Source organism: Pseudophryne corroboree (genome assembly GCF_028390025.1).
Source record: "Pseudophryne corroboree isolate aPseCor3 chromosome 3 unlocalized genomic scaffold, aPseCor3.hap2 SUPER_3_unloc_2, whole genome shotgun sequence".
Taxonomy (NCBI): domain Eukaryota; kingdom Metazoa; phylum Chordata; class Amphibia; order Anura; family Myobatrachidae; genus Pseudophryne; species Pseudophryne corroboree.
In genome coordinates, this window is record NW_026967508.1 from 1252275 (window position 1) to 1324363 (window position 72089).

General features: G+C 45.5%; 1 protein-coding gene across 1 annotated transcript; it reads right to left on the reverse strand.

Annotated features, from left to right (window-relative positions):
- Nucleotides 1-7523: 7523 nt before the first annotated feature.
- Nucleotides 7524-40836, reverse strand: LOC134983632 (oocyte zinc finger protein XlCOF6-like). Its single transcript, XM_063949308.1, has 4 exons — nt 40710-40836; nt 21514-21687; nt 13773-13881; nt 7524-12326 (listed from the first exon to the last, which is right to left on the reverse strand). Exons 2-4 carry the CDS (start codon nt 21670-21672, stop codon nt 10132-10134), a joined length of 2463 nt encoding a protein of 820 aa, XP_063805378.1. The 5' UTR covers nt 21673-21687; nt 40710-40836; the 3' UTR covers nt 7524-10131.
- Between the last annotated feature and the right edge of the window lie 31253 nt (nt 40837-72089).

Below are 72089 nucleotides of genomic sequence, written 5' to 3' on the forward strand. Positions count from 1 at the left end.
TGGAAATGGATTGGACAATTGAGTTACTGTGATGACGAGGGGATATGACGGACTGACACAGCAGAGGACCATGGGACAGATAGGCTGATTGTGTATAGGGTCCAGCTGAGTCAGTAGGACTGTGATTGGTGCTCTTCATTTTTAAATATGGGAGATTGTAGAGCCACCAGTATTGCTTGTTTGCACCTTGAAAAATACCCCAGCACGGGGTAGAAATGCGTCAGTGGCTTTCCTGGAGTCCTGAACAAGTTTGACAGCGGAGGAAAAGATTGATTCCAGTGAGATCTTGCAGGTTTTCTGGGGATATTCCAGAATTCCCCAGTCAAACCCTTAGGCTTTTTAAGAACTGTTTGGCCACAGTTCTTTCACATCTGGTAATTACCCGCTGCACTTGTTTTTAAGCTATGGGATTTTTATTTGTGATTTAATTTTATATTTCTCGTGTTGTTATTTGTTATTAAATGGTATTTCACTATATTAACTTTTTTCCTCTGTGCATGTTATCCACCTATGTACAGGGCTGGCGCCACCATTAGGCAGCTGCATATGGGCGTCGGCACTTGGAGGGCGGCGCTGTGTTAAGCAAAAAAAAATTATGGGACAGGATGTGCACTGGTGGGATGTAAGGCGCCTGTTCACCCGGTGTAGTTTTTTTTTGGTATGTGAACTCTGGAGGAGCTCAGGCTGCAGTGTACAACAGCTGTGTAACATGGCAGCTGCAGGCACGGAGGATGTACGTGTACTGATGTAGCGGGGGAGGACCAAGCCTGGCCCGGCCTGTTCTAACCAGCTCCCACCCAAAGGATAATGCAGTGCCGTGATCCGCAGTGATTTAGGGGGCTGGGCCTAATTCCGTGATGTGCCCGCCCCATCAGATGATCAGAGCAGAGACCTGTGCTGCTGTAGGAGGATATAGGTGTACCGATGTAGCGGGGGATGGTGGGGAGGACCAAGCCTGGCTCGTCCTATTCTAACCAGCTCCCAGCCAATGGACAGTGCAGTGCCGTGATTTGCGATGATTTAGGGGGCAGAGCCTAATGCCGTGAAGTGCCCGCCCCCATCAGATGTTCAGAACAGAGACCTGTGCTGCTGTAGTAATCGGGTAGTGTAATTCTCTCAGTCTCTCTCTCTTTCTTTGACACTCTCTCCCTCACTCTCTGCCTGACACTCTCTCCCTCACTCTCCGTCTCTGACACTCTCTCTCTCCCTGACATTCTCCCTCACTCTCTTCATGACATTCTCTCTCCCTCACTCTCTGCCTGGCACTCTCTCTCTCCCTCACTCTCTCTTCCTGGCACTTTCTCTCTCACTCTCTCTTCCTGGCACTTTCTCTCCCTCAATCCCCTTCCTGGCACTGTCTCCCTCTCTCTTCCGGGCACTCTCTCTGGCACTCTCTCCCTCGCTCTCTGTTCCTGGCACTCTCTATCCCTCACTCTCTCTTCCTGGCACTTCCTCCCTCACTCTCTCTTCCTGGCACTCTCTCTCCCTGACACTCTCTCTCCCTCACTCTTTTCCTGACACTGTCTCTTCCTCACTCTCTTCCTGGCACTGTCTCTCCCTCACTACCTTCCTGGCACTGTCCCTCACTCTCTTCCTGACACTCTCTCTCTCTCCCTCACTCTTTTCATGACACTGTCTCTTCCTCACTCTCTTCCTGGCACTGTCTCTCCCTCACTCCCTTCCTGGCACTGTCCCTCACTCTCTTCCGGCACGCTCTCCCTCACTCTCTTCCGGGCACTCTCTCCCTCACTCCCTTCCTGGCACTGTCCCTCACTCTCTTCCGGCACTCTCTCTCTCTGACTCACTATGTCTGGGGCCTTCCCCCACACCCCCCTCATGCATCGTTCGCTTCCCTGCCCTGATGACCAAGATTCGCTACCTCCGCCGGCTCTTGGGCATAGCTGCATGCCCTAATTTACCCAGTGCGGCAAGTATGGCGGTACGGCGTACCTGTAAGAAAATCCCAGCAAGTACGCCGTACTGCTGGGCCGCCACCTTGCAGACACGGGTCTTGGAGAGAGGAGAGCGCAGCATGCACCTCTCCTCTCCTGCGAGTCCCGAGTCCGGCGGCGGTGTGCACTGAGCCGGTTCGTGAGCCAACCAGAGCTCGTGGACTGGCAGCCAATCAGGAGCCGCTGCTGCCGTACCGTGAGCCAGACCGGCGCCAGTTCAGCAGACTGGACTGAGGGCAGAAGAGAGACAGGATGTTATGCACTCCAGTGCCTGCAGGAATGTACTGGTGTTTGAACTGTTATGCACACCAGTGCCTGCAGGAATGTACTGGTGTCTGAACGGATAGGTATGCAAAACAAATGAACTCACAGACAGACTGGGAAATAGGACATTACGTACACAGAAGGTGATAGGGTAACAAAATACACACAAAGTGAACAGAGAAGCCCAGAAGCTAAGGAACTGGGTGTCTTCCTAGCATTAGTAATGCTCAGATGGGAAAAGCAAGATGTTGTGTTTTAATACGTAGAGAACCCAAAATGCTGTTGCTAAGGGCAACAGCAAAACCCTAAAGGGTTACCAACGGGTGTGGCAGTAAACTCCTTGGTTAGAGATGGAATGATAGACACAAGGAGAGTCTCCACAATCCTAATTCTCACTTGCAGTGCACAGGTTCAGCTTACTGCCACTAAACTGACCCCTGACACCTTGCACAGTGAGACAGGATTTAGGCAGGCAGTCTTAGAATACAGCCGCAAACTTGCTAAGTTCACAGAGTAGTAAAAGAACCCCAGCAAGCTAAACGACTGACTCCAGTCTTACTGCTAGGTCTGGATTGGCAGAGTGTAGTACCAAATCCCCAGGCCTATTTGCAGTAAGCAACAATACAAAGCTACACAGTACTGGCTAACTTTCAGGAACTGACTAACCAACAAAGATTCAGCAGCATCTGCTTAACCTGAGAAGAGGCCTTATATAGCAGGTGCTGTCCACGCCCCACTCAGACCTCACAGACTGTGAGCACAAAAACCAGCACCGGATCCCCTGCCGTGCACAGCGCCTGTAACCACTGCACAGCAAAAGACCCGAACCGGAGTATCAGCTGCGCTCAGGTTACTCCGCTAGCACTTGTCTCCCGGTTGCCATGACGACGTGGCAGCACAGGGCAGGAGACCCTAACACAGGAGGAGCGCGTGCTGCACTCTCCTCTCCCAAGCAGAAGATAGTGTCCGCCCCAAGCAGCAGCAACAACCGTAAGTTGCACTGCTGGGGCATATCTGGCACTGTGAGGGCACATATATATTTGGCACTGTGGGGGCATGTGTGTATCAGGCACTGTGGGGGCATACGTGTATCAGGCACTGTGGGGGCATACGTGTATCAGGCACTGTGGGGGCATACGTGTATCAGGCACTGTGGGGGCATACGTGTATCAGGCACTGTGGGGGCATACGTGTATCAGGCACTGTGGGGGCATACGTGTATCAGGCACTGTGGGGGCATGTGTGCATCTGGCACTGTGGGGGCATGTGTGCATCTGGCACTGTGGGGGCATGTGTGCATCTGGCACTGTGGGGGCATGTGTGCATCTGGCACTGTGGGGGCATGTGTGCATCTGGCACTGTGGGGGCGTGTGTGCATCTGGCACTGTGGGGGCATAATACCCTACCCCTTATATCCTACCCTATCCCTAATATCCTAACCCAGACTGGATTCTATGTGTAGGAAATTTATTTTGGTGTAGCACACACATTTATCAAGTGAGTTGGGGAAGGGGGGGGGGGGTGCTGCTGAAGATTTGCCTAGGGTGCTGAGAAATCTTGCACCGGCCCTGCCTATATATGGGGAATGCACATGGAACATATCTGACTGAGAAAATTGTTTGAAGCGCTGGTTAAGTCTTGCTCTCCATTTTTATATAAATACAGAAATTATGTCAGGATGAAGTAATTACCTTAGTCCCTTGGCTACAACAGGAAAAAATAAATTATTCAAGCCTGTTTGTGGTACCGAAGCCGGATGGCTCGGTCAGACCAATTTTAAACCTAAAATCGTTGAATCTTTACCTAAAGATTCAAATTCAAGATGGAGTCCCTGAGAGCAGTAATCTCCATCTTGGAGAAGGAATTTATGGTGTTGGTGGACATCAAGGATGCTTAATTGCATGTTCCCATTTACCCTCCACATCAAGCATACCTGAGGTTTGCGGTTCTGGACTGCCACTACCAGTTCCAGACATTGCCATTCGGGATCTCCACAGCACCGAGAGTATTCACCAAGGTGATGGCAGAGATGATGGTTCTCCTTTTCAAGAAAGGAGTCAACATAATTCCTTACCTGGATGATCTCCTGATAAAAGCGAGATGCAGGGAGACGTTAGCACAGAACATTGCACTATCCTTGACGGTGCTTCAACAGCACGGTTGGATCATAAACTTTCCCAAATCACAGTTGGAACCGACGATGAGATTATCATTTCTGGGAATGATACTGGACACCGAGGTACAGAAAGTATTTCTACCGGTGGAAAAGGCTCTGGAAATCCAGAGGATGGTCAAACAAATTTTTAAACCAGCACGTGTGGTCGATTCATTAGTGCATCCACCTGCTGGGGAAGACGGTAGCAGCCTACGAGGCTCTACAGTATGGCCGATTTCATGCCAGGGTGTTCCAGTGGGATCTACTGGACAAGTGGTCCAGATCGCATCTACACATGCACAAGAGGATACTCCTGTCGACAAAATCTCGCTCCTGTGATGGCTACGCAGTTCTCACCTCCTAGAGGGACGCAGGTTCGGGATTCAAGCGTAGATCCTAGTGACCACGGATGCAAGTCTCCGAGGTTGGGAAGCAGTCATGGGGAAAGCTTCCAAGGAAGATGGTCAAGTCAAGAAACACTTCTTCACATAAACATTCTGGAGTTAAGAGCCGTTTACAACAGCCTTCTACAAGCGGCGCATCTTCTTCAAGATCATCCCATACAGATCCAGTCAGACAATGTAACAGCAGTGGCTTACATAAACCGTCAGTGCAGAACGAAAAGCAGAGCGGCAAACGGCAGAGGTGACAAAAATACTCCTCTGGGCAGAAAGACATGCAAGAGCTCTGTCAGCAATCTTTATTCTGGGAGTGGACAACTAGGAAGCGGACTTCCTCAGCAGACACGATCTCCATCCAGGAGAATGGGGCCTCCACCAAGAAGTCTTTGCAGAGGTAGCAAGTCGTTGGGGAGTTTCTCAAGTAGACATGATAGCATCGCGTCTCAACAAGAAGCTTCAGAAATATTGTTCCAGGTCGAGAGACCCACAAGCAATAGCAGTGAATGCACTGGTGTCCCAGTGGGAGTTCTAGTCGGTGTATGTGTTCCCTCCACTTCCACTAATACCAAAACACTCTCAAGATCATAAGAGAAAAAGTTCAGGTGATCCTCATTGTCCCAGACTGGCCTAGGAGGGCTTGGTATCCAGATCTTCAGGAGTTACTGATAGAAGATCCTCGGCCTCTTCCTCTTCGCGAGGACCTGCCTCAGCAGGGGCCGTTTGTTTATCAAGACTTACCGCGGCTATGTTTGATGGCATGGCTGTTGAGTGCCAGATCCTAGCCCGAAATGGTATTCCCAATGAAGTCATTCCCACACTTATTCAGGCCAGGAAAGGAGTAACATCCAGACATTACAATCGTATTTGGAGAAAATATGTATCTTGGTGTGAATCCAAGAATTCTCCAACGATGGCGATTCAATTAGGACGTCTTCTCCTATTTCTACAGGCTGGTGTGAATGCAGGCTTAAGATTGGGATCTATCAAGGGCCAAATTTCAGCCTTGTCCATTTTCTTTCATAAACAGTTGGCTTCCCTTCCTGAGGTTCAAACGTTCGTGAAGGGGATTCTGCACATCCAACCACCATTTGTGCCTCTTACGGCAGCATGGGATCTTAACATGGTGTTGCAGTTCCTTAAATTGGATTGGTTTGAACCTCTGCAAAAGGTTGAGTTAAAATGTCTCACTTGGAAAGTGGTCATGTTGTTGGCCTTGGCATTCGTAAGGCGGGTGTCTGAGTTGTGAGACAAGGCCCCTAAGAGCCCTTATTTGATCTTTCATGAAGATAGGGCTGAACTAAGAACACATCAGCAATTTCTTCCAAAGGTTGTCTCCTTTCCATATGAACCAACCTATTGTGGTGCCAGTAGCTACTGACACCTCAGCTGTTTCAAAGTTCTTGGATGTGGTCAAAGCTTTGAAAACTTATGTCACGAGAACAGCTCGTATAAGGAAAACAGAAGCATTGTTTATTCTGTATAATCCTAACAAGATTGGGTGTCATGCTTCTAAGCAGACGATTACAAACTGGATCAGATGTACGATTCAGCGTGCTCATTCCATGGCAGGATTGCCGATACAGAGTTCTGTAAAGGCCCACTCTACGAGGAAAGTGGGTTCTTCCTGGGCGGCTGCCCGGGGAGTCTCTGCTTTACAGATTTGCCGAGCAGCTACTTGGTCAGGGGCAAACACGTTTGCCAAGTTTTAAAAGTTTGACACCTTGGCTGCTGATGACCTTAAATTTGTTCAGTCAGTTCTGCAGGAACATTCGCAATCTCCCGCCCGTACTGGGAGCTTTGGTACATCCCCATGGTACTAATGAGGACCCCAGCATCCTCTAGGACATGAGAAAATAGGATTTTAATATACCTACCGGTAAATCCTTTTCTCGTAGTCCGTAGAGGATGCTGGGCGCCCGCCCAGTGCTCCTTTTTCCTGCATTATATTTTTTCTTCTTACACAAGTTATCACGGGTTAATTTGTTATTCAGCAGTTGCTGTAAAGTTATTCATGCTCGTTGGCATGTGTTGAGTTTTATGCCATGTTGTGCGGCGTGGTTGAACGGTGTGAATCTCACCACTAGCTTACAGTAAATCCTTCTCTCGAAGTTTTTCCGTCTCCTCGGCATTGTTATTATACGGAGGTCTGGAGGAGGGGCATAGAGGGAGGAGCCAGTTCACACTAAAAAAAAGTCTTAAAGTGCTGAAGGCTCCTGCGGACCCGTCTATACCCCATGGTAATAATGGGGACCCCAGAATCCTCTATGGACTACGAGAAAAGGATTTGCCGGTAGGTATATTGAAATCCTCTATGCATACACACACACACACACACATATACATTACATATATATATATATATACACACACACACACACACAAACACACTGGTGTGCAGTATTTTCACACTATAGCAAGTTGAGGACACCTTGCCTTTATTCAGTCATCATTAATAACATTCAGGGATAATTTATGTGCTATACTTTAATCAACATCAAGGGTATAAGGTGATACATTTCATTTCATAGTGGAGGGACAGGTATCTTGAAATGTGTGGTATCCTATCAAGCCGCTACATCATATTTAAACACTCCACCTTGATTGAATACCCATAACATAAAAAGTAGGTGCATATAATGTTGATGGTTGTTCTACTATTTATTAACCCTGGTTGGAACTTAATAGCATATTAATAATTACTGCATTACTGTGCATATCCTTCTATGTATTAAAATGGTTTACTATATAAACTATATGTTCAATTTTGTGTTTATTGACTGAGTACATAATTCATCCTGTCACATCATATTTGATATGTTCTTTTAACAATATACACATACATTTATGAATAAAATGGCAGCATATTCCACAATTTGTGAGGAAACATTGACAGACTCTATATAAATTGTATTGGCAAGCATAAAGTATTCCAGCAATCACAGTGCTCCAAATTGCCAACACCATTAAGTCTCAATTAGCTGGATTGCACACTGATAATCACTAAATTGCTCTCCCTAGCAGGCTACGCCCACAGTCTAATCTGTCACTAGCTGAAACCTGTGTCTCATCAATCATCATATAAACATTGGTTCCGGTCACAAGTAAAGCAACCCTGCAGTCACTATAGACTGGCGCACGTTTCACAGTAAGCTTTCTCAAGGACGTCTTGTGAGATCTGTTTTTGTGTAACTAAGTGTTTGTAAACTACCGTATCACCAAGTACCACGTTTCAGATCACTTCTGTCCAATCAAAATTAAGTACAATTCACATTTTAGCAGGCTAGCTCAATGCATCCCCGACATTATATCCTTGCTCTGAATCCTGTAAGGTAAATCTAACATCCTATATTGTATATATCGTCAGACCCAATCAAAAGATATATAGAAGATCCAGAGACTAATCCATATAAGTAATTCCCTTGCCATCTTAATATCCTTTAAAGGCATCTAAAGCAGAAATATCTAAATAATAAGAAATTAAAAATAGAATAAACATCTTTAATATAAAAAAAGTGATCATAAAATAGAAAATTATATAATCAATATGTGAATATGGCCAACAAAAGTAAAAATAATTAGGATTGACCAATAGTCAAGTGTTACGTATTACAAAACGTGTAAATAAGAATGTGTAAAAACAAAAAGAAAATAAAGCCAAAATCAAAACGTGACCCGTATTAGGATAATTTTTTTTAAATGTGACATTATAAAGTGAAAAAATTATTGAAAAAATATATAGAGATTAAAAAAACAGTGTGTAAAATATTGAATACAAAGATAGCTAGTGATGTATTTAAATGTGATCATTCATAAAAAATGTGCATGTGAGAAAAACTCAATGTGACATAATTTAAACACCAATATAGTGTAAACCTCAAAAAATGACACCGTAAAAACCCAAAAGAAAATAAGAATCACAAAAACTCTTAAAATATAATTAAGTAGCCATATAAGGGAAATCGTGGTCTCCAATTCTGAAAGATTACTGGAATCTCTTAATAAAAACATTCTCCCCCTCTGATGTTTAGGGCAACTCTTTCCATGCCAAACACTATGGGGTCTATTTACTAAGCCTTGGCTGGAGATAAAGTACCAGCCAATCAGCTTCTAACTGCTATGCCACAGGCTGTGTTTGAAAAATGACAGTTAGGAGCCGATTGGCTGGTCATTTATCTCCAGCGACTTTATCTCCATCCAAAGCTTAGTAAATAGACCCCCAAGTCTCTTAGGATCATCATGATAATATTTCAAAAATGTGCTTTGCAAACAGTTAGAGGTCTCATTCTCTGTTGATCTGTCCTAGCATTTCCCACAAACTCCAGGATTTTTTTTTTTTAAAGGTCTAGTCTTTCCAACACAGGGGTAAATTTACTAAGGTGGGAGATTTTTTAGAACTGGTGATGTCGCCCATGGCAACCAATCAGATTCTACTTACCATTTATCTAGCTGCTTCTAGCAGATAATAGATATAATCTGATTGGTTGCTATGGGCAACATCACCAGTTCTAAAAATCTCCCACCTTAGTAAATTTACCACACAGGCATTCCAAATTGTAAATTATACCTGGGGTGTTACAATTTATGTAGTCTCTAATGTACCCAAAGTTATATTTTAAAGAATGTAAGTACATATTATAAACAATAATTAATTTCACATTAAGTAAACAGTCATAAAAGTATACTAATAAAGGTAATTTGTGCCATCACTGTGCCATAGTTTTCTTTCATACACTATTTACAAGCTTTTCAAAACTTATTCTATGCATTTTTAATACAAGGAGCTACTTTAACTTTTAAATTAATATAATAAAAATAAATTTTTACTAAAGTGCATCAGTTTTTGACGACCCTTTTCTTCTCGCTTTGTTAACAGTTTGTAATTGTCAACGACAGCACCTCCTACTTTTTGGGATATGCTAATCATATTATATGCTATAAAATATTAGTTTTTTTTTCTTAATTCTCTCTCAATTAATTGATATTGATTTTAACGGATAACTTTGTGGACAAGCACAAAAATATGTTGTACTTACTAGACCCTATATAACAACATTGTGGTCTGCAATTACTGTGGGGAGTGGTGCTGATATCCAATACTATAAAGAAAAAATAAATAAATTTCACCTAAATGATCTATTACAGTCTTATATTAATGATACATATTCCAATTATTTGCCGATTGTTAACTTAAAGTGTTAAAATACTGTCTGACTGGAATGTTGCTGCAAACCTATTTTGCATCAGCTCATAGTCATGCTTATATCCTGTGTGATTTCTTATGTCTAACAAGATTCAATTTATGTGGAAAACTTCTCCCAAACTGAGAACATGGAAATGGTTTCTCACCGGAGTGACTTCTCTAATCTGCAACAAGATGTGATTTCTGTGTAAAACATTTCCCACACTCACAGTAAGAAACTGATTTCTCACCTGTGTGACTTCTCTGATGTTTAACAAGATTTGATTTTTGTGCAAAACATTTCCCACACTCAGAGCATGGAAACGATTTCTCACCTGTGTGAGTTTTCTGATGTCTAAAAAGAGCCAATGTCTGTGTAAAACCTTTCCCACACTGATAGCATGGAAATGGTTTCTCACCTGTATGACTTCTCTGATGTTTAACAAGATCAGATTTTTGTGTAAAACATTTCTCACACTCAGAGCATGGAAACGATTTCTCACCTGTGTGAGTTTTCTGATGTCTAAAAAGAGCCAATGTCTGTGTAAAACCTTTCCCACACTGATAGCATGGAAATGGTTTCTCACCTGTATGACTTCTCTGATGTTTAACAAGATCAGATTTTTGTGTAAAACATTTCTCACACTCAGAGCATGGAAACGATTTCTCACCTGTGTGAGTTTTCTGATGTCTAAAAAGTGCTGATTTCTGTGTAAAACATTTCCCACTATCAGAGCATGGAAATGGTCTCTCACCAGTGTGACTTCTCTGATGTGTAACAAGAAGTGATTTACATGTAAAACATTGTCCACACTCAGAGCATGAAAATGATTTCTCCCCTGTGTGAGCTCTCTGATGTGTAACAATAGCTGATTTGTGTGCAAAACATTTCCCACACTCAGAGCAAGAATAATGTTTCTCATCTGTATGACATCTCTGATGTGTAATAAGAGCAGATTTATTTGCAAAACATTTCCCACACTCAGAGCATGGAAATGATCTCTCACCTGTGTGAGATCTCTGATGTTTATCAAGACTTGATTTCTGTGTAAAACATTTCTCACAATCAGAGCATGGAAAGGATTTTGCACCTGTGTGAGTCCTCTGATGTGTAATAAGATTTGATTTCTGTGTAAAACATTTCCCACAATCAGAGCATGGAAAGGATTTCTCACCTGTGCGAGTTTTCTGAGGTGTAACAATAGCTGATTTCTGTGTAAAACATTTCCCACCATCAGAACATGGAAATGGCCTCTCACCTGTGTGACTTCTCTGATGTTTAACCAGATTTGACTTTTGTGCAACGCTTTTCCCACACTGACAGCATGGAAATGATTTTTCACCTTTGTGAGTAATTTGGTGTTTACAAAAATCTGATTTTTGTGTAAAACATTTCTCACACTCACAGCAAGAATATGGTTTCTCATCTGTGTGACGTCTCTGATTTGCAACAAAAGCCGATTTATTTGCAAAACATTTCCCACACTCAGAGCATGGAAATGGCCTCTCACCTGTGTGAGTTCTCTGATGTTTATCAAGACATGATTTCTGTGTAAAACATTTCCCACAATCAGAGCATGGAAATGGTTTCTCACCTGTGCGAGTTCTCTGATGTGTAACAATAGCAGATTTCTGAGTAAAACATTTCCCACCATCAGAGCATGAAAATGTGCGAGTTCTCTGATGTTTATCAAGATTTGATTTTTGTGCAAAACGTTTCTCACCATCAGAGCATGGAAATGGTTTCTCACCCTTGTGACCTCTCTGATGTTTAACAAGATCTGATTTTTGTGCAAAACTTTTCCCACACTGACAGCATGGACACGATTTCTCACCTTTGTAACTTCTCTGGTGTTTATAACAATCTGATTTCTGTATAAAACAATTCTCACACTCAGAGAATAGAAGTGATTTCTCACCTGTGAGAGTTCTCCGATGTGTAACAATAGCTGATTTGTGTGCAAAACATTTCCCATTCTCACAGCAAGAATATGGTTTCTCATCTGTGTGACATCTCTGATGTGTAACAAAAGCCGGTTTATTTGCAAAACATTTCCCACACTCAGAGCATGGAAATGGCTTCTCACCAGTGTGACTTCTCTGTTGTGCAACAAAAAGCGATTTACATATAAAACATTTCCCACACTCAAAACAGGGAAATATTTTATCACCGATATGAGCTGCACTATTTGTAACAAAAGCTGAGGAATTAGAACAGACCTCAGGATTAGAGGGATCAGATGGATCTGTACTGTGAGATACAGGATATATATTTAGTGTAACAGGATTGTCTCTTGGATAATGTTGTGTGATGTTTTTAATACCAGCAGACAAGATGAGATCGCCCTCCAAGTAATTCCTGCTTTTGCATCCATCTGATGGAAATATAATAAACCGTATTATTATTCACAGATCTTTATAGAACCCACACAAATTACGCTGCGCTTTACAAAGAATATTTAGTAATTCACATGATTTCCTAGCTTAGTGGAGACTACAATCTATATTTCCTACAACATGTAGACACAAACAAACACACACAGGTTAATTTGTGTCTGAAGCAAATTACCTACCATTCTGATTTTTGGAGGGTTGGAGGAAACGCATACAAATTCCTTGCACCTTGGCAGGGAATTGAACTCATGACTTCAGTGCCATGAAACAGCAATGCTAACCACTACACCACCATGTTACTATTATAAAAGAGGTCTAGTTGTTTAATTTGCACTTGCATACTATAACCACATTGTTACAATTACAAATGTACAAACAATATATTAGACGATACCTGGATAAAATATTGTCTGTACCACAATCACATTATCAGCACATGCCATAGCACAAACAAGAACAGGCAGATGGCACATCACCAATGGATATCTCCCCCTCCCCCCATAATGCAGACATTGATAGGTAACATTCCCTAGCCATCATCACAAAACAAAGAGGCTTATTAGCCAGTGTCGTTGCTAACCCACAATATCCATCTAGACTGCCCTCACACAAACACGGAAACCCGTGGGCAGTAACTGCATCTGCACTACACAAAATTCTCCAGGTGGTTATATATATATATGTAGCAACAGCAGCCTCTATATAGTCCTCTAGTCATCCTCAGTCAGAGTAGCCCCACCATAGTCATGCTAAATTGGGCTAACGAGTCATTGTAGATAAAACACTGATAGGGAAGAGCAGAAATAGGGCTGATGGCTCCTGATGTAAAAGATACACCAGAGTGTGTGGGGAGGAGACTGGTTATATATCTGGGCTGGTAACACACAGTGACATGATGTGAGGAGGAAAGCAGGAGTATAATAGGGGCTGATGGCTCCTGATGTATGAGATACACCAGAGAGTGTGGGGAGGAAACTGGTCAGATCTCTGGGCTGGTAACACACAGTGACATGATGTGAAGGGGAGAGCAGGAGTATAATAGGGGCTGATGACTCCTGATGTATGAGATACACCAGAGAGTGTGGGGAGGAGACTGTTCAGATCTCTGGGCTGGTAACACACAGTGACATGATGTGAGGGGGATAGCAGGAGTATAATAGGGGCTGATGTCTCCGGATGTATGAGATACACCAGAGAGTGTGGGGAGGAGACTGGTCAGATCTCTGGGCTGGTAACACACAGTGACATGATGTGAAGGGGAGAGCAGGAGTATAATAGGAGCTGATGGCTCAATAGTCCTCCACTGGACAGATACACTTCCCTCATTAGTCTGTAGTGACAGAGGAGGGTGTAGGATAAAAGATTGCTGTAGTGACTGAGCAAGGAGAATATGTGACTCTTTTCTGTAATTAGTGTTTATTACTCACTTGTGCTGATATCTGTAGGGATTTCCTCCTCCTTACACTGTTGATTATCCATCACAGGCATCCCTTGTTCTCCATCTAGATAATTTATCGTATTAGTCAGGTCTTCCCCCTAATTAAATCAGACAATAAAAAAGATAATAATAATTTCTGATGTCAATACTTGAGATGAAACAGTATAATATCAGTGTATTAGACACGCACACACCTGCTGTACAGTACACCTCACATAGGGCCTGATTATGAGCTGGGAGAAAATAACTTTTCACCTGGACAAACCATGCTGCACTATAAAGGGGACAAATACATGTATGTGAGGTAAATACTGGCTGCTTTTGCATGAAGCTCACAAATACTGGGCAGCTTTCATTTTACACAGAAATTTAGATTTGAGATTGGACACACTCCTCCCAAATCCAAATCCATCTGCACATTTTATAACTTCCCCACCTGGAGTGCAGTATGGTTTAGCCAAGGTGCAGTTACTTGTTATTTTTTGCTTTACTCGCACCTCAGCACCAGGCCTATAGTGACAGGAGAAAGTCACACGTTCCTACATTTCTGACTACATACAAGAATGGGCTCTATTTAAAGGACCTGGATACATGTATATAGGGGGGGTCATTCCGACCCGATCGCTCACTGCAGTTTGTCGCAGCGATCGGGTCGGAACTGCGCATGTGCCGCAGTGTGCCGGCGCATGGCAGCTTTCGTTGCCTAGCGATCGCCTCTGAGACAGAGGCGGTCACTGGGCGGGAGGGGGCTGAACGGCGGCGTTAAGCCGCTGTTTAGGGGGAGCGGTCTGGCCAACGCAGGCATGGCCAGACCATTGGGGGGGCGGGCCGCGGCAGCGTGACGTCTCATGCAGCCGCTGCGGCCCCCGGCAACATTTAACTGCCGGCCAGCCACAGGAGCTGCGGAATGACCCCCATAGTGTGTTAGTGTAAGAGATGTTAGGGACCCATCTAATGAAGTTCACCTGAACGTTGGTAGATGGGCCCACATATATGGCCAAATGTTTGCTAAGATATTCACTTATGCTCCATGTTAATTGTATGAGTTTAACATTATTCTGACTAATTATGTTTAAAAATAGGGTGTGCAGTCCAATACCCACTGTTTCCCTTGTGACAGTCACTTAGTATTTGGCGAGACCCTAAACCCCATTGTTACCGCTTAATAATAAATTATTATTATTATTATTATTATTATTATTATTATTATTATAAAGCATATTTGAATGGATATACTATTTTGTATGCTTTCTTTAACCCTGTGTATCCAAAGAATCCAGTTCCACCTGGAACATTAATGGTGTTTGAAGTGGGATACAAGGAGTTAAAAAGCAGACATGGCTTTTTTCTTTTTTCTTTTTTTTTTAAAGAGAATGTTAAAGTGGTTCTGATTCTAAATGTAAGATTAAGTGTGAGAAACCTTGGTGGCTTGTTACAGTCAGTCAACCACTGCCGACACATGCTGAGTAGGAAGGTTGTGAAGGATTTTCAGCCTGTGCATGGTGCAAATGCTAGTAGATTTATACTAGATGTTGAAAACACCAATTTATCTGCATCTGTATGTAGCTATGAGAAAGCCACAACCATAATTCCCACTGAACAAGACAAGCAGCTCGATGTGCAGGAAATGAGGAAGTTGACACACAGTACAGAATGTTATAAATCTCAACTCTGATACTAAGCAGCAGCCAGAATCATATGTTGTAGATAATACTTTGAATAAGAGAGAGATAAAAAGGTGGTTAAAGTGCATGATTTTGATTGTAAAACCAGATTTAAATAGGTTGAAGATACATCAAACTAGGAGTTTGAGGGGCAGATGTATTAACCTGGAGAAGGCATAAGGAAGTGATAAGCCAGTGATATGTGCAAGGTGATAAAGGCACCAGCCAATCAGCTGCTAACTGTTAATTTACATATTGGAGCCGATTGGCTGGTGCATTTATCACCTTGCACATATCACTGGTTTATCACTTCCTTATGCCTTCTCCAGGTTAATACATCTGCCCCCGAGTATGCTGAAGAGACTAGCGAGCTACCTGATGAAACAACTGTATTGTGCTGTGTAAGAGAGGAAGTAAGGGGGCTGGTGTCCACCAAATGGTGGATACCACTATTGGTCGACATAGTCAACATGGACACATGGTCGACACATGAAAAGGTTGACACATGAAAAGGTCGACACAATGTTTAAAAAAAAAATATTTTGTGGAACTTTTCCATACTTTACGATCCACGTGTTGACTATGATTGGGAATGGTAATCTGTGCCGAGCGCACTAATTGGGGTTCCCTGTCACTTTACGCAAAAAAACGACACCGAAAAGTAAAAAAAAACAAAACCTCATGTTGACCTTTTCACGTGTCGACCATTTTCATGTGTTGACATTTTGTCCATGTTGACCATGCCAATGTCGACCAATAGTGGTCGACCATTCATACCAGAACCCCACAAACAGCATACAGTGAGATACACACAGGAGGAGAGCTGCAGCAGAGTCAGATGTTGAGATGTGCATTTACACTGACAGAACAATTCAAAGTTAAACACATGTGGGTATATTTATTATAAGTGGATTTTGGTAAATTTTATGTTTAAGGACTTAAATCACACATTTACTAACGGACGATTTTTGACATGGTTTAAAAAAAATAAAAATAAATCATCTTCGCAAATGTGGAATTTAGACCCTGAAAAACAAAAATCAACGAACATCCACCCTGATCGATTATAGTAAATATACCCCTAAATACCATTTACTAACATATGATTTTATTTTTTTAAAGGATTTAAAAAATCATCAGAGTAAATGTGTGATTGTGCCCTGAAATACAAAATCCATCAAAGATAGACCAAAAATCGATCAACATTGACCCAAATCGACTTTTAGTAAAAATGCTCCATACTTTTGAATGCAGAGTCTGCCAAGAGAAATTTATGCAGAAAGGTCCCCCCCCCCCGGGGTAGTAGTATACATGATACCACTATTCAGAACACTGTCAGTAGACACTGATCAGACAGTACCAAAGATAGTGGGCTATGTGTGTGGGTCTTTGGGTCTGGGACTACTGGCAGCTTCAGGAGGAAGAGTTGATCTGGGTAACAATTGCCATACACAACAGAGACAAGTTACACAGCAGTCAGGCAAACCAGTACATTACAAAACATCCAGGAAACAAATGTTTTTAGACAAAATGAATGCGGGGGTTTCAAAGGAAAAAATAAGTAGTATGTCTCAACAAGATTCATTTAAAGCAGCAGCAAGTACTGTAGGAGCCACAAAAGGGAGAGAACCTTGTTTCAGCTCCAAGCACCTTGTTAAGAGTGACATTGATGAGGAAGTGAGCGAGAGATTCATTCCATCCATCCCGCCTGCTCCACGTCCCTCATCCTATGAGGAAGCAAAGAAAGCCTTATGGGACACTGGGTGGGGAGAAGGGGAGCCAGCCAAGAGTGGGTATACACAAGCACTCACCACCCCCTGGAAGGAGTCAAACCTTATCCTCTCATAGGAAAACAAGTCCCTGGCAGCACACCCACCAAAGGAGGTAATCAAGTATGACATCTGTGCCATGAAAGCTACGGACTGATGCCCATATATAAATTGCACAGGGCAGAGGGGAGCGAACCGTACAGTCACATAAAGTACAGCCCTGGTGAAGAACAGGGATAGATATCTCTATGCTTCCAACTACATTCACATCATGACACAACCACCTAAGTAGCAGTTGACGGTTTAGGAGGTAGACAGCCATGGGCAGTCTGGGTTCACTGCAGATTGCATATTGGGCACTGCCCATGGTTCCATGCTAAAGTGTTGGTCTCTGAGTTAGCAGACAATTTAATTGGCATGACTGTCCTGAAGGAGCAGTCCATAGACACGCCATCCGGCACTTATATGTTTGGCTGTTCTGTAAAAGCCTTTACAATTGCAGTGAAACTGGGGGTTAGAGGGAATGCCAAATGGAAATTAGTTTCCATAGCCCCCACCAGCAGAACCAGTAAACCTGAAGCCGTACTGCATCCACAGTGGTCATGTAGAAAGAACACAGACCATAAAAGAGTTCATCCAAGTAGGGTGTTCAGAGAGGCATGCAGCCACTACACCAACATGACCAGAAAGATAGCTGAATTCATGTGGACAGCTGACCAAAAAGATGCATTTCAAGCTGCAAAACAAGTCATCCAGGCACTTAATACCCTGGTCCACTTCCTTGGTGGATCGGCCATTCTTCCTGGATGTGACGGTCACACCACATGTCCTGGGGTCTATGGCAGAAGAGCACACAAAGTGGAGAAAAGAAGATACCCATCAGATTCTGAGTAATTCTCACCAGATCGGGTACACTCCACTGGAGAAGACTCAACTAGCAGCCTACCAGCCAACTACACAAGAAATGCTTCATGAGATGGGAGGAAATTTGAGCCAGTATGCTGAATCAATAGATGTGATGATGCTGCTGGAAGAAGGCCCCGTCATCATCTATACTGACAGCTGGGCAGTTTTCCAAGACCTATCCTCATGGATGCCCACCTGGCAGCAGAACTGGAATGTACATAACAGTCATCTGAGGAGGAACCAAGCCGTGGAATGAGACCTGGAACCAGTGTCATTGATGGACTGTGGGACCTGTCAATGCCCACACTGGGCTAGAAGGAAATGACATTGCAGAAACCCTGGTGTGCAAGATAGAACAGTGGAGGGCACCTCACAAGAGAAAACAGAACTGTATAAATTTGGGAGAAGAAAGGAAAGGTATCCCAATGACACAACAGATGGGCAGAAAAATAATGGAAAAAGTATGAAACTTGTCAACTGGTGAATTACCGTAAGAAGCCGACTGGAGATATGGTGAACATGCAGGACAGGTGTGGCAGAATGATTTAATTTACCCTATGCTCACTGGACATGGTGAGGGGCAATACTGCTGCACTGGACATCTATTCTTGGGTGCATGTCGCACAACCATCTGCAAGTGCTGACCAACAAGCTGTAATGAAAATGTCGGAAGACTTGCAGCTACAATATGAGACAACAGAAGAGATCCAGTCAGATAATGGAACACACTCCCCTGGCAAGCAAGTCAAAAACTGGGCAGCTTAGTATTTGGGGAAGGGGGAGGGGGGTGGTTTACTGGTTGTACCACATTCCCTATTATACTCAAGCTGCCATGTTGATTGAACATATGAACACTTTGAGGGATTAGGATAAAGTCCTTCAGGAGGCGAAGTGTTGTTTAAGTGAGAGGGCAATAGTAGGGGACATTTCATCTTGAGAGGCTTCTCAAAACCCCAAACCCTAGGCCTCCATACACTGCTTCTTGGTACATATGGCTACAGTTAAATGTCAATTGCCAACCCGCCATTACCTTATGCTCACCATTTACAGAGGTACAATGGGACATCTCACATGCTAAGGTGGAACTGGCACAAGGGGAAGCTATAGGCTCCCTGTTGATTATGCCAAACACTGTGTACATAGCACAAAAATTGAAGGGATAAGTTATTACAGCTGGGTTGAGACAGACATGTTATTTGTTGCTGGAAGGTGATACTAATCCTATGTTCCATCACACAGGCTATACCCCAGGACTCACAGATGGCTCTCTACAACTTGCTGGGCTCCAAACCAAGCAGGGGCCTGTGGACTTTTATCCTGATATCCAATGTTCTTAGGAGTGGTCCTCACCATTTGGGTGGCTGCAGCTGCTGATGCATTGGAAGACAAGGCTCACCAAAGAGAGAGCGTTGTATGAACGTTTGGCGGAGACATCTTTGCCAAACAACATTATAAAGTTTGTTTAAGTGGCTAAAACCTGCCGATTGGTTTTCAGACATTGGAGGATGGTTTTCAGGTCTTTCCCATACGTTGAGTTGTGGTTTGATGTTTTAGTGCTTTGCTATATTTGTCTCAAAGTTATTTTACTGTTTATTTCACATCTCTGCAAAACTGTTGAAACTGCAAGGCTTACGCCCATACGAAGCAGGGGTTCTCATGAGGAGAAAGAACTTTTCAGACCGCCAACCCATAAAAGTAAGGGTGGTTTGTATGGTAGGGGGACCAAAATGGTGTGCAAGCTTCCATTGATTATATATTTGCTTGAATACATTTATGCATTGCTCAGTGAGTTATGCAGACCGGATTGGAAAGTCCCATGTTGCTGTCTGGGGTTAACTCAACATTTTTCCATTCCACTGATGATTGTACTGGCTGTGGAGTTCCCTTAGTAACTGCTAAAAAGATGCTTTAGCCAATTATATGCATAAAGAACATGTGTTTACCTTACATGTGCATAGTATCCAGGCTTTGCTCCCTGTGGTATAAAAACTGAAAGACTCGGACACACAAGTTGCATATGATGTTGGTGTGGTTTGCAGCACAACCAGTCAACCTGCAGATACCAGAACCTGATTGTATCCAGCCTGGAAGTGAGGATGAGGCCCTGGGTACCACAACCACTTGTACAAATCGTGTGAAGCACCATCTGTAGCCAAATGCATTTGATGGACTGCTTATTATATATTGAATAAAGCATCAATTTTGAAATGCCGTTTTTGCCTGCTTTCTTTATCTCCGTGTATCTGGAGAATCCTATTCCACCTGGAACACTCATCTACCTGACCCTCCTGTGGGACACTGTGATTCTCCTCTGTATAATCCTGGGAATAAAGAGGACGGGGACATCTCTCTGGGGTATCCTGTTACTGGCCCCATCTGTAGGAGACAGAGTGACTGTGTACATTGTATATATGGGATTATCAGGTGATGTGTATCTAGGTGACCCCCATAGTTGCTCTGGATGGCGGTAAATAGGTCGACATGAGTTAGGTCAACATACATTGGGTCGACATGCATTAGGTCAACATGATCACTAGGTTGACATGGTCCTTAGGTCGACATGGGAAAAGTCAACATGAGTTTTTCACAATTTTTTCCCCCCATACTTAATCCACGGGGACTACAATTGGGAACGGTAAACTGTGTGGAGCGCAGCGAGGCACCTTGCCCGAAGCATGGCGAGCAAACACGGTGCACTAATTGGGGTTCCCTGTCACTTTTCGAAGAAAACAACACCAAAAGAAGTAAAAAAGACTCATGTCGACCTAATGAACCACACCCAGTTTCTATTCCCTGTACAAGAGATGACAGTCTCCTCTTACCCAGTGATGTGAGGGGCCGGTGATTCTCCATCATCACGTCCTTGTACAGACCCCAGTGTTCCTCTATATACTCCCACTCCTCCATGGAGAAATAGACCGTGACGTCCTCACACCTTATAGGAATCTGACACACACAATGATACAGTTATCACCCAGACACATCCCCTGGTGGGGTTGGGTAGGCGTGACCAGCAGTAGGGATCCTGGCACTTAGCATACCAGCGCCGGGATCCCTGCTGCCAAGATGCCGACAGGGTGGTAAGCGCAACGGAGCCCTTGCAGGCTTGCTGCGGGCATGGTGACTCACTGCACTTGCCACAGTTTCTTTTCCCACTCTATAAGTGTTGAGGACACGGCGTAGGAATCTTGACCACCAGGATCCTGAATGCCGGTAACATAACCGCATCCCCCTGGAGTTACTGTATAATGCCCCATTCCCAGCAGTCACTTCTCCAGTCATCACCCAGACACATCCCCTGGTGTTACTGTATAATGTCCCATTCCCAGCAGTCACCTCTCCAGACACATCCCTTGGTGTTACTGTATAATGTCCCATTCCCAGCAGTCACCTCTCCAGTCAGCAGATGAATGATCTGGTTGTTGAGTTTCAGGATTTTCTGGTCATTGTGTCTCTCATCTTTCAGTGAGTGAGGTGGATGCACCGTGATGGGTCTCTGGGTCCTGTTCAGTCCTCCTGAACCATGGGAATGGCTACTGGATGTTTTCATCACTATTGTGTAATCCTGTGTATTGGGGAAGACATGAATAAAACGGTAAATCAGACTCCACCTAAATAGGGCTGTTTATTGAAGTGTTTTACAAAAGAAAGTCTCATAACAATCCCCTATATACTGGAAAACAGAGTATATAGCATCTCTTCTGCAGTTCTGACGTCTTTATTTCAGTGACAATAAGAAAATGGCATAATGTGAGTAATGTAATAAATTCCAACTCCAGTGAGGCACTGATACTATATCTGAGAGCGTCTCCCTGCTGCCTGGTTACAGCTGTGCATGTGAGAAGATGGAAGCAGAGCAGAAAGTACAACAGTGAGAACAAATGCCATCATGTGACCCAGGACACAGAGGATCATGGCAAGAATACACTTTATAAAAGACCCAAGTTGGAAACATGTTAAGGTCACTATAAAACGCTATGTACAGAGCATCCAGAAAGTATTCACAGCGCTTCACTTTTTCCACATTTTGCCATGTTACAGCCTTATTCCAAAAGCCTCAAAATTCTACACACAATACCCAATAATGACAACGTGAAAAAAGTTGAGATTTTTGCGAATTTATTAAAAATAAAAAACTTAGAAGTCACATGTACATAAATATTCACAGCCTTTGCCATGAAGTTCAAAATTGAGCTCAAGTGCATCCTGATTCCACTTATCATCCTTGAGATGTTTTTACAGCTTAATTTGAGTCCACCTGTGGTAAAATCAGTTGATTGGACAAGATTTGGAAAGGCACACATCTGTCTATATAAGGTTCCACACTTGACAGTGCATGTCTGAGTACAAACCAAGCATGAAGTCAAAGGAATGGTCTGTAGACCTCAGAGATAGGATTGTCTCGAGGCACAAATCTGGGGATGGGTACAGAAAAATATCTGCTGCTTTGAAGATCCCAATGAGCACAGTGGCCTCCATCATCTGTAAATGGAAGAAGTTCGGAACCACCAGGACTCTTCCTAGAGCTGGCTGGCCATCTAAACTGAGCAATCAGGGGAGAAGGGCCCTAGTGAGGGAGAAGACCAAGAACCAGCACTCTGTCAGAGCTACAGAATTCCTCTGTGGAGAGAGGAGAACCTTCCAGAAGAACAACCATCTCTGCAGCAATCCAACAATCAGGCCTATATGGTATAGTGGACAGACTGAAGCCACTCCTTAGTAAAAAGCACATGGAAGCCTGCCTGGAGTTTGCTAAAATGCACCTGAAGGACTCTCAGACCACGAGAAACAAAATTCTCTGGTCTGAGGAGACAAAGATTGAACTTTTTAGCATGAATGCCAAGCATTATGTTGGAGGAACACCAGGCACTGCTCATCATCAGGCCAATACCATCCCTACAGGGACAGGTGTGCCAAGCTTGTGGCATCATATTCAAAAAGACTTGAGGCTGTAATTGCTGAATCAACAAAGTATTGAGCAAAGGCTGTGAATACTTATGTACATGTGATTTCTTAGTTTTTTATTTTTAATAAATTTGCAAAAAATCTCAAACACTTTTTTCACTTTGTCATTATGGGGTATTGTATGTAGAATTTTGAGGGGAAGAATTAATTTATTCCAGTTTGGAATAAGGCTGTAACATAACAAAATGTGGAAAAAGTGTAGCGCTGTGAATACTTTCTGGATGCACTGTATAGTGTGGGCTCAGAGCCTAATTGCTAAGGATTGCATATGCAAGCAGCTTGGCAATTGCAGTCCTTAGCAATGCAAATAGAGGAGGAGGTGCAATCTACCTCATCCCTGCATTTGCAATGGGATCGCATTTCAGATAAATGATGGTCACTGTGAGGAGGCAAGGGAAAGGGAGCTCTAGGAATTGCCTGCATGATAGAAAAGAAAGAGTTAATCCTATGGCCAAGATAGGGATGGCCATCAACCATCGGTTCAAAAATCATAAATGGCTTATGGCCGATGTAGAATACTTTTGCCATCGATGGGGGTGAACCAAATGTTTTCCCTCCATCGATGGAAAGGTATAACCAAATACATATTTTTTTATGTGGTGCTTAGACACGGAGCATAGTTCCGCCCCTGACACCCGCTAAGCCCGCCCCTGTTTTTTTATTGGTCAGTGGACCAGCCAGCACCTTTCAGTGGTGGCCATCGAGTGGTGCAAACCACTGATGGATCACCATATATGGTTTGTGTACCATCGATGGACACCCCACCAATGGCCATCCCTAGCCCAAGATCTGTGTTCTTAAATTGAAGCCCTCAGTCTGCAGAAGTCACACACAGGAAGTATGCCAGAAGCAGGCAGTTTCTTTCAGAAAAACCCTCCTCCTTCCCCTCTGGAAAGACGGACAACATGTTCCACCAATCAGAAATGAGGCGATAGAAAGAACGAGCCAGAGAGAATTGTGGGAGTCAGGAAGTTGCTGGGAGAAAGAGACTGTGTTGTGTGGCGGTGAGGGTACACAGCTAGACTCACTATAGGTTGGGGTGTCGCCCCCTCTCAGTGTCATCAGTGATCAGCCACTCTGGGTACCCTGCTACAGCTGTCATTGCTGCCCGGACCTGGAAGAGATATACAGCAGCTGGCAAGGACTTTGCTGAACGCAGAGTGGACTTTATTAGTATAATCCTGCTCGCTGTTCACTGGATTTCTGGGTATCCCTGAATAAAGATTACGTTGCTTTCATTGTAACCCCCTCCACTGTGTGATCACTGAACCCCAGGTCACCCAGTATCCTCACAGTCACGATGTTCATCTACGACAACAGACTGAGTAAGCTTGAGCTCTCTCAGGCTTACCGTCGCAGGGCAGCTTGCAAGGCCAAGGAAACTGCATCTCGCAACGCAGTCTATAGCCTCGCCACTCCCGAAACACAGGGGCACCACGTCTCCGTTTTCCCGAACACCTGCCACCCCTCCCAACGAATGCCTCTGCCTGTCAATCAGGCAGAGACGTTCGCATATCTGTGCTGCGATTGCAGGACCAGTTCTGCACATGCTCAGAACGGGTCCTGTGCAAACATCGGGGAAATGCTGTAAGGATTGCATCAGCGATCCTTACTGAATTAGCCCTTTGGAGCTGTTAACAAGTAATCAAATATAAATAAATAGGAGGAAACAAGAAGAAATTCATATAAACTTATAGTATAAGGTAAAATTATTTAGAGTATTATTGGTAAAGGATATCGATGCCAGCATTCACAAATACTGCCCTGTGGAATTCCTAAAAAGCTAAATCTCTACATTTTATAACGACATAAAACAAGCCAGATGTATTTAAAAATGTTATAAATTTGTTTCTATAAAGATCTTGAAAAAAAAGTTATCAAAAATAATATTGCCGGTTACATCCAAAAGCAAACTCCTAGTATAGAAATCCGTTTCGGTATATGTCCCTGTACCTCAAGGTTGGGGTCACGTGGGGGTGAGATCTGCGAGATCAGAAACACAGTGTCCTGTTTCAGGGATGCAGTCCATTTACCTACAATCAAAATCCCAACAAGGTCAAAAAGTCAACATGAGTTTTTCATCGAAACCGACTTGTTCATACTTTACCATACCAGTGGAGCTGGTTGGGGAATATAATAGTGTTCCCTGGAGGGGGAATAGAATAGTGTTCCCTGGAGGGGGAATAGAATAGTGTGCCAAGTGCAGCAAGGCACTGTGGCTGAAGCATGGTGAGCGCAGCGAGCCATTCGAGGGGACACGGTACACTTATATGGTGTCCATGTACACACAAAAAAAATATATGAAAAACTTATGTCGACTTTTTGACCTGTTGACATTTTAACTGTGGGTATTTTGACCGTGTCGACATTTAAAATGTTGGTATTTTGACCATCGGTCAATTGTTGTCTAAATTTTCATTGTAGGTATTAAAAAAAAAAAAAAAAAAAAAAAAAAGATAACAAAATTCAATGATCTTATTGCACATCTACATCAGACACCCTATTGAATGACACCTGTACCATCCAAATGTGATACTCCCAGATCCACCTTACCTCCCCAGTCATGCCCCTGTATTATTACTATAGATATAAGTGATGTCACTGTGACACTCCCAGATCCTCCTCACCTCCCCAGTCATGCCCCTGTATTATTACTATAGGTATAGGTGACATCACTGATGCTCCCAGGTCCCCCTCGCCTCCCCGGTAAAGCAATTATTACTATATTACTACAGAAATAGGTGATGTCACAGTGACACTCCCAGACCGTCACCTCCAACAGGTAGATTATCTCTAGGGTGTGATTTATATCTTTTATACTGAAATCATGGGTCATAGCCGGGAGCCTGACATGCGTGCTACCCGACTGTGACCCGTGTCAGCCCCTTTCACACTGCCGTCTCCTACCCAGCTTATTGCCGGGTTGGTAACGTAGCCAATGACGCGGTGGGGGCGGCGCTTGGAGATTACATGATTTCCAAGCGCCGCCCGTACATTCTCTGTAAACGGGAAGCCGGGTCGGTGCGACCTGGCTCCCGTATACACGGCACAGTTTGCAGGGTTGAACATGTCTTCAACCCTGCAAACTACCCGAGATGGAATACCGGGTCACTCGACACGGATTATTCCAACTCAGCCCTTTTACACCGAGCAACAACCCGGGTTATGCACCTTCATGTGCAATAAACCGTGTTATATGTCGGCGGTGTAAAAGGGCTATTAAGGTGCATACACACTTGCCGAGAAACGAAACAACGTCGCTCATTTTCCCCCTTCCTGAGCGATGCCGTTTACCATTTTGGCCAGTGTGTATGCCGCCGCCAACGAGAAACGCGCAGCCCCGTGGGTAGTTACCGACCCTCTCTATCGGCCGTGCATGCTGATCAATTTGGACTAGCACTTCGCCTAGTGTGTGCCCACTTTAAGTATCCTCTCAGTCACATGACTCCTGTCCTTGTCCATCCTCAGTGATCCGTAATATATACAGGACTTTCTATTGAAACTCTTTGGTTCTTCACTTGTCTAGGAATAAATATAAAATTATAATAAATATTACAGAACACATGTAACATATACAAAAAGGAAAACACTGATACCCCTTTCACACCGCCAATGCCGGATCCCACCCGGGAATTGAAAACGGGTCCTTCACGGGTGGGATCCATCATTGGACGCTACCGCAGGCTTCCGGTTGCCATAGCGGCGGGGGGCACCGCCTCTCCCAGTTGTAGTGAATGGGTCCCATTGACCCAGGAGCCCGTTTACGCTGCCATAGACCTGGTATTCAACCCGGGAATAACACGGCTTTATTCCCGGGTTGAATTGCCGGGTCAGGCGACCCGGGATTTCAGCTATGGCGCTTTCATACCGCATGCTGCCCCATGTCGACCCAGCAATATGCCGAGTCTTACCGAGTTATCTGTGCGGTCTGACAGGGGTATGAGTAACCATTAAACCCTCTTTTCCCTGAGAGACAGGTCACATGGATATCACACCCCTGATGCACACTAATCCCTATACACAGCTCACACCCCTGATGCACACTCACACCCCTGATGCACACTAATCCCTATACACAGCTCACACCCCTGATGCACACTGCTCCCTATGCACGGGTCACACCCCTGATCCACACTGCTCCCTATGCACGGGTCACACCCCTGATCCACACTGCTCCCTATGCACGGGTCACACCCCTGATCCACACTGCTCCCTATGCACGGGTCACACCCCTGATCCACACTGCTCCCTATGCACGGGTCACACCCCTGATCCACACTGCTCCCTATGCACGGGTCACACCCCTGATCCACACTGCTCCCTATGCACGGGTCACACCCCTGATACACACCGATCCCTATGCACAGGTCACACCCCTGATACACACCGATCCCTATGCACAGGTCACACCCCTGATACACACCGATCCCTATGCACAGGTCACACCCCTGATATACACCGATCCCTATGCACAGGTCACACCCCTGATATACACCGATCCCTATGCACAGGTCACACCCCTGATACACACCGATCCCTATGCACAGGTCACACCCCTGATAAACACCGATCCCTATGCACAGGTCACACCCTGACATACCTCCCAACTTTCACATCTCTGGAAGAGGGACAACATCCCGATTTTTGGGGGGCGTGACCTAACGAAAGGGGGCGTGGCAAGTGCTGCGCTCGCAAGCCACGCCCCCGTTTATCATTATGGGGGCATGAACAGCGCTGTGAGCTGCTGGTCATGCCCCCTGTCCATCTCTGCCGTGAATAGACGCTGTGCGCATGCGCACAGCATCTATTCACCGCTGCTCTCCTCAGAGCAGCGAGTGACAGGGGGGGATCTCCCAACTGCCCCCCCACCCGCGGGACACTGCGACCCGCGGGTTGGACAGCGGGACAGACCGTGAAAAACGGGACTGTGCCGCCAAAATCGGGACAGTTGGGAGGTATGCCCTGATATCACACCCCTGATACACACTGATCACTATGCACAGGTCACACCCCTGATCACTATGCACAGGTCACACCCCTGATCACTATGCACAGGTCACACCCCTGATCACTATGCACAGGTCACACCCCTGATCACTATGCACAGGTCACACCCCTGATCACTATGCACAGGTCACACCCCTGATCACTATGCACAGGTCACACCCCTGATCACTATGCACAGGTCACACCCCTGATCACTATGCACAGGTCACACCCCTGATCACTATGCACAGGTCACACCCCTGATCACTATGCACAGGTCACACCCCTGATCACTATGCACAGGTCACACCCCTGATCACTATCAGAGCCGGCCCTAGGTATAGGCAAACTAGGCAATTGCCTAGGGCATCTGGTATGCGTAGGGGCACAAGCAGCTTCTGCTGATTAAAATGATATGCGGCATGCCTATAGTATGTGTGTAGCATTTCGTGTGCAGATACAGCCAGTGTCACACACAGTATATAGGCATGCCGCATATCATTTTAATCAGGAGAAGCTGCTTGTGCTTCCTAGCCACATAACAATGCAAATAAGATGCATTTTCATCAAAAACAGGCACCTGAAGTTAGCAGAGCTACCAGTTGACTCGCGCCAGGCATCTCCTGCTGCATGGTGTAAGATTTATGTATCCAAGCAGAGGCAGAGGTCACAGTGTTAGCGGCCGTGTGAGTGCTGTGTGTGTGGGTTGGTTGTGCAATAGTGTTCAGCATATGTGTAAGGGTCATTATGGGTTTAATGTGTATAATGTATTAATAATGTGCAGCAAATGTGTATAGAAAGGGCACTAGTGTGTGGTCTAATGTGAATAAAGAGCAATATGTTATGGTGTAATGTGAATAAGGAGCAACATGGTGTGGTGTAGTGATAATAAAGAGCAATATGTTATGGTGTAATGTGAATAAGGAGCAATATGTTATGGTGTAATGTGAATAAGGAGCAATATGGTGTGGTGTAATGTGAAGAAGGAGCAATATGGTGTGGTGTAATGATAATAAAGAGCAATATGTTATGGTGTAATGTGAATAAGGAGCAATATGGCATGGTGTAATGTGAATAAGGAGCAATATGGCATGGTGTAATGATAACAAAGAGCAATATGGTGTGGTGTAATGTGAATAAGGAGCAATTCAGTATGATGTTATGTGAATGAGGGGCACTACTGTTGAGGAGTAACGTATATAAGGTAAAGTGGTACAACTTCGTGATGTAATGTGAATAAGGGATACTATCGCATGATAAATTGTGAACAAAGTTGCAGTACTGTGTGGCATAATTTGAATTGGGGGTTCTATTGTGTTGCCATGCCCCTTCCCAGCAAGAACACATACCTTTTTGGGCTGTGCGCTGAATGTGCACACTGTTCTTATTTAAATTACAGGGGGTAGGAAAACCAAAATAAGGACTGGTATAGGTGAGGGGTGATGGTGCTGGGAAAGGGGTGCAGGGTTAGAGGAGGAACTAGCGTTGGTGCTAGGGGGCACCAGCCAAAATCTTGCCTAGGGCATAATATTGGGTAGGGCCGGCTCTGATCACTATGCACAGGTCACACCCCTGATCACTATGCACAGGTCACACACCTGATCACTATGCACAGGTCACACACCTGATACACACTGATCTTAATTAGTACCTCAGTTATTTTGGATTTAACCATCTGTGCTGAGGCCTGGATATCACTAAAACATGTACTGTTAGTGTGCCTTGAGGACCGAGGTTGGGAATGTCTGCTCTATAGGGGTATATGCAATTCACGGCGAATCGCCAAAAATTATCGCCGTTTTTAAATTCGACACAATTCGACAGGTGAATTCCGGCAGGTGGCTGCCGGAATTCACCATATTCAATGAAAAACGGATTCGACAGTCCCGTGGGCGAAAAACGGCCGATTTGCCGGATTTTGCCGCGATTTAAAAAAACGTGAAAAACACGAAAAAAAAATGGCGTGGGGTCCCCCCTCCAAAGCATAACCAGCCTCTGGCTCTTCAAGCTGGTCCTGGTTCCAAAAATGCAGGGGGGAAATTGGGCAGGGATCCCCCGTATTTTTAAAACCAGCACCGGGCTCTGCGCCTGGTGCAAAAAAATACGGGGGACAAAAAGAGTAGGGGTCCCCCGTATTTTTTACACCAGCATCGGGCTCCACTAGCTGGACAGATAATGCCACAGCCGGGGGTCACTTTTATGCAGTGCCCTGCGGCCGTGGCATTAAATATCCAACTAGTCACCCCTGGCCGGGTACCCTGGGGGAGTGGGGACCCCTTCAATCAAGGGGTCCCCCCCCCCCAGCCACCCAAGGGCCAGGGGTGAAGCCCGAGGCTGTCCCCCCCATCCAATGGCTGCGGATGGGAGGCTGATAGCCTAGAGTAAAATGACAAGAATATTGTTTTTCCAGAAGAACTACAAGTCCCAGCAAGCCTCCCCCGCAAGCTGGTACTTGGGAACCACAAGTACCAGCATGCGGGATAAAAACGGGCCCGCTGGTACCTGTAGTTCTACTGGAAAAAAAATACTCAAATAAAAACAGGACACAGACACCGTGACAGTAAAACTTTATTACACACTGCCGACACACACATACTTACCTATGTTCACACGCCGACATCGGTCCTCTTCTCCATGTAGAATCCACGGATGCCTGAAAAGAAAAGATCAATATACTCACCTCAGCCAGGGTCCAGAGATAAATCCACGGACTTGGCAAAAAAAGAAAACGGACACACGGACCACCGGACTGAAAGGGGTCCCATGCTGACACATGAGACCCCTTACCCCGAATACCGGGACACCACGTGACTCCTGTCACTGAAGTCCCTTCAGCCAATCAGGAAGCGCTACTTCCGTGGCGCTCACCTGATTGGCTGTGCGCTGTCTGTGCTGTGACAGCGCATCGCACAGCTCCGTCCATTAGTTTCAATGGTGGGAACTTTGCAGTCAGCGGTGGGGTTACCCGCGGTCAGCCGCTGACCGGCGGGTGACCTCACCGCTAGCCGCAAAGTTCCCACCATTGAATATAATGGACGGAGCTGTGCGATGCGCTGTCACAGCACAGACAGCGCACAGCCAATCAGGTGAGCGCCACGGAAGTAGCGCTTCCTGATTGGCTGAAGGGACTTCAGTGACAGGAGTCACGTGGTGTCCCGGCATTCGGGGTAAGGGGTCTCATGTGTCAGCATGGGACCCCTTTCAGTCCGGTGGTCCGTGTGTCCGTTTTCTTTTTTTGCCAAGTACGTGGATTTATCTCTGGACCCTGGCTGAGGTGAGTATATTGATCTTTTCTTTTCAGGTATCCGTGGATTCTACATGGAGAAGAGGACCGATGTCGGCGTGTGAACATAGGTCAGTATGTGTGTGTCGGCAGTGTGTAATAAAGTTTTACTGTCACGGTGTCTGTGTCCTGTTTTTATTTGGGTATTTTTTTCCCAGTAGTACTACAGGTACCAGCGGGCCCGTTTTTCTCCCGCATGCTGGTACTTGTGGTTCTCCAAGTACCAGCTTGCGGGGGAGGCTTGCTGGGACTTGTAGTTCTTCTGGAAAAACAATATTCTTGTCATTTTACTCAAGGCTATCAGCCTCCCATCCGCAGCCCTTGGATGGGGGGGGACAGACAGCCTCGGGCTTCACCCCTGGCCTTTGGGTGGCTGGGGGGGGGGACCCCTTGATTGAAGGGGTCCCCACTCCCCCAGGATACCCCGGCCAGGGGTGATTAGTTGGATATTTAATGCCACGGCCGCAGGGCACTGTATAAAAGTGACCCCCGGCTGTGGCATTATCTGTCCAGCTAGTGGAGCCCGATGCTGGTGTGAAAAAAATAAGAATTTACTTACCGATAATTCTATTTCTCGTAGTCCGTAGTGGATGCTGGGGACTCCGTAAGGACCATGGGGAATAGCGGCTCCGCAGGAGACTGGGCACAAAAGTAAAGCTTTAGAACTACCTGGTGTGCACTGGCTCCTCCCCCTATGACCCTCCTCCAAGCCTCAGTTAGGATACTGTGCCCGGACGAGCGTACACAATAAGGAAGGATTTTGAATCCCGGGTAAGACTCATACCAGCCACACCAATCACACCGTACAACTCGTGATCTAAACCCAGTTAACAGCATGATAACAGAGGAGCCTCTAGAAAAGATGGCTCACTACAGCAATAACCCGATTTTTTGGTAACAATAACTATGTACCAGTATTGCAGACAATCCGCACTTGGGATGGGCGCCCAGCATCCACTACGGACTACGAGAAATAGAATTATCGGTAAGTAAATTCTTATTTTCTCTAACGTCCTAAGTGGATGCTGGGGACTCCGTAAGGACCATGGGGATTATACCAAAGCTCCCAAACGGGCGGGAGAGTGCGGATGACTCTGCAGCACCAAATGAGAGAACTCCAGGTCCTCCTCAGCCAGGGTATCAATTTTGTAGAATTTTACAAACGTATTTGCTCCTGACCAAGTAGCTGCTCGGCAAAGTTGTAAAGCCAAGACCCCTCGGGCAGCCGCCCAAGATGAGCCCATCTTCCTTGTGGAGTGGGCATTTACAGATTTTTGGCTGTGGCAGGCCTGCCACAGAATGTGCAAGCTGAATTGTACTACAAATCCAACGAGCAATAGTCTGCTTAGAAGCAGGAGCACCCAGCTTGTTGGGTGCATACAGGATAAACAGCGAGTCAGATTTTCTGACTCCAGCCGTCCTGGAAACATATATTTTCAGGGCCCTGATAACGTCTAGCAACTTGGAGTCCTCCAAGTCCCTAGTAGCCGCAGGCACCACAATAGGTTGGTGTTTATAAATACCAAAAATATTTAGCGGACTAGGGTGATGTATATGGTGGACTGGATTAAGAAAAAATCTTTTTTTGGTAAAAGAGAAATAACATTTTATTTTGTCAATATTAAAAATAATGATTTTTCACACTTGCTTTCTAAAAAAATATACATATAAAACCGATTCCTCTACAAATAAAAAATGTATTAAAACGGATTATATAGTAAAAAGCAGTTATAAAAATCAGTTATAAAAATATTATGACCGGAAGTGAGGCGTCTGCGCATGCGCACTGTAAGGCCGCCGAGACCGGAAGTGGGGCGGAAGTGCGCATCCGCAATACAAAATGTATACAACACTGTTTTTAATAAGTTTTACTACTCGTTTTTTTATATAAAGTCATGGGTAGCCTCTCCATGCCCTACTCAACACTGCTCCATATATGTTTTTATGCTATATATGTGCATTATATTTACAATACACCTCCTCAATACTAATTGACAGGAAATGATGTCATAGCTATTAACTCCTTATCAGTGGGTATTTAAGCCCACTCTGATCATTCTGCTACTACCCCCTGATGAAGTCAGACAGACGAAACGCGTTGGGATCTCCTGTATGACCCTCCATCTTAAGCTAAGCTGTTTTTTAATAACTTCTCATTCAAGCTTTTTCTACTTTATGTCTTAATATTTTTATAACTGATTTTTATAACTGCTTTTTACTATATAATCCGTTTTAATACATTTTTTATTTGTAGAGGAATCGGTTTTATATGTATATTTTTTAGAAAGCAAGTGTGAAAAATCATTATTTTTAATATTGACAAAATAAAATTTTATTTCTCTTTTACCAAAAAAAGATTTTTTCTTAATCCAGTCCACCATATACATCACCCTAGTCCGCTAAATATTTTTGGTATTTATAAACACCAGCTGGTCGCCAGTACCCCTATCCACCTATATTCATTTTAAACCTATCCAGCATCTTACCAATGCTGAAAAACTTTTTAGGGGACGGCTGACACCCTTTTTATTTATAAGGGAGTGTTTTTTTACATATAAACATATATTTTTATTTCCAGGTGTTGTTTTCCCTCACACGTGGCGCTATACTCCTATTTTTATACCACAATAGGTCGGTTCAGGTGAAACGCTGAAACCACCTTAGGGAGAAACTGAGGACGAGTCCTCAATTCCGCCCTGTCCGAATGGAAAATCAGATAAGGGCTTTTACAGGATAAAGCCGCCAATTCTGACACGCGCCTGGCCCAGGCCAGGGCCAACAGCATGACCACTTTCCATGTGAGATATTTTAACTCCACAGATTTAAGTGGTTCAAACCAATGTGACTTTTGGAACCCAAAAACTACATTGAGATCTCAAGGTGCCACTGGAGGCACAAAAGGAGGCTGTATATGCAGTACCCCTTTTACAACGTCTGAACTTCAGGGACTGAAGCTAGTTCTTTTTGGAAGAAAATTGACAGGGCCGAAATTTGAACCTTAATGGACCCCAATTTCAGGCCCATAGACACTCCTGTTTGCAGGAAATGTAGGAATCGACCCAGTTGAATTTCCTCCGTCGGGCCTTACTGGCCTCGCACCACGCAACATATTTTCGCCAAATGCGGTGATAATGTTTTGCGGTTACATCCTTCCTGGCTTTGATCAGGATAGGGATGACTTCATCCGGAATGCCTTTTTTCCTTCAGGATCCGGCGTTCAACCGCCATGCCGTCAAACGCAGCCGCGGTAAGTCTTGGAACAGACAGGGTCCTTGCTGGAGCAGGTCCCTTCTTAGAGGTAGAGGCCACGGATCCTCCGTGAGCATCTCTTGAAGTTCCGGTTACCAAGTCCTTCTTGGCCAATCCGGAGCCACGAATATAGTGCTTACTCCTCTCCATCTTATCAATCTCAGTACCTTGGGTATGAGAGGCAGATGAGGGAACACATACACTGACTGGTACACCCACGGTGTTACCAGAGCGTCTACAGCTATTGCCTGAGGGTCCCTTGACCTGGCGCAATACCTGTCGAGTTTTTCCCAACGGTTTATAATCATGTGGAAGACTTCTGGGTGAAGTCCCCACTCTCCCGGGTGGAGGTCGTGTCTGCTGAGGAAGTCTGCTTCCCAGTTGTCCACTCCCGGAATTGCTGACAGTGCTATCACATGATTTTCCGCCCAGCGAAGAATCCTTGCAGCTTCTGCCATTGCCCTCCTGCTTCTTGTGCCACCCTGTCTGTTTACGTGGGTGACTGCAGTGATGTTGTCCGACTGGATCAACACCGGCTGACCTTGAAGCAGAGGTCTTGCTAAGCTTAGAGCATTGTAAATGGCCCTTAGCTTCAGGATATTTATGTGAAGTGATGTCTCCAGGCTTGACCATAAGCCCTGGAAATTCCTTCCCTGTGTGACTGCTCCCCAGCCTCGCAGGCTGGCATCCGTGGTCACCAGGACCCAGTCCTGAATGCCGAATCTGCGGCCCTCTAGAAGATGAGCACTCTGCAACCAACACAGGAGGGACACCCTTGTTCTTGGTGACAGGGTTATCCGCTGATGCATCTGAAGACGCGACCCGGACCATTTGTCCAGCAGGTCCCACTGGAAAGTTCTTGTGTGGAATCTGCCGAATGGGATTGCTTCGTAGGAAGCCACCATTTTACCCAGAACCCTTGTGCATTGATGCACTGAGACTTGGCTCGGTTTTAGGAGGTTCCTGACTAGCTCGGATAACTCCCTGGCTTTCTCCTCCGGGAGAAACACCTTTTTCTGGACTGTGTCCAGGATCATCCCTAGGAACAGAAGACGAGTCGTCGGAACCAGCTGCGATTTTGGAATATTGAGAATCCAATCGTGCTGCCGCAACACTACCTGAGATAGTGCTACACCGACCTCCAACTGTTCCCTGGATCTTACCCTTATCAGGGAATCGTCCAAGTAAGGGATAACTAAAATTCCCTTCCTTTGAAGGAATATCATCATTTCGGCCATTACCTTAGTAAAGACCCGGGGTGCCGTGGACCATCCATACGGCAGCGTCTGAACTGATAGTGACAGTTCTGTACCATAAACCTGAGGTACCCTTGGTGAGAAGGGTAAATTTGGACATGAAGGTAAGCATCCTTGATGTCCCGAGACATCATGTAGTCCCCTTCTTCCAGGTTCGCAATCACTGCTCTGAGTGACTCAATCTTGAATTTGAACCTCTGTATGTAAGTGTTCAAAGATTTTAGATTTAGAATCGGTCTCACCGAGCCGTCCGGCTTCGGTACCACAACAGTGTGGAATAATACCCCGTTCCCTGTTGCAGGAGGGGTACCTTGATTATCACCTGCTGGGAATACAGCTTGTGAATGGCTTCCAAAACTGTCTCCCTGTCAGAAGGAGACATCGGTAAAGCCGACTTTAGGAAACGGCGAGGGGGAGACGTCTCGAATTCCAATTTGTACCCCTGAGATATCACCTGAAGGATCCAGGGGTCTACTTGCGAGTGAGCCCACTGCGCGCTGAAATTCATTGAGACGGGCCCCCCACCGTGCCTGATTCTGCTTGTAAAGCCCCAGCGTCATACTTAGGGCTTGGCAGAGGCGGGAGAGGGTTTCTGTTCCTGGGAACTGGCTGATTTCTGCAGCCTTTTTCCTCTCCCTCTGTCACGGGGCAGAAATGAGGAACCTTTTGCCCGCTTGTCCACGAAAAGACTGCGCCTGATAATACGGCGTCTTCTCATGTTGCTTCCAAATGCCGTTTGAAATCCGCATCACCTGACCACTGTCGTGTCCATAACCCTCTACTGGTAGAAATGGACAACGCGCTTAGACTTTGATGCCAGTCGGCAAATATTCCGCTGTGCATCACGCATATATAGAAATGCATCTTTTAAATGCTCTATAGGCAAAAATATACTGTCCCTATCTAGGGTATCAATATTTTCAGTCAGGGAATCCGACCACGCCAACCCAGCACTGCACATCCAGGCTGAGGCGATTGCTGGTCGCAGTATAACACCAGTATGTGTGTAAATACATTTTAGGATACCCTCCTGCTTTCTATCAGCAGGATCCTTAAGGGCGGCCATCTCAGGAGAGGGTAGAGCCCTTACAAGCGTGTGAGCGCTTTATCCACCCTAGGGGGTGTTTCCCAACACACCCTAACCTCTGGCGGGAAAGGATATAATGCCAATAACATTTTAGAAATTATCAGTTGTTATCGGGGGAAACCCACGCATCATCACACACCTCATTTAATTTCTCAGATTCAGGAAAACTACAGGTAGTTTTTCCTCACCGAACATAATACCCCTTTTTGGTGGTACTCGTATTATCAGAAATGTGTAAAACATTTTTCATTGCCTCCATCATGTAACGTGTGGCCCTACTGGAAGTCACATTTGTCTCTTCACCGTCGACACTGGAGTCAGTATCCGTGTCGGCGTCTATATCTGCCATCTGAGGTAACGGGCGCTTTAGAGCCCCTGACGGCCTATGAGACGTCTGGACAGGCACAAGCTGAGTAGCCGGCTGTCTCATGTCAACCACTGTCTTTTATACAGAGCTGACACAGTCACGTAATTCCTTCCAACAGTTCATCCACTCAGGTGTCGACCCCCTAGGGGGTGACATCACTATTACAGGCAATCTGCTCCGTCTCCACATCATTTTTCTCCTCATACATGTCGACACAAACGTACCGACATACAGCACACACACAGCAAATGCTCTGATAGAGGACAGGACCCCACTAGCCCTTTGGGGAGACAGAGGGAGAGTTTGCCAGCACACACCAGAGCGCTATATATATATATATATATATATATATATATATATATATATATATATATATATATATATGGATAACCTTATATAAGTGTTTTTCCCCTTATAGCTGCTGTATCTTTAATACTGCGCGTAATTAGTGCCCCCCCTCTCTTTTTTAACCCTTTCTGTAGTGTAGTGACTGCAGGGGAGAGCCAGGGAGCTTCCCTCCAACGGAGCTGTGAGGGAAAATGGCGCCAGTGTGCTGAGGAGATAAGGCCGCCGATAAGGGGGCGGAGCCTATCTCCCGTTTTTCTATGTATTCTGGCAGGGGTTAAATGCATCCATATAGCCCAGGAGCTATATGCGATGCATTTTTTGCCATCCAAGGTGTTTTTATTGCGTCTCAGGGCGCCCCCCCCAGCGCCCTGCACCCTCAGTGACCGGAGTGTGAAGTGTGCTGAGAGCAATGGCGCACAGCTGCAGTGCTGTGCGCTACCTTGTTGAAGACAGGACGTCTTCTGCCGCCGATTTTCCGGACCTCTTCTGTCTTCTGGCTCTGTAAGGGGGCCGGCGGCGCGGCTCTGAGACCCATCCATGGCTGGGCCTGTGATTGTCCCTCTGGAGCCAATGTCCAGTAGCCTAAGAAGCCAGTCTGCACGCAGGTGAGTTCGCTTCTTCTCCCCTTAGTCCCTCGATGCAGTGAGCCTGTTGCCAGCAGGTCTCACTGAAAATAAAAAACCTAAAACTAAACTTTTCACTAAGCAGCTCAGGAGAGCCACCTAGTGTGCACCCTTCTCGTTCGGGCACAAAATCTTAACTGAGGCTTGGAGGAGGGTCATAGGGGGAGGAGCCAGTGCACACCAGGTAGTTCTAAAGCTTTACTTTTGTGCCCAGTCTCCTGCGGAGCCGCTATTCCCCATGGTCCTTACGGAGTCCCCAGCATCCACTTAGGACGTTAGAAAAATACGGGGGACTCCTGCTCGTTTTGTCCCCCGTATTTTTTGCACCAGCACCAGGCGCAGAGCCCGGTGCTGGTTTTCAAAATACGGGGGATCCCTGCCCAATTTTTCCCCGCATTTTTAGAACCAGGACCAGCTCGAAGAGCCCGAGGCTGGTTATGCTTTGGAGGGGGGACCCCACGCCATTTTTTTTTTTTATTTTACCGTTCCAGCACTAAAAAAAAATAAAAAAATAATAATAATATTTTAAAAAATATATAAATAAATACTTGTGCCTCCAAAAAAAAAAAAAAAAGTACCTAATCCCTTCTAATATAAATAGATATGCTATTCCCAAAAAAAAAAAAAAAAAACACCAAAAAAAACATGTTTAAATTTCTTTTTATTGTTTTCACCCTCCAAAGTGTGGCGGATTGAAAATGACGAATTTACTGTCTAAAAGCACTGCTGTCGAATTTCCAAACTTGAATTGAATATGCTTTTGTCGAATTGCAGCACTTGTATCATTGCAGAAAAGTCGAATTTGCAAAAAGTAGAATTTCAAAAAGTAGAATTTTGAAAGTCCGTTTTTTTGACGGAAAGCACTGAATTGCATTGACGATTTTTTTTTTGGGCGAAAATGACCCGAAATTCGACAATTTCGGGAATTCGACCGCAATTGCATATACTCCATAGTCTGTTACACACTGAGCAGATACAGTTCCAGCTGTAGTATATTAACAACAGAGTCTGCCTCACCTGTATTATACCAACAATGACATCTGATCTACCTGTATTATGGCAATGCAGCACCAGAGACTGCTCCACCTGCATTATAGATGTGTCTCATCCATCTGTATTATACCAACACTGGAATCTAATCTACCTGTACAGATGGAGCCTCCGTTATCTTTGCTGTTTCTGTGACTGGGCGCACCTAGACACTGAGCGTCACCGACTGGACGGGCGCGCGCCCGGAGACACGCCCCATTCACTTGAATGGAGAGCATCTCCATCCGCACGCCCGGACAGAGACGCTCTGAATGGGAGTGTCTCTATGCATTCCCGGCACGACTAGGCGATCGGACCGCCTAGTCACGTCGGGAGTGCAAGCCTGCGACTAGGCAGGCAAAGACAACGAAGGCTCCAGCTGATGATAATGCAGCACCAGAGACTGCTCCAGCTGTATAAAAAAAAAAACAACAACAACAATATACCCTGCTCTAACTGTATGAAAAAAATGTTCCACATCATGCTCCCCCTGTACTAACTATATATATATATATATATATATATATATATATATATATATATATATATATATATCACTATAGCCTGCTCTACCTGTGTAATTATATTGCAGCACCACAGACTGCTCCCCTTGTTATATATACACACACACACCACTACAGTCTGCTCTACTTGTATGATAATGCAGCACTGTAGGTTGATCCCCTTATAATATGTATTCTTACTATACTATCACTTTAAACCAGGACACTCATGGATTACACAGGCTTTGTGGCTGATTAAAATCAGTTGACATGCTGGCTTGAAAGCAGTCAGCCACAGAGCCTGTGTAATCCATGAGTGTCCCCGTGTCAAGGGATAGTATGGTAAGTATATATCATTGTAGCCTGCTCTACCTGTATTATGACAATACAGCCCCAGAGACTACTATTCCCTGTATTATATACAGGTTGAGTATCCCATATCCAAATATTCCGAAATACGGAATTTTTTGAGTGAGACTGAGATAGTGACACCTTTGTTTTCTGATGGCTCAATGCACACAAACTTTGTTTAATACACAAAGGTATTAACAATATTGTATTACATGAGCTTCAGGCTGTGTGTATAAGGTGTATATAAAATAAATGAATTGTGTAAATGTACACACACTTTGTTTAATGCACAAAGTTCTTAAAAATATTGGCTAAAATTACCTTCAGGCTGTGTGTATAAGGTGTATATGAAACGTGCTTAGACTTGGGTCCCATCGCCATGATATCTCATTATGGTATGCAATTATTCCAAAATACTACTAGTCCCAAGCATTTTGGATAAGAGATACTCAACCTGTATAACACTATAGCCAGCTCTACCTGTATAATTATAATGCAGCTCCACAGACTGCTCCCCCTGTATAACAGTAATATCATTACCTGCTGCCAGACACAGAAATAGCCACTCTCTGCTTCCTCCTGCTGGGACTGTCGTGTCAAATGGAAGTTGCCTCAAATTAAATGGAAACGCCCCTGTAGTTAACCACACCCTCACCTTTCATCCCCCTGAAACTATGGCGACTGTCTGCCCCACCCCTTTATCATAGTGATTACAATCCTCATTCCCATTAGTACTGTGATTGGCGCCCTGAGTAGCGAATCAGGCGGCACAGCATACAAAGGGAAAGGATGTCCTGTAAGTATCAGCTATCTGGATTTGCATGCATGTTCCCAGTTCCATGACTAGGGTAACATCTGTATAGTCTCATCCTGTCCTTATGTGCAGTGGCCATATTCGTGTAGTTTCCTACATATAGGCTTAACACATACCTCCCAACATGACCCTCTCCAGGAGGGACACAATGCTCTGCTTCTGCACTTTTCTACTAATTTATGATTGCTGTCACCTGTTTTGAACAGGTTAATAGATAAGAAAGGTGTTTCAGCACAGGTGCCGGCAATCATACATTAAGAGGGAAGTCCAGGAGCAGAGCATTCTGTCCCTCCTGGAGAGGGTCATGTTGGGAGGTATGTTAACATACTATCCCTTTAAACCGGGACACTAATGAATTACACAGGTTCTGAAGCTGGCTGACTTCAAGACTGCATTTAATCTGGTTTTAATCAGCTACAGACTGTGTAATCCATGAGCATCCTGGTTTAAAGGGATGGTATGGTCATACCTCCCAACATGACCCTCTCCAGGAGGGACAAAATGCTCTGCTTCTGGACTTTTCTCTTAATTTGTGATTGCCAGCACCTGTGTTGTACAGGTTAATGGATAAGAAAGGTGTTTCAGCACAGGTGATGGCAATAATAAATTAAGAGGGAAGCCCAGGAGCAGAGCATTCTGTCCCTCCTGGAGAGAGTCATATTGGGAGGTATGGTATGGTTAGCTTAATTGTATAGGGGAGGGGGTACTGTACAGTAATATATGAAAGGGATAACACAGCTCCTGGCATATACATACCCTCCAACATGACCCATTCCATTAGGTACAAACTGCTCTGCTCCTGGACTTCCCTCTTAATTTATTATTGCCATCACCTGTGGAGAAACACCTTTCTTATCATTGAACTAGTTCAACACAGGTGATGGAAATCATAAAACAAGTGGGAAGTCCAGGAACAGAGCAATTTGTACCTAATGGAATGGGTCATGTTGGGGGGTCTGCATATATAGGGGTGAGGGACCATGCAGTGATAAATGAGGGGGATAGTGTAAATATGGGGGGTGCACAGCATCTATCAGTGCGGGCAATGAGTCGGGGCTGCCCAGCTGCTCAGGAGGACTGAGCATGCTCCCGAAGCAATGATAATGGGGGTCAGGAAGCGAGTCTCCACCCCTTTTATCTGAGGCCCTACCCCCTTTTCAGGCATGGGTGCACCTCCCGTACTCCAGGTCCCAAATCTAAGGCTATTCAAGTTGGGAGGTATGGTACAGTGATATATGAGTAGGCTTACCATACTGTCCATTTATATCGGAACACTCCTGAATTACACAGGTTCTGTGGTTGGCTGACTTTAAGCCTGCATTTCACCTGGTTTTAAGCAGCTAGAGAACCTGTGCAATTCATGAGTATCCTGGTTTAAAGGGATAGTATGGTAAGCCCAGAGGCGTCGGAACTAGGGGGGCAAGGGGGCAGCTCGCCCCCCCCAACATAGAGAGGCGCCGATCAGGGTAGAGGAGGAGCGGAGGAGCGATGTGCGGTCAGGTGATAGACCGCACATTACATCCTCCGCTCCGTGTAGCGCCCAGTGCGGACCCTCCCCCGTCATTTTCAGGCATTTTTTGTTTGTTATTGCTGCCGCTGCGCTGCTAGTTACACAGCAGCAGCAGCATCCCTGCAGCCAGAGGAGCTCCGCCTCCTTGAACTCTGCTCTGCGAGGTGCGAGCATCCCGGCCGTCAGCTTGAGGGAGGAGGGGATCTCTCCACGCGCGATGGATGCAGCCGACGGCGGACCTACTGAGCCTGGAGTCGGACAGGTGAGCGGGAACGGAGAGGGTGAGGAGCCTGGCTGTGGACTGTGCGGCTGGAGGCATCCCCGGGGACAGCGTGGGGGAGAGAGGTAAGAGGCGGCTGGAGGCATCATCCCCTGTGACAGCAGGGGAGGGGGGGGGAAGCTGCCTTAGACACCGCTGGAAGCATCCCCTGTGACTAGGGTTAGAGGAGGCTGCCTGTGCCACTGGAGGCATCTTCTGTGCTCTGTGAAAGGGGGGGTGGGGGAGGAGGCTGTCAGTGCTGTTGGGAGGCATCCCCTGCCCCTGTCACCGTGCAGTGGGGGGGAGGGTTAGGAGGCTGGCTGTGCCCTATCATCCACTATCCCCCTGTCACCCTCACCATGTCACCCACTATCCACCTGTCACCCTCACCATGTCACCCACTATCCACCTGTCACCCTCACCATGTCACCCACTGTCCACCTGTCACCTTCACCATGTCACCCACTATCCCCCTGTCACCCACTATCCCCCTGTCACCCTCACCATGTCACCCACTATCCACCTGTCACCCTCACTGTCACCCACTATACCCCCGTCACCCTCACCATGTCACCCACTATCCACCTGTCACCCTCACCATGTCACCCACTATCCACCTGTCACCCTCACCATGTCACTCACTATCCCACTGTCACCCACTATCCCCCTGTCACCCTCACTATGTCACCCACAGAGGCGTATCTAGGGTAGGGCGAGTGGGGCACGTGCCCTGGTCGCCTTGGCAGGCCCAGGAGAGGGGGGCGCCGCCGGCGTCCAGGGCATCATGCCCCATTCGCCCCCGTCCACCCTAAATGTGAGGGAAGGAGAGCGCAGCGTCTCTCCCTCCCCTCACCGCCGCTGCCAGCACTAGCAGCGCTGCCAGCAGCGCTGCTGTGTCCGGTCTCTGGCGCTAGCCAATCAGAGCTTGCGGACCGGCTCCTGATTGGCTGCCGGTCCGCGAGCTCTGATTGGCTAGCGAACCGGCGCCAGACAGCCGCCGGAGACCTGGAGCGGTGAGGGGAAGGAGAGGCGCTGCGCTCTCCTCCCCTCACATAACAACAAGCCAGCGGCCGGTGAGTGACGGGGGGGGGGTCTGGCGGCACAGTGGGGCAAGTATCTGGCACCAAGTGGGGCCTGGCACTGTGGGGCATGTATCTGGCACTGTGGGGCAATGTAACTGGCACTGTGGGGCAATGTAACTGGCACTGTGAGGCAATGTAACTGGCACTGTGGGGCAATGTAACTGGCACTGTGGGGCAATGTAACTGGCACTGTGGGGCAATGTAACTGGCACTGTGGGGCAATGTATCTGGCACTGTGGGGCAATGTATCTGGCACTGTGGGGCAATGTAACTGGCACTGTGGGGCATTGTATCCGGCACTGTGGTGCATTGTATCCGGCACTGTGGGGCATGTATCTGGCACTGTGGGGCATGTATCCGGCACTGTGGGGCATTGTATCCGGCACTGTGGGGCAATGTAACTGGCACTGAGTGGGGCATGTATCTGGCACTGAGTGGGGCAATGTATCCGGCACTGTGGGGCATGTATCCGGCACTGTGGGGCATTGTATCCGGCACTGTGGAGCAATGTAACTGGCACTGTGGGGCAATGTGTCTGGCACTGTGGGGCAATGTATCTGGCACTGTGGGGCATTGTATCCGGCACTGTGGGGCAATGTAACTGGCACTGTGGGGCAATGTACCTGGCACTGTGGGGCAATGTATCTGGCACTGCGGGGCATGTATCCGGCACTGTGGGGCAATGTAACTGGCACTGTGGGGCATGTATCTGGCACTGAGTGGGGCATGTATCTGGCACTGTGGGGCAATGTATCTGGCACTGTGGGGCATGTATCCGGCACTGTGGGGCAATGTAATTGGCACTGTGGGGCAATGTAACTGGCACTGAGTGGGGCATGTATCTGGCACTGTGGGGCATGTATCTGGCACTGTGGGGCAATGTATCCGGCACTGTGGGGCAATGTATCCGGCACTGTGGGGCAATGTATCCGGCATCGTGAAGCATGTATCCGGCACTGTGGGGCATGTATCCGGCACTGTGGGGCAATGTAACTGGCACTGTGGGGCAATGTAACTGGCACTGTGGGGCAATGTAACTGGCACTGAGTGGGGCATGTATCTGGCACTGTGGGGCATGTATCTGGCACTGTGGGGCAATGTATCCGGCACTGTGGGGCAATGTATCCGGCATCGTGAAGCATGTATCCGGCACTGTGGGGCAATGTAACTGGCACTGTGGGGCATGTATCCGGCACTGTGGGGCAATGTAACTGGCACTGTGGGCCATTTTCAGTGGCCACACCCCTTCTGGAGCGTAGCCCCACCCCTTCTGGTGTGTGGCCACGCCCATTTTTTCGTGCACATGCTTCTTTTTGTGTGTGTGTTTTTTTGTGGGGGGGCGGGGGCGCCATTTTCCATCTTGCCCTGGGCTCCGAAAACCCTAGTTACGCCTCTGGTCACCCACTATCCACCTGTCACCCTCACTGTCACCCACTTTACCCCCGTCACCCTCACCATGTCACCCACTATCCACCTGTCACCCTCACTGTCACCCACTATCCCCCCCCGTCACCCTCTCCATGTCACCCACTATCCCCCCGTCACCCTCATGTCACCCACTATCCCCCCGTCACCCTCACCATGTCACCCACTATCCCCCCGTCACCCACTATCCCCCCGTCACCCTCACCATGTCACCCACTATCCCCGTCACCCTCAGCATGTCACCCACTATCCACCTCTCACCCTCACCATGTCACCCACTATCCCCGTCACCCTCACCATGTCACCCACTATCCCCTTGTCACCCTCACCATGTCACCCACTATCCACCTGTCACCCTCACTGTCACCCACTATCTACCTGTCCCCTTCACCATGTCACCCACTATCCCCCTGTCACCCACTATCCCCGTCACCCAATATCCACCTGTCATCCTCACTATGTCACCCACTATCCACCTGTCACCCTCACCATGTCACCCACAATCCCCCTGTCACCCTCACCATGTCACCCACTACCCCCCTGTCACCCTCACCATGTCACCCAATATCCCCCTGTCACCCACTATCCCCCTGTCACCCTCACCATGTCACCCATTATCTCCCTGTAACTCTCTTCCTGTCACCGTCTCTACCTGTCACCCACTGTCTCCATCACCTAGTATCTCCCTGTCTCCCTCACCATGTCACCCACTATTTTTCTGTCACCCAATGTCTTTTTGTCACCCACTATTTCCCTGACACTTTCTATCTCCCTGTCACATCTCCTTGCTGAGAAGTGCTGCTGTTGCTGCCGGCTGCCAGCGCTTGTCACTCTGACAGGCAGCAGCTGCGCCGGCAACATGAAAAGCCGCTCCCCCCTCTCTGCGTCCTTACTGAGGGAGCCGCACTGTCCTGCCTGTTGCAGCCGCTGCTGCCAGAGCCTGTCTCACTTACCACAGGCAGCGCAGCAGTGGCGATGGCGGCTTGAAGAGATGTGCCGCTCACCCGCCCAGGAAGACCACACTATCTCTGTCAGCTCTGAGTACTCTCCGAGTCCCGAGCTCCGCCTCCCCAGTGGGCTGTTCTAAATCAAAGGGATAGCCGCAGCACACAGACAGAATCCCACGTGTGACAGGCTGGTGCTTTTTCCTAAAGAAAAGAGGAGGCGCTACTTACACTCCAAATATACGGTAATCAGCAGTCGGGGGGATGGGGGTGGCTCTCCGTATGTTATAATCTGTATATGAATGTTTAATCCACACTTGGATTTAGAGTATTTTATTTATTCTAATAAAGCTATTTTTATATGCCCCTTCCCTCACTCTCCCTGTAACTCCCCCCTCAGTGCCCCTGCCTTCACCCTCCCTTTAACACCCCATCAGCACCCATGCCCTCACCCTCCCTGTAATTCCCCATCAGCATCCCTGCCCTCACCCTCCATGTAGCTCCCCCCTCAGTGTGCACTCACCCTCCTTCTAACTCCCCCCTCAGCATCCCTACTCTCACCCTCCCTGTAACTCTCCCCTCAGCGTCCTACCCCTCATCCTTCCTGTAACTCGACCCTCAGTGCTCCTCACGCTCCTTCTAACTCCCCGTCAGCGCCCAAGCCCTCACTCTCCCGGTAACTCCCCGTCTGTGTCCCTGCCCTCACCCGCCATGTAACTCCCCATCAGTGTCCCTGCCTCACCCGCCATGTTACGCCCCGTCAGCGTCTCTGCCCTCACCCTCCCTGTAACTCCCCCCTCAGTGCTCCTCACGCTCTTTCTAACTCCCTGTCAGCGTCCAAGCCCTCACTCTCCCGGTAACTCCCCGTCTATGTCCCTGCCCTCACCCGCCATGTAACTCCCCATCAGTGTCCCTACCTCACCCGCCATGTTACGCCCCGTCAGCGTCTCTGCCCTCACCCTCCCTGTAACTCCCCCCTCAGTGCTCCTCATGCTCCTTCTAACTCCCTGTCAGCGCCCATGCCCTCACCCTCCCTGTAACTTCTCGTCTGTGTCCCTGCCCTCACCCGCCATGTAACTCCCCATCAGTGTCCCTGCCTTACCCGCCATGTAACGCCCCCTCAGCATCCCTACCCTCACCCTCCCTGTAACTCCCCCTCAGCATCCCTGCCCTCACCCTCTCTGTAACTCCCCCCTCAGCGTCCCAGCCCTCACCCTCCCTGTAACTCCCCCTCAGCATCCCTGCCCTCACCCTCTCTGTAACTCCCCCCTCAGCGTCCCAGCCCTCACCCTCCCTGTAACTCCCCCTCAGCATCCCTGCCCTCACCCTCTCTGTAACTCCCCCCTCAGCATCCCAGCCCTCATCCTTCCTGTAACTCCACCCTCAGTGCTCCTCACACTCCTTCTAACTCCCTGTCAGCATCCATGCCCTCACCGTCACTGTAGCTCTCCCTCAGCATCCCTGCCCTCACCCTCCCTGTAACTCCCACGGCTACTACTATCAGTCACCATGATGCCAGCACTGCACTGGTCACTGCTAGTGCTTGACCTACTCTCCCTGCTACATGGGGCACATGGTGGGAAACTAGAGTGACATGGGAGAGCTGAAGTGCTAATTTTGCTGTTCTGTGTTCAAATAGTCGCCACCTCCAGGGGGAGTGTATATTTGCTGTGCAAGTGTGCGACTGCATGTGTACGCCGAGCTGCTAAAATCCACTAAAATCCACTTTGTGCAGTCTCTGCGCTGCCTAGGACTTACTCCTACAGTGCGATCACATCAGGCTGATCGGGGCCGGAGCTGACGTCAGACACCTTCCCTGAAAATGCTTGGGCACACCTGCGATTTTCCGGACACTCCCAGTAAACGGTCAGTTTCCACCCACAAACGGCCACTTCCTCTCAATCACCTTGCGAACGCCCGTGCCAACGGATTTTTTGCATCATCCTCTCGCTGACCAGCGACACACTTTGTTGCTGTCCAACGCGCGTGCGCCGTTAATACCTGATGGCCCAATGTGTGAAAACATACAGCAGCGATCAGATCTGAATCTTCTCAATGTATTTCAGGTGGATCTGGCCTTTAACGATTCAGCAATTTAGGGGCGCCAAAATGAGACTATGGGCGGGATGTACTAAGCGGAAAATGCGGTAAACTCCCTGTTTACCGCATTTTCCTGATGTACTAACCCCCGGCCGGCAGGACATAGAAGCCTATGGGCTTCTCTCCGCGGCGCTGTGTGAGGGATCCGATCGGATCCCTCCCAGCATGCCCTGCGGCCGCCCCCGTCACCCCGCGCATGCGCAGACTGACTTCTGGGGCCGAATCCCGGAAGTCAGGCTGCCGCTGCGCATCGCGGAGGACAGCTCTTATCGGAAGAGCTGTCCTCCGCAATGCTGATCGCATATGTTAGTACATATGCGATCAGCATCGTGGCGCAGGGCGGCGATGTACATTAGTACATCCCGCCCTATATCTTGCCCCCCCCTACCTAAAAACGTTCTGACGCCCCTGGGTAAGCCTATATATGAGGGGGGAATAACACAACTCCCGGCACACACTTATATGTGGTACTATTACATACCTTCCAACTTTGCAAACAGGGGAAGCGGGACTCCGGCACGGCATAGCTGCGCACGGTTGGAAAAGGGGGGGTGTCCTAAGTAAAGGGGCATGGCCTCACGGTAATGGTGAGATCGCAAGCCATGCTCCCATTCTCCATCACTATGGAGGCCTGGCCAGCGCTCTGTGAGCTGCTGGCATGCCCCCTCCCCCTCTTGTCTCCGTGCATAGATGCTGTGCGCATGGGCTCTAAGCAGGGCAGGAGTGACAGGAGCCTCCCAACTGCCCCCCCATCCCCCCCCCCATCACTGCGGGACACTGCGGCGCGCTGGTGGGACAGTGGGACAGTCCCAAGAAAAGGGACTGTCCTGAAAAAATCGGGACAGTTGGGAGGTATGCTATTATTATATAGGGCGTGGGGACTGTACAGTATACGTGCCTACCTTGCTGCAACCTCCTCCGGGAGATGGCAGCGTGGTAGGGTAATGGGGGCATGGCTGGCGGCAATGGGGGCAGTCTGGGGGAGTGATCTGCTTGGAAAGTGGGCAGTTCGGGGGCGTGGCAGCATGAACACGTCATCGTGGCCTGCCCCCCGCTAAATAGTGGTGAGAAAATTGGCACTGTATAGCAGGGGCGGAGCTATGATGACGCGATTCTATGATGACTTGTTCTCTGTTGTGGGCGGCCGAGGTGGGGGGGGGGGGGGGGGCTGCCTGGGAAAGTGGTAGACTTGCCCACCTTTCCGGGAGGCCAGGATGAACACCCGATTTTCTCCTGACCATTCCAGGAGGGTAGGCAAGTATGCTGTACAGTAATTTATGATGGAGATAACACAGCTCCTGGCACACACTAATATATGGTATTATTATATAGGGGAGAGGGGACTGTACACTGATTTATGATGGCACTAACACAGCTCACAGCACACACTGATATGTGGTAGTATTATTATTATTATTATTATTATTATTATTATATAGGGGAGAGGGGGCTGTACAGTGATATATGATGGGGGATAACACAGCTCCCGGCACACACTGATATGTGGTATTATTGTTATATAGGGGAGAGGGGACTGTCAGAGCCGTCTTAACAGCAGTGTAGGCCCCTGGGCACAGCAATGCACTGGGGCCCCTAACCATCCATCAGGGGCAGGGGTGGGGGGGTGCTATCAGTGGCAGCTTTTATGTCCCGCGGGTGGAAGGGGTGTTCTGTCTTCTGCTCAACGTGTAAGACCTGGAGCAATAATTTTTGCTAATTATTCCTTTACTGCACAGATGGAGCACGAGGGAGAACACTAAACTGTAGAATGTGGGACATTGTGCTGAATGATGGGGCCCCGGTACATGACTTCCAGGGTGGTAGGGGGTGTCTAATACACAGGGAAGGGGTCGATAGTGGAGTGGGCTTAATATTCATCATCTTCTGGTGGGAGGGCAGTATGCTTGACTGCAGATATCTCCAGTTCCTGGAAACAGATTTCTTAGTTTTCATGGGATAGAAAAAAACTAGAGAGTCCCACCTTTCAGGAGGTACTGGGAACTTGGGGATCAGAGATCAGGAGCCAGAGCAATCCACCAACGAAAATATAAAACTGCACATTAGGCGTGTGGAGCTGGAGCAGGGACCAGCTGCTGGAAGGCTGATATCTCTGGTTCTAGGCATAGTAGAGACAAGCTGCTAGTGTCCACCAAAAGGAGAGAGTCCCAGCTTTTGAAATGTATCCTCAGAAAAACTCTATGTCAGACAGAACCCGAGATATCTGGCTGGGAAGAAAAATTAACAGGCATGGATGGGGACCACTACTTTGAAGTCGGATATCTTTGGTTCCCCAGGGACGATTTTCAAAAATTCTGGTACCCCTGGAAAGAGGGAACCCTCAGCTATCAGCCTAGGGCCCTTTTATCCCTGGGGCCCTTGGGCAAGAGCCCATTGAGCCCATACGAAAAGACGGCCCTGGGGACTGTACAGTGATATATGATGGGGGATAACACAGCTCCCGGCACACACTGATATGTGGTAGTATTATATAGGGGAGAGGGGGCTGTACAGTGATATATGATGGGGGATAACACAGCTCCCGACACACACTGATATGTGGTATTATTATATAGGGGAGAGGGGGCTATACAGTGATATATGATGGGGGATAACACAGCTCCCGGCACACACTGATATGTGGTATTATTATGTAGGGGAGAGGGGACTGTACAGTGATATATGATAACACAGCTCCCGGCACACACTGATATGTGGTATTATTATATAGGGGAGAGGAGGCTGTACAGCGATATATGATGGGGATAACACAGCTCCCGGCACACACTGATATGTGGTATTATTATGTAGGGGAGAGGGGGCTGTACAGTGATATATGATAACACAGCTCCCGGCACACACTGATATGTGGTATTATTATATAGAGGAGAGGGGACTGCACAGTGATATATGATGGGGGATAACACAGCTCCCGGCACACACTGATATGTGGTATTATTATATAGGGGAGAGGGGACTGTACAGTGATATATGATGGGGGATAACACAGCTCCCGATACACACATGGTATGTGGTATTATTATATAGGGGAGAGGGGACTGTACAGTGATATATGATGGGGAATAACACAGCTCCCGGCACACACTGATATGTGGTATTATTATATAGGGGAGAGGGGACTGTACAGTGATATGATGGGGGATAACACAGCTCCCGGCACACACTGATATGTGGTATTATTATGTAGGGGAGAGGGGGCTGTACAGTGATATATGATAACACAGCTCCCGGCACAAACGGATATGTGGTATTATTATATAGGGGAGAGGGGACTGTACAGTGATGTATGATGGGGATAACACAGCTGCCAGCACACACTGATATGTGGTATTATTATATAGGGGAGAGGGGACTGTACAGTGATATATGATGGGGGATAACACAGCTCCCGGCACACACTGATATGTGGTATTATTATATAGGGGAGAGGAGGCTGTACAGTGATATATGATGGGGGATAACACAGCTCCCGGCACACATTGATATGTGGTATTATTATATAGGGGAGAGGGGGCTGTACAGTGATATATGATGGGGGATAACACAGCTTCCGGCACACACTATGTGGTATTATTATATAGGGGAGAGGGGACTGTACAGTAATATATGATGGGGGATAACACAGCTCCCGGCACACACTGATATGTGGTATTATTATGTAGGGGAGAGGGGGCTGTACAGTGATATATGATAACACAGCTCCCGGCACAAACGGATATGTGGTATTATCAGGGCTGTTTCTAGCCAATTTGGCTCCCAGTGCGAGATTTAAAAATGCGCCACCATGACATAAAAAAAGCGCCCCTCCTCCTTAGATTAAAAAAAAAACCTTGCCCGGGCTCCCAGCAAGGGGGCGTGGTCTCATTTTAATGGGCATGGCCTCATCTGAAAAGACTACCTCACACCCCAGTATTTGACCCTTCACCAACAGATCACGCCACCATAGGAAATAAAAATTCTACCATATTAAGCCCCACACAGTAATGCCCCCTGCACCATATTATGCCACACACTGCAATGCCCTTGATACATTAAATCCCCACATTACGGCAGGCAAGTGTCCCCATTTTCCACATCACGGCAGGAAAGAGTCCCCATTTTCCATTTCCACATCACGGCAGGCAAGAGGTCCCATTTTCTATATCACGGCAGGCAAGAGTCCCCATATAGGGGAGAGGGGGCTATACAGTGATATATGATGGGGATAACACAGCTCCCGGCACACACTGATATGTGGTATTATTATATAGGGGAGAGGAGGCTGTACAGTGATATATGATGGGGATAACACAGATCCCGGCACACACTGATACGTGGTATTATTATATAGGGGAGAGGGGACTGTACAGTGATATATGAGGGGCAGTAACACAGCTCCCAGCACACACTGATATGTGGTATTATTATATAGGAGAGAGGGGGCTGTACAGTGATATATGAGGGGGATAACCAGTGGTGCAAGTAGAAAAAATGTCTTACGGGCACTGTGTGCGCGCGCCTACGGCGCGCGCGCAAAAAAATGGGTGTGGCCAAATGCCACATGGGGCGTGGCCAATGAAAATGGGGGCGTGATACACATATGGGGGAGGGGCAGATACACGTATGACCCCAATAGTGTCAGATACACGTTGCCCCACAGTGCCAGATATACATTGCCCCACAGTGCCAGATACATATAACCCCACAGTGCCAGATACACGTTGCCCCACAGTGCCAGATATACATTGCCCCACAGTGCCAGATATACATTGCCCCACAGTGCCAGATACATATAGCCCCACAGTGCCAGATACACATTGCCCCACAGTGCCAGATACACAAATGTCCCCAGAGTGCCAGATACACATTGCCCCACAGTGCCAGATACACATTGCCCCACAGTGCCAGATACACATTGCCCCACAGTGCCAGATACAGAAATGCCCCCAGAGTGCCGTACATTGCCTCACAGTGTCAGATACACATTGCCCCACAGTGCTAGATACACAAATGCCTCCACTGTGTCAGATATACATTGCCCCCCGTGCCAGATACAGAAATGCCCCTACAGTGCCAGATATGCCCCCAGTGCCAGGTATACATGCCCCCCTGTGCCAGATATCCCCCAGTGCCAGGTATATATGCCCCCCTGTGCCAGATATGCCCCCAGTGCCAGATATCCCCCAGTGCCAGGTATATATGCCCCCCTGTGCCAGATATGCCCCCAGTGCCAGATATCCCCCAGTGCCAGGTATACATGCCCCCCTGTGCCAGATATCCCCCAGTGCCAGGTATATATGCCCCCCTGTGCCAGATATCCCCCAGTGCCAGGTATATATGCCCCCCTGTGCCAGATATGCCCCCAGTGCCAGATATCCCCCAGTGCCAGGTATACATTCCCTCCTGTGCCAGATATCCCCCAGTGCCAGGTATATATACCCCCCCTGTGCCAGATATGCCCCCAGTGCCAGGTATAACATGCCCCCCCAGTGCCAGATATCCCCCAGTGCCAGGTATAACATGCCCCCCAGTGCCAGGTATATATGCCCCCCTGTGCCAGATATGCCCCCAGTGCCAGGTCTAACATGCCCCCCCCAGTGCCAGGTCTAACATGCCCCCCCCAGTGCCAGGTCTAACATGCCCCCCCCAGTGCCAGGTAAACATGCCCCCCTCACCGCTGCCGTCGCCGTCCTGTCTGTCATGTGAGGGAAGGAGAGCGGCGCAGCCTGGCCTCTCGTTCCCCTCAGTCTCCGGCGGGTGTCTCAGTTTAATTCAGCGCCGATCCGTGAGCCAATCAGAGCTCGCGGGTGCGAGCTCTGATTGGCTCACGGATCGGCGCTGAAGTAAACTGAAACACCCGCCGGAGACTGAGGGGAAGGAGAGGCGCAGGCTGTGCTCTCCTTCCCTCACATCAGCGGCGGTGCGACGGGGACGGCGGGTGCGGCGTGGAGCGAGGGAGGGAAGGAAGAGGAGCGGCGGCCCGTCGGTGTGGGTACGGCGTACCCACGGCGAAATTCTTACGGGTACGCCGTACCCACCCGTACCCGCCCACTTGCACCACTGGGGATAACACAGCTCCCGACACACACTGATATGTGGTATTATTATATAGGGGAGAGGGGACTGTACAGTGATATATGATGGGGGATAACACAGCTCCCGGCACACACTGATATGTGGTATTATTATATAGGGGAGAGGGGGCTGTACAGTGATATATGATGGGGGATAACACAGATCCCGGCACACACTGATACGTGGTATTATTATATATGGCAGAGGGGACTGTACAGTGATATATGAGGGGCAGTAACACAGCTCCCGGCACACACTGATATGTGGTATTATTATATAGGGGAGAGGGGACTGTACAGTGATATATGATGGGGGATAACACAGCTCCCGGCACACACTGATATTTGTTGTTGTTATTATTATATAGGGGAGAGGGGGCTGTATAGTGATATATGATGGGGGATAACACAGCTCCCGGCACACGCTGATATGTGGTATTATTATATAGGGGAGAGAGGACTGTACAGTGATATATGATGGGGATAACACTAGAGATGAGCGGGTTCGGTTCCTCGGAATCCGAACCCGCCCGAACTTCAGCTTTTTTTACACGGATCCGAGCGACTCGGATCTTCCCGCCTTGCTCGGTTAACCCGAGCGCGCCCGAACGTCATCATGACGCTGTCGGATTCTCGCGAGGCTCGGATTCTATCGCGAGACTCGGATTCTATATAAGGAGCCGCGCGTCGCCGCCATTTTCACACGTGCATTGAGATTGATAGGGAGAGGACGTGGCTGGCGTCCTCTCCATTTAGATTAGAAGAGAGAGAGTGAGATTGAGACAGACACTTGATTTACTGGAGCTTAGGAGTACTAGAGAGTGCAGAGTTTACTAGTGACTGACCACTGACCAGTGACCACCAGTGCAGTTTTATTTAATATAATCCGTTCTCTGCCTGAAAAAAACGATACACAGTGACTCAGTCACATACCATATCTGTGCTCAGCCCAGTGTGCTGCATCATCTATGTATAATATCTGACTGTGCTCACACAGCTTAATTGTGGGGGAGACTGGGGAGCAGTTATAGGTTATAGCAGGAGCCAGGAGTACATATTATTAAAATTAAACAGTGCACACTTTTGCTGCAGGAGTGCCACTGCCAGTGTGACTGACCAGTGACCTGACCACACTGACCACCAGTATAGTATACTATATTGTGATTGCCTGAAAAAGTTAAACACTCGTCGTGTGACTTGTGTGGTGTTTTTTTATTCTATAAAAAACTCATTCTGCTGACAGACAGTGTCCAGCAGGTCCGTCATTATATAATATATACCTGTCCGGCTGCAGTAGTGATATATATATATTTTTTATATCATTATTTATCATCCAGTCGCAGCAGACACAGTACGGTAGTTCACGGCTGTAGCTACCTCTGTGTCGGCACTCGGCAGTCCATCCATAATTGTATACCACCTACCCGTGGTTTTTTTCTTTCTTTCTTCTTTATACATACTACATCTCATTATCATCCAGTCTATATTAGCAGCAGACACAGTACAGTACGGTAGTCCACGGCTGTAGCTACCTCTGTGTCGGCACTCGGCAGTCCATCCATAATTGTATACCACCTACCCGTGGTTTTTTTTTTCTTCTTTATACATACTACATCTCATTATCATCCAGTCTATATTAGCAGCAGACACAGTACAGTACGGTAGTCCACGGCTGTAGCTACCTCTGTGTCGGCACTCGGCAGTCCATCCATAATTGTATACCACCTACCCGTGGTTTTTTTTTCTTTCTTCTTTATACATACTACATCTCATTATCATCCAGTCTATATTAGCAGCAGACACAGTACAGTACGGTAGTCCACGGCTGTAGCTACCTCTGTGTCGGCACTCGGCAGTCCGTCCATAATTGTATACCACCTACCCGTGGCTTTTTTTTCTTTCTTCTTTATACATACTACATCTCATTATCATCCAGTCTATATTAGCAGCAGACACAGTACAGTACGGTAGTCCACGGCTGTAGCTACCTCTGTGTCGGCACTCGGCAGTCCATCCATAATTGTATACCACCTACCCGTGGTTTTTTTTTCTTTCTTCTTTATACATACTACATCTCATTATCATCCAGTCTATATTAGCAGCAGACACAGTACAGTACGGTAGTCCACGGCTGTAGCTACCTCTGTGTCGGCACTCGGCAGTCCATCCATAATTGTATACTAGTATCCATCCATCTCCATTGTTTACCTGAGGTGCCTTTTAGTTGTGCCTATTAAAATATGGAGAACAAAAATGTTGAGGTTCCAAAATTATGGAAAGATCAAGATCCACTTCCACCTCGTGCTGAAGCTGCTGCCACTAGTCATGGCCGAGACGATGAAATGCCAGCAACGTCGTCTGCCAAGGCCGATGCCCAATGTCATAGTACAGAGCATGTCAAATCCAAAACACCAAATATCAGTAAAAAAAGGACTCCAAAACCTAAAATAAAATTGTCGGAGGAGAAGCGTAAACTTGCCAATATGCCATTTACCACACGGAGTGGCAAGGAACGGCTGAGGCCCTGGCCTATGTTCATGGCTAGTGGTTCAGCTTCACATGAGGATGGAAGCACTCAGCCTCTCGCTAGAAAAATGAAAAGACTCAAGCTGGAAAAAGCACAGCAAAGAACTGTGCGTTCTTCGAAATCCCAAATCCACAAGGAGAGTCCAATTGTGTCGGTTGCGATGCCTGACCTTCCCAACACTGGACGTGAAGAGCATGCGCCTTCCACCATTTGCACGCCCCCTGCAAGTGCTGGAAGGAGCACCCGCAGTCCAGTTCCTGATAGTCAGATTGAAGATGTCAGTGTTGAAGTACACCAGGATGAGGAGGATATGGGTGTTGCTGGCGCTGGGGAGGAAATTGACCAGGAGGATTCTGATGGTGAGGTGGTTTGTTTAAGTCAGGCACCCGGGGAGACACCTGTTGTCCGTGGGAGGAATATGGCCGTTGACATGCCTGGTGAAAATACCAAAAAAATCAGCTCTTCGGTGTGGAAGTATTTCACCAGAAATGCGGACAACATTTGTCAAGCCGTGTGTTCCCTTTGTCAAGCTGTAATAAGTAGGGGTAAGGACGTTAACCACCTCGGAACATCCTCCCTTATACGTCACCTGCAGCGCATTCATAATAAGTCAGTGACAAGTTCAAAATCTTTGGCCGACAGCGGAAGCAGTCCACTGACCAGTAAATCCCTTCCTCTTGTAACCAAGCTCACGCAAACCACCCCACCAACTCCCTCAGTGTCAATTTCCTCCTTCCCCAGGAATGCCAATAGTCCTGCAGGCCATGTCACTGGCAATTCTGATGATTCCTCTCCTGCCTGGGATTCCTCCGATGCATCCTTGCGTGTAACGCCTACTGCTGCTGGCGCTGCTGTTGTTGCTGCTGGGAGTCGATGGTCATCCCAGAGGGGAAGTCGTAAGCCCACTTGTACTACTTCCAGTAAGCAATTGACTGTTCAACAGTCCTTTGCGAGGAAGATGAAATATCACAGCAGTCATCCTGCTGCAAAGCGGATAACTGAGGCCTTGACAACTATGTTGGTGTTAGACGTGCGTCCGGTATCCGCCGTTAGTTCACAGGGAACTAGACAATTTATTGAGGCAGTGTGCCCCCGTTACCAAATACCATCTAGGTTCCACTTCTCTAGGAAGGCGATACCGAGAATGTACACGGACGTCAGAAAAAGACTCACCAGTGTCCTAAAAAATGCAGTTGTACCCAATGTCCACTTAACCACGGACATGTGGACAAGTGGAGCAGGGCAGGGTCAGGACTATATGACTGTGACAGCCCACTGGGTAGATGTATGGACTCCCGCCGCAAGAACAGCAGCGGCGGCACCAGTAGCAGCATCTCGCAAACGCCAACTCTTTCCTAGGCAGGCTACGCTTTGTATCACCGGTTTCCAGAATACGCACACAGCTGAAAACCTCTTTCCGCAACTGAGGAAGATCATCGCGGAATGGCTTACCCCAATTGGACTCTCCTGTGGATTTGTGGCATCGGACAACGCCAGCAATATTGTGTGTGCATTAAATATGGGCAAATTCCAGCACATCCCATGTTTTGCACATACCTTGAATTTGGTGGTGCAGAATTTTTTAAAAAACGACAGGGGCGTGCAAGAGATGCTGTCGGTGGCCAGAAGAATTGCGGGACACTTTTGGCGTACAGGCACCACGTACAGAAGACTGGAGCACCACCAAAAACTACTGAACCTGCCCTGCCATCATCTGAAGCAAGAAGTGGTAACGAGGTGGAATTCAACCCTCTATATGCTTCAGAGGTTGGAGGAGCAGCAAAAGGCCATTCAAGCCTATACAATTGAGCACGATATAGGAGGTGGAATGCACCTGTCTCAAGCGCAGTGGAGAATGATTTCAACGTTGTGCAAGGTTCTGATGCCCTTTGAACTTGCCACACGTGAAGTCAGTTCAGACACTGCCAGCCTGAGTCAGGTCATTCCCCTCATCAGGCTTTTGCAGAAGAAGCTGGAGACATTGAAGGAGGAGCTAACACGGAGCGATTCCGCTAGGCATGTGGGACTTGTGGATAGAGCCCTTAATTTGCTTAACAAGGATTCACGGGTGGTCAATCTGTTGAAATCAGAGCACTACATTTTGGCCACCATGCTCGATCCTAGATTTAAAGCCTACCTTGGATCTCTCTTTCCGGCAGACACAAGTCTGCTGGGGTTGAAAGACCTGCTGGTGAGAAAATTGTCAAGTCAAGCGGAACGCGACCTGTCAACATCTCCTCCTTCACATTCTCCCGCAACTGGGGGTGCGAGGAAAAGGCTCAGAATTCCGAGCCCACCCGCTGGCGGTGATGCAGGGCAGTCTGGAGCGACTGCTGATGCTGACATCTGGTCCGGACTGAAGGACCTGACAACGATTACGGACATGTCGTCTACTGTCACTGCATATGATTCTCTCAACATTGAAAGAATGGTGGAGGATTATATGAGTGACCGCATCCAAGTAGGCACGTCACACAGTCCGTACTTATACTGGCAGGAAAAAGAGGCAATTTGGAGGCCCTTGCACAAACTGGCTTTATTCTACCTAAGCCAGTGAAAAAAGTGGAAAAAGAGGGATGGCGCTGAGAGTGGTTTGATAATACTTATCTGGATGTCGGGATATCCTGATATTGTGGATGGTCTTCCTTCTCCTTCTGTTTTCTTTGGAGGTAATCTTCCAAAGAATTTCGGATGGTATATGTGAATAGAAAAATTGGAATGACTAGGTTATGTTCTAGTTCCAATTTGTTCTATGTAGATTATGCAATATAGAATTTGTTGCCAGATATACCTAGCTTACACAATAATTGGTAAGTCTCAGCACATAATGATTTCTTTAAATGATGATTGGAGCTAGAAGATCTCTCAATCATGCGCACTTTTTTTAGAGTGAGTGCGTACCTCCACTTACACTATAACGATAGCTGGTAAATTTATAAAGGTATCTTTTTTTCTCCTTTCAAATTCGTATCAGGGTTTGATCTTAATTTCAAATGATGTTACAACTACATAGACATCTTCAAAGCGTACCTAACTTACACTCGTTAGGTGCAATATCCTCCTATAAAGGTATCTTTATAAGTGTAGGAAGTCGTACCAGTACGCACGATGTTGGTGTGTGTTACATTCGCATCAAGGTATCTTTGTTCTTCATGAAGATAGAAGCTTATATATATATATGGTAAATTTAAAAAAATACATAATTTATTTTCTTTTTACAAAAAAGACAATGATAAGATCCAAAAAGGTTAAAAAATATATATATATTGGCTGCCGGAGGGCACCGCCCGTATTATGGATTTAGGAAGACCAGCCAAATCTGTGCATAGGAACCGGTAACTATGAAACTGAGATGGAGAAAAAAATGGTCGTACCTTTAATCCAAACAGCGGGCGGTGTGGTGTCCAGCAGGCAATAGTCCTCAGCCGACGCGTTTCGAGTATGCTACTCTTTTTCAAGGCTGATGGAGGACTGTGTTTGCGGGGTATTTAAGGTATAAGGCCGGAAATTAGAAAAATGACATCACTTCCGGTTCCGGTGAATCTCGGAATTTGTGCATCTTAATTACTGGTTTTTTGGTTGTTTGTACATTCTGATCAATATAACTGGAGGATATATGGGTATTCTGTGCGGTTTACTGATAATCTGATTTCATTTAATGGATTTATAGAGAAAACGCCGCACCGGAAGTGATGGTGGGGGTTTCTGGGAAATGTAGTTTTTTCTATTAAACGAGTATAACTCTTTCTTGTGAAGTATTTCTTTGGGGCATTAAAGCAGTATATGCGTGGGTTGGGGATTACTTAGATTCGTTGGTGGTACAGTGATGAGTCTTGTATAAGCTCTAAAAGAGAGTGGTGTTTACGTGCCGCAACCGGAAGTTCGTAACCGGAAGTCTTGTCTGAGGCTTCTGGGAAATGTAGTTTTCATGGTGAAATGGAGTCCGGTTTTTTTCTTTTGTTGTTTTTTGTATTTAATATTCTTAATACAAAGAAGTCAGTCAAATGATTTAGTAGATGTGTCCGAAGGCTTGACGATCGGTACTGTTATATGGAGAAAAACATTCCTTAGCGGGTGCCGAAACCGGAAGTGGTCCCTATGGTTTCTGGGAGATGTAGTTTCTGGAAGAAGACACTGGATTTTATCTCCCACATATTGGAGATTGCCTCGTCCGTAGAGGGGGAATCTTGGGACATGTTTTCAATGTTGATAGTTGTCTGAGCAATATTTCAAATAAAGTTGGAGCTGGATAATTCTGTTTACTGTTTTTTTATGAAACTAGAAAACAGAAGTTTATAGACAATTAGTATAAAACCTCCTTTAGAGGCAATTAACAATTATAGTGTGGTATAGGTATCAATAATACTGTATCTTTTTAGGTGAATAGGAATGAAATAGGTGGTTAGATATAGTTTGGAGCCGGTGTGAAAAAAAGTGCTTAAAAATGGATATTTTAAATGAAAGGTATTAATAGCCCACTGGGTCGGTGTGCATGCATTTATTGTATGGTGAATGACAGAAACAGACTGTTGTGATTAGGGTGGTTATAGAAATGAAAACTTTGTTCATAAGAACCACTTAAGTTCAAAGTCGTGGTTCAATCCTCTTGGATGGAGTGTTTTCAAATCAAAAATGGTTCGCATTTCTGTTCTTGCTAGTCTGTTTTCTATGTTTTTGTCCTTCCATGTTGTCTTTATGTGTTTCAACCCGACGAATCTTTTTATATGATTGGTGGAACATTTGTGTTCCATCTTGAAGTGGTTGGACAGGTGGTGTGTTTGGAGTCCTTTTTTAATATTCCTTAAATGTTCGGAGATTCTTATCTTAAAAGGCCTGGAGGTCCTCCCAATGTATGATAGACCGCATGAACATTCAATTAGGTAGACTATATTCGGGGTGTTACATGTAATAAAATCTGTGATTTTCAAAGTTTTGTTGTTAATTTTGACTTCTGTGTATTTGGAATTGGAATCTTTGATGTTCCGACATCCTATGCATATTCCACACCGGTGAAATCCCTTAGTTCTAATCAGATTCTTTGATGGTATGGGAAGTGCACTTCTTACTAACATGTCTTTTAAGTTTCTTGATTTCCGATATATAAATGATGGTTTTTCGGGAATTATTTTCTTAAGGACAGGATCTCGTTGTAAGAGATGCCAGTTCTTCTGAATTATTTTTTCCAATTGTTTGTGTTGTGTATCATACTTGGTAATAAATGCCCATTTCGCATGGTCCTTGTTTTTTTCTTCTTGTTTTTTTTCCGGTGGTTGAAGTATAACGTCCCTCTTTTTTTTGTCTATTTCCTCTATTGCTTGATCTAGTATTTCCTCTTTGTATCCCTTCTCCATGAATTCCTTCTTCATTAGTTGAGTTTGTTCATTGCAGATTTCTTTTTTACTGCAGTTGCGTTTAACTCGAAGAAACTGGCTCTTGGGTACTCCTTTGAGCCAGGTATGGTGGTGTTGACTATCCATAGGTATATATGTATTTACATCTGTTGGTTTGTGGTAAGTTTTCGTTTGTATACTGTTGTTTTCTATGTAGATGGTTAGATCCAAAAAGTTAATTTGGACTTTACTGTGAGATAGAGTGAAATTGATATTGAAATCATTGTTATTGATTGATTCAAGGAATGTTAATAGGGAATCTTCATCTCCTTCCCATAAAAATAGGACATCGTCTATATATCTCTGCCATTTGATTAATTTGGTACCCCAAGCTACGCTGTTGTAGATGTTCTCCTCTTCCCAATAATTCATGAATAAATTAGCGTAGCTTGGGGCGAATTTTGTCCCCATTGCGGTTCCTGTGCGTTGTATATAGAAATCCCCATTGAAGAAAAAAAAGTTGTTTTCTAGAATGAATTTTATGGAATCAATGATGAAGGTTTTTTTCTCTTCGGAGTAGTCCGACTTCTCTAGGGACCATTTGATGGCTTCAATCCCTTTGGAGTGTTCTATACAAGTGTAGAGAGATGTTACATCTGCTGAAGCGAGAAAGCAATTGGTGTTCCATTCAAAACTTTTTAGTTTTGTAAGCGTGTCTCCTGTGTCTTTGAGATATGACTTACCTTTTATTACTAGGGGTTGTAAGAAGGAGTCAATGAGTGACGATAAGTTCGATGTCAGGCTGTTAGTTCCGGCAATAATAGGTCGTCCCGGTGGATTGGTGAGGTTTTTGTGGATCTTAGGTAGTATATAGATACTTGGTGTGTTTGGTTCTTGGATGTCCACAAATTCATACTAGTTTTTAGTAATTCCTCCTTTTTCCAGATGTTGCATAATCAATTTCTCAAAGCTTTCTTTTATTTTGTTGCTGGGATCTCCCTTTAATTTGGTGTAGGTAGATGTTTCTGCCAGTTGTCTGTATACTTCTTTGGTGTAGTCTTCCTTGTTGAGAATGGCAATACCACCTCCCTTGTCGCATGGTTTAATAACTATGGTTTCGTCCTTTGCTAGGTCCTGAATCATAGCTTTTTGTTTCTTGGTTAGATTTGGTTTGATCTTGGGTTTTTTCATGTGCTCAACTTCATCTAGAACTATTTTGGTGAAGGTGTCTATAAAATTCCCCTTCATATATGTAGGGTAGAAGGTGGATTTTTTTCTTCTTTTCTTCTTTTTCTGGGATTCCTCGTCTTGATTTTGTTCCTCATTTTCTGGTTCTTGGTGGTCTTCGTTACTGGTGGTATTATTTTCTGCTTTGCTGGCGAAGAACTTTTTTAAGGTGATTTTGCGTACAAATTTTTGGATGTCCACATATTTATCAAATTCTTCCGTTTGTGATGTCGGTGCGTATTTCAAACCTTTTTTTAGGATTTTTTCTTCTTCCGTTGTTAGGACTCTGTGACTTAAATTGTATATGAGTTTTCTGTTCTCAGGAACATGGGTATCAGGAATGGGTTGTCCTCCAGTTTTTTGGGCAATTTTTTTAATTTTGATTTTCTTTTTTATTCCTCCACGACAGCCCCTTTTTTTTGGTAGATTTTTTTGTGTCGTTTCCTTTCGGAAATCGTTTCTTGGTGATATATTTTTATCTATGGATTCCTGTCTGTCTGTTGTATGTTTCGTCGTCCATCTGAAACCCTGGACCTTTCTCCTAAAAAAGGGGATTTTGATGACCGACGGTTCTTTTCTATTTCTCTTTTTTCATGATCTTTAGTGGTTTTTAAAGGGGTCCTCCGGGTTTTTCTTCTATTGGTTTCTTCGTATTGACTTTGCATGGGGGTTTTTCTAAACCAGTATTTTGTTCTTGAAGGATAACGTTGTGGGTGTTTGGATCTATAGTCTCTATATCTTCTTTCTTTCTCGTCTTGGAATTTTGTTGTTATTTGGTTGTGGTATCTTGATTGAAATGATTTCGATCTCCTGAAATCCCTTTCTGACTGGTCGTACTTTCTTGATGTGTAATGGTAATAGTTTCTTTCATGAATTCGATCTCTATTGTCTCTCCATGGTATTTGTTGGTTTCTATCGTGGGTTCGATCTCTATTTTCTCTCCAAGATCTTTGTTGGTTGTAGGGCCTCCCGGGTCTTTCCATGAGTGGTCTTCTTGAGTCCTCAGTTGGACGATTTTCTTTACGATAGGCTTTGGACGATGGATGATGGGTTCTTACTGGACTTCTATTTCTTATCTCTGTCTGTTGTCCTTTTCTTTTGTCCTTTACTACGCCGAATTTGTAATAGTCGAAATCTCGTTGGAGTTTGCCTTGCTTTTTCTTAATTAGAAAATCTGTATTTTTTTTAATTTTTTCAGTTACCTCTTTTTCTAGGGTTGCAAAAAGAGGAATTTTTTCGAAGGGTTGAATGAGAGATTTTAGTATTTCAATTCTCTCATTGATTTCCTTGAGTTTTTCCTTTCTTTCTTTGAGGATCAAGTTCATAAGGGAAAAGGAACAGGTTTCCAGTATTTCTTCCCATTCAGACCAAAAGCTGTCAGAAGCATCTTGAAATGAGGCTGGTTTGATGATTTTTAGGCCCTTAGGTATAACTTGGTCGGATGTGTATTTCTCTAAGGTGGCCACCTCCCACCACAATTTATTTTCTTTTAGTAGCCATTCACATAACCTATGCATGGCAGTTTCTAGGTTATCGTCTGTCATTTCTATATTTTCTTCTTGAAAGTCAATTTTGAAGACTTCTTCTGTTTTTTTCTTTCTGTCTTCAATGTGTTTAAACATGGTGCTGCCTGAATTCCCCAGAAGGGATATATGTACACAGTTTTTAGATGATTGTTTGGGGAATCCCTTGGCGCTCCTAAATGGTCTCTGCTGCCTCCTACTTTTATCCCGGATCTATCCCAATAGATCCAAAATGAAATATGTAGACAGTGAAAAAAGTGGAAAAAGAGGGATGGCGCTGAGAGTGGTTTGATAATACTTATCTGGATGTCGGGATATCCTGATATTGTGGATGGTCTTCCTTCTCCTTCTGTTTTCTTTGGAGGTAATCTTCCAAAGAATTTCGGATGGCATATGTGAATAGAAAAATTGGAATGACTAGGTTATGTTCTAGTTCCAATTTGTTCTATGTAGATTATGCAATATAGAATTTGTTGCCAGATATACCTAGCTTACACAATAATTGGTAAGTCTCAGCACATAATGATTTCTTTAAATGATGATTGGAGCTAGAAGATCTCTCAATCATGCGCACTTTTTTTAGAGTGAGTGCGTACCTCCACTTACACTATAACGATAGCTGGTAAATTTATAAAGGTATCTTTTTTTCTCCTTTCAAATTCGTATCAGGGTTTGATCTTAATTTCAAATGATGTTACAACTACATAGACATCTTCAAAGCGTACCTAACTTACACTCGTTAGGTGCAATATCCTCCTATAAAGGTATCTTTATAAGTGTAGGAAGTCGTACCAGTACTCACGATGTTGGTGTGTGTTACATTCGCATCAAGGTATCTTTGTTCTTCATGAAGATAGAAGCTTATATATATATGGTAAATTTAAAAAAATACATAATTTATTTTCTTTTTACAAAAAAGACAATGATAAGATCCAAAAAGGTTAAAAAATATATATATATTGGCTGCCGGAGGGCACCGCCCGTATTATGGATTTAGGAAGACCAGCCAAATCTGTGCATAGGAACCGGTAACTATGAAACTGAGATGGAGAAAAAAATGATCGTACCTTTAATCCAAACAGCGGGCGGTGTGGTGTCCAGCAGGCAATAGTCCTCAGCCGACGCGTTTCGAGTATGCTACTCTTTTTCAAGGCTGATGGAGGACTGTGTTTGCGGGGTATTTAAGGTATAAGGCCGGAAATTAGAAAAATGACATCACTTCCGGTTCCGGTGAATCTCGGAATTTGTGCATCTTAATTACTGGTTTTTTGGTTGTTTGTACATTCTGATCAATATAACTGGAGGATATATGGGTATTCTGTGCGGTTTACTGATAATCTGATTTCATTTAATGGATTTATAGAGAAAACGCCGCACCGGAAGTGATGGTGGGGGTTTCTGGGAAATGTAGTTTTTTCTATTAAACGAGTATAACTCTTTCTTGTGAAGTATTTCTTTGGGGCATTAAAGCAGTATATGCGTGGGTTGGGGATTACTTAGATTCGTTGGTGGTACAGTGATGAGTCTTGTATAAGCTCTAAAAGAGAGTGGTGTTTACGTGCCACAACCGGAAGTTCGTAACCGGAAGTCTTGTCCGAGGCTTCTGGGAAATGTAGTTTTCATGGTGAAATGGAGTCCGGTTTTTTTCTTTTGTTGTTTTTTGTATTTAATATTCTTAATACAAAGAAGTCAGTCAAATGATTTAGTAGATGTGTCCGAAGGCTTGACGATCGGTACTGTTATATGGAGAAAAACATTCCTTAGCGGGTGCCGAAACCGGAAGTGGTCCCTATGGTTTCTGGGAGATGTAGTTTCTGGAAGAAGACACTGGATTTTATCTCCCACATATTGGAGATTGCCTCGTCCGTAGAGGGGGAATCTTGGGACATGTTTTCAATGTTGATAGTTGTCTGAACAATATTTCAAATAAAGTTGGAGCTGGATAATTCTGTTTACTGTTTTTTTATGAAACTAGAAAACAGAAGTTTATAGACAATTAGTATAAAACCTCCTTTAGAGGCAATTAACAATTATAGTGTGGTATAGGTATCAATAATACTGTATCTTTTTAGGTGAATAGGAATGAAATAGGTGGTTAGATATAGTTTGGAGCCGGTGTGAAAAAAAGTGCTTAAAAATGGATATTTTAAATGAAAGGTATTAATAGCCCACTGGGTCGGTGTGCATGCATTTATTGTATGGTGAATGACAGAAACAGACTGTTGTGATTAGGGTGGTTATAGAAATGAAAACTTTGTTCATAAGAACCACTTAAGTTCAAAGTCGTGGTTCAATCCTCTTGGATGGAGTGTTTTCAAATCAAAAATGGTTCGCATTTCTGTTCTTGCTAGTCTGTTTTCTATGTTTTTGTCCTTCCATGTTGTCTTTATGTGTTTCAACCCGACGAATCTTTTTATATGATTGGTGGAACATTTGTGTTCCATCTTGAAGTGGTTGGACAGGTGGTGTGTTTGGAGTCCTTTTTTAATATTCCTTAAATGTTCGGAGATTCTTATCTTAAAAGGCCTGGAGGTCCTCCCAATGTATGATAGACCGCATGAACATTCAATTAGGTAGACTATATTCGGGGTGTTACATGTAATAAAATCTGTGATTTTCAAAGTTTTGTTGTTAATTTTGACTTCTGTGTATTTGGAATTGGAATCTTTGATGTTCCGACATCCTATGCATATTCCACACCGGTGAAATCCCTTAGTTCTAATCAGATTCTTTGATGGTATGGGAAGTGCACTTCTTACTAACATGTCTTTTAAGTTTCTTGATTTCCGATATATAAATGATGGTTTTTCGGGAATTATTTTCTTAAGGACAGGATCTCGTTGTAAGAGATGCCAGTTCTTCTGAATTATTTTTTCCAATTGTTTGTGTTGTGTATCATACTTGGTAATAAATGCCCATTTCGCATGGTCCTTGTTTTTTTCTTCTTGTTTTTTTTCCGGTGGTTGAAGTATAACGTCCCTCTTTTTTTTGTCTATTTCCTCTATTGCTTGATCTAGTATTTCCTCTTTGTATCCCTTCTCCATGAATTCCTTCTTCATTAGTTGAGTTTGTTCATTGCAGATTTCTTTTTTACTGCAGTTGCGTTTAACTCGAAGAAACTGGCTCTTGGGTACTCCTTTGAGCCAGGTATGGTGGTGTTGACTATCCATAGGTATATATGTATTTACATCTGTTGGTTTGTGGTAAGTTTTCGTTTGTATACTGTTGTTTTCTATGTAGATGGTTAGATCCAAAAAGTTAATTTGGACTTTACTGTGAGATAGAGTGAAATTGATATTGAAATCATTGTTATTGATTGATTCAAGGAATGTTAATAGGGAATCTTCATCTCCTTCCCATAAAAATAGGACATCGTCTATATATCTCTGCCATTTGATTAATTTGGTACCCCAAGCTACGCTGTTGTAGATGTTCTCCTCTTCCCAATAATTCATGAATAAATTAGCGTAGCTTGGGGCGAATTTTGTCCCCATTGCGGTTCCTGTGCGTTGTATATAGAAATCCCCATTGAAGAAAAAAAAGTTGTTTTCTAGAATGAATTTTATGGAATCAATGATGAAGGTTTTTTTCTCTTCGGAGTAGTCCGACTTCTCTAGGGACCATTTGATGGCTTCAATCCCTTTGGAGTGTTCTATACAAGTGTAGAGAGATGTTACATCTGCTGAAGCGAGAAAGCAATTGGTGTTCCATTCAAAACTTTTTAGTTTTGTAAGCGTGTCTCCTGTGTCTTTGAGATATGACTTACCTTTTATTACTAGGGGTTGTAAGAAGGAGTCAATGAGTGACGATAAGTTCGATGTCAGGCTGTTAGTTCCGGCAATAATAGGTCGTCCCGGTGGATTGGTGAGGTTTTTGTGGATCTTAGGTAGTATATAGATACTTGGTGTGTTTGGTTCTTGGATGTCCACAAATTCATACTCGTTTTTAGTAATTCCTCCTTTTTCCAGATGTTGCATAATCAATTTCTCAAAGCTTTCTTTTATTTTGTTGCTGGGATCTCCCTTTAATTTGGTGTAGGTAGATGTTTCTGCCAGTTGTCTGTATACTTCTTTGGTGTAGTCTTCCTTGTTGAGAATGGCAATACCACCTCCCTTGTCGCATGGTTTAATAACTATGGTTTCGTCCTTTGCTAGGTCCTGAATCATAGCTTTTTGTTTCTTGGTTAGATTTAGTTTGATCTTGGGTTTTTTCATGTGCTCAACTTCATCTAGAACTATTTTGGTGAAGGTGTCTATAAAATTCCCCTTCATATATGTAGGGTAGAAGGTGGATTTTTTTCTTCTTTTCTTCTTTTTCTGGGATTCCTCGTCTTGATTTTGTTCCTCATTTTCTGGTTCTTGGTGGTCTTCGTTACTGGTGGTATTATTTTCTGCTTTGCTGGCGAAGAACTTTTTTAAGGTGATTTTGCGTACAAATTTTTGGATGTCCACATATTTATCAAATTCTTCCGTTTGTGATGTCGGTGCGTATTTCAAACCTTTTTTTAGGATTTTTTCTTCTTCCGTTGTTAGGACTCTGTGACTTAAATTGTATATGAGTTTTCTGTTCTCAGGAACATGGGTATCAGGAATGGGTTGTCCTCCAGTTTTTTGGGCAATTTTTTTAATTTTGATTTTCTTTTTTATTCCTCCACGACAGCCCCTTTTTTTTTGGTAGATTTTTTTGTGTCGTTTCCTTTCGGAAATCGTTTTTTGGTGATATATTTTTATCTATGGATTCCTGTCTGTCTGTTGTATGTTTCGTCGTCCATCTGAAACCCTGGACCTTTCTCCTAAAAAAGGGGATTTTGATGACCGACGGTTCTTTTCTATTTCTCTTTTTTCATGATCTTTAGTGGTTTTTAAAGGGATCCTTCGGGTTTTTCTTCTATTGGTTTCTTCGTATTGACTTTGCATGGGTGTTTTTCTAAACCAGTATTTTGTTCTTGAAGGATAACGTTGTGGGTGTTTGGATCTATAGTCTCTATATCTTCTTTCTTTCTCGTCTTGGAATTTTGTTGTTATTTGGTTGTGGTATCTTGATTGAAATGATTTCGATCTCCTGAAATCCCTTTCTGACTGGTCGTACTTTCTTGATGTGTAATGGTAATAGTTTCTTTCATGAATTCGATCTCTATTGTCTCTCCATGGTATTTGTTGGTTTCTATCGTGGGTTCGATCTCTATTTTCTCTCCAAGATCTTTGTTGGTTGTAGGGCCTCCCGGGTCTTTCCATGAGTGGTCTTCTTGAGTCCTCAGTTGGACGATTTTCTTTACGATAGGCTTTGGACGATGGATGATGGGTTCTTACTGGACTTCTATTTCTTATCTCTGTCCGTTGTCCTTTTCTTTTGTCCTTTACTACGCCGAATTTGTAATAGTCGAAATCTCGTTGGAGTTTGCCTTGCTTTTTCTTAATTAGAAAATCTGTATTTTTTTGAATTTTTTCAGTTACCTCTTTTTCTAGGGTTGCAAAAAGAGGAATTTTTTCGAAGGGTTGAATGAGAGATTTTAGTATTTCAATTCTCTCATTGATTTCCTTGAGTTTTTCCTTTCTTTCTTTGAGGATCAAGTTCATAAGGGAAAAGGAACAGGTTTCCAGTATTTCTTCCCATTCAGACCAAAAGCTGTCAGAAGCATCTTGAAATGAGGCTGGTTTGATGATTTTTAGGCCCTTAGGTATAACTTGGTCGGATGTGTATTTCTCTAAGGTGGCCACCTCCCACCACAATTTATTTTCTTTTAGTAGCCATTCACATAACCTATGCATGGCAGTTTCTAGGTTATCGTCTGTCATTTCTATATTTTCTTCTTGAAAGTCAATTTTGAAGACTTCTTCTGTTTTTTTCTTTCTGTCTTCAATGTGTTTAAACATGGTGCTGCCTGAATTCCCCAGAAGGGATATATGTACACAGTTTTTAGATGATTGTTTGGGGAATCCCTTGGCGCTCCAAAATGGTCTCTGCTGCCTCCTACTTTTATCCCGGATCTATCCCAATAGATCCAAAATGAAATATGTAGACAGTGAAAAAAGTGGAAAACGAGGGATGGCGCTGAGAGTGGTTTGATAATACTTATCTGGATGTCGGGATATCCTGATATTGTGGATGGTCTTCCTTCTCCTTCTGTTTTCTTTGGAGGTAATCTTCCAAAGAATTTCGGATGGTATATGTGAATAGAAAAATTGGAATGACTAGGTTATGTTCTAGTTCCAATTTGTTCTATGTAGATTATGCAATATAGAATTTGTTGCCAGATATACCTAGCTTACACAATAATTGGTAAGTCTCAGCACATAATGATTTCTTTAAATGATGATTGGAGCTAGAAGATCTCTCAATCATGCGCACTTTTTTTAGAGTGAGTGCGTACCTCCACTTACACTATAACGATAGCTGGTAAATTTATAAAGGTATCTTTTTTTCTCCTTTCAAATTCGTATCAGGGTTTGATCTTAATTTCAAATGATGTTACAACTACATAGACATCTTCAAAGCGTACCTAACTTACACTCGTTAGGTGCAATATCCTCCTATAAAGAGAAAAAAACCTTCATCATTGATTCCATAAAATTCATTCTAGAAAACAACTTTTTTTTCTTCAATGGGGATTTCTATATACAACGCACAGGAACCGCAATGGGGACAAAATTCGCCCCAAGCTACGCTAATTTATTCATGAATTATTGGGAAGAGGAGAACATCTACAACAGCGTAGCTTGGGGTACCAAATTAATCAAATGGCAGAGATATATAGACGATGTCCTATTTTTATGGGAAGGAGATGAAGATTCCCTATTAACATTCCTTGAATCAATCAATAACAATGATTTCAATATCAATTTCACTCTATCTCACAGTAAAGTCCAAATTAACTTTTTGGATCTAACCATCTACATAGAAAACAACAGTATACAAACGAAAACTTACCACAAACCAACAGATGTAAATACATATATACCTATGGATAGTCAACACCACCATACCTGGCTCAAAGGAGTACCCAAGAGCCAGTTTCTTCGAGTTAAACGCAACTGCAGTAAAAAAGAAATCTGCAATGAACAAACTCAACTAATGAAGAAGGAATTCATGGAGAAGGGATACAAAGAGG

Coding starts and splice junctions, on each gene's coding strand:
- LOC134983632 (XM_063949308.1), bottom strand. CDS start 21,672: ATGAAAACATCCAGTAGCCATTCCCATGGTTCAGGAGGACTGAACAGG. Junction 13,882..21,513: donor TTCATCTGCTGACTGGAGAG/GTGACTGCTGGG, acceptor TGATTTAATTAG/GGGGAAGACCTGACTAATAC. Junction 12,327..13,772: donor CCCTACAGATATCAGCACAA/GTGAGTAATAAA, acceptor TATTTCCATCAG/ATGGATGCAAAAGCAGGAAT.